The sequence below is a fragment of the Sander vitreus genome, chromosome 17 (assembly GCF_031162955.1).
Source record: "Sander vitreus isolate 19-12246 chromosome 17, sanVit1, whole genome shotgun sequence".
Classification (NCBI taxonomy): domain Eukaryota; kingdom Metazoa; phylum Chordata; class Actinopteri; order Perciformes; family Percidae; genus Sander; species Sander vitreus.
In genome coordinates, this window is record NC_135871.1 from 21,842,255 (window position 1) to 21,914,343 (window position 72,089).

Below are 72,089 nucleotides of genomic sequence, written 5' to 3' on the forward strand. Positions count from 1 at the left end.
AGATACTAAGACTGTGTTTATTTATAACACTGTGTGGGTGTTGTGATGTGTTTGTTAAATACATTTTAGTGTCACTTTGCATCCACAACCCGTGCATGCTGCAGAATTCCCCTCCAAACTGTATTTTGCCTTGCTGTAAAATACATTAACATTAGGCATCAGCTACAATTTTCAGGTGTGCAGTCATTTCCTACAAAACAGATGGCAGAGAGTAGAGTGGAACAATAAAAAAGAGAGAGGGACATCAGTTCAGGCTACTTAAAAATAAAAAAGCAGTCAAGAGAGTGCAAAGCCAGACCAACTGATCACAAACGTTGCAACAAGTCTTTCTTTTGACAATTTTGGATTCAAAAGGGCGATTTTGGCTAAAAGGTCACAAGTTTGCATCCCTGCTTATATTGTTTTCCTGGCAGGTTCAACAATGTTGTCCCTACATAGACAAAAAAACAGCCCTTTACAGTAGATATACAAACACACACATACAAACAGACTGTTTCAGGAAGTAGCTTCAGGCAGTCTCTCCTAATCACCTATGCAGCCAAGCTGCTGACATGAGGGTAATAAGTCCCAAAGGAAGCTGACTCATTTTATTGATAAATAGGCACACACACACACACACACACACACACACACACACACACACACACACACACACACAAATAATAAGCACTGTCTTTGCTTCTGCCACGGCGTGCAGGAGAGTTTCATCGCCATCCATGCAGAATTATTTGTGAATACACAGGATGACACTTCCAGCAACACAACTCTATCATTCCTAAAAGACATCAGCTTTAACATCCTGGCAATAACCTGCTTTGTGCCAGGAAGGATTTAAGAATATCCTGACCAGACTTTCAACTTTAAATTACTTTCATGGTAATTAAAGGGGCTGTACTCGACATTCAGAACATTAATAAGGCAGCAAACACTTACTGTATTTGCTATGTGAAAATATAGTGGAGTAATGGCGTCCTGAGCAGAGAATTAAGTCTCACTCCCTCTGTGTGTGTTGTAATCCGAGCTTCTCTGTTCTTTGTTTTGATAGCCGGTCCAGCCGTGCATGTGGCCGTGAAGAAACAAAAGTGAGTACACCCCTCACATTTTAGTAAATATTTCGTTATATCTTTTAATGGCACAACACTTTTAAAAAATTACACTTTGCTACAATGTAAAGTATTAAGTGTACAGCTTGTATAACAGTGTAAATGTGCTGTCCCCTCAAAAATAATCTCAACACACAGCCATTAATGTCTAAACTGCTGGCAACAAAAGTGAGTACACCCCTATGTTAAATTCCCATAGAGGCAGGCAGATTTTTATTTTTAAAGGCCAGTTATTTCATGGATCCAGGATACTATGCATCCTGATAAAGTTCCCTTGGCCTTTGGAATTAAAATAGCCCCACATCATCACATACCCTTCACCATACCTAGAGATTGGCATGGGGTACTTTCCATAAAATCAAATCAAACCAGCTATTAGGCTAACCGACAAAAAACCATGCCAATCTCTAGGTATGGTGAAGGGTATGTGATGATGTGGGGGGGCTATTTTAATTCCAAAGGCCAAGGGAACTTTATCAGGATGCATAGTATCCTGGATCCATGAAATAACTGGCCTTTAAAAATAAAAATCTGCCTGCCTCTATGGGAATTTAACATAGGGGTGTACTCACTTTTGTTGCCAGCGGTTTAGACATTAGCTGGCTTCTGAGCATGATTTACTCATTATTTTGCAGGAGATGTTTCCCACATGAAGTACTTAATTATAGAGATGCACTGATTGACCGGCCGGTGACCGGAATTGGCCGATTTTCACGTCATCGGCCATGACCGGCAACCTGCCGGTCAGACTGACATATGCCGATTTTATGCCGGTCAAATGCACTCGGGCGCCGCATGATTTACATCGCGCAACAGCAACATCACACGTGCACATGCAGGGTTTTCGCTGTATGCATGTAGCAGCGGCGCAGTGCCGCTCAATCAGCTGTTTATGAAATGTCATAAAGTCGTAATTATACACGACTCAAACAGTCAGCCGCTCTCTCTCCCCTCCGATGCTGAAAAACTGGAACATGAAAACTGCACTCACGCGGGTCCCGTGAAATATGACAGCTACAGTTTATTGGAAAATAGCGTTGGGCACACTGACTTTGATGAGTTTATCAGACCCCAGATGAGACAAGAAGCTAACATTAGCAAACGCTGTGTGGTCCCTCTGCCTCTGACGCCCCGCTGGCCGCTGTAGGAGACAAAAAAAAAGAGACGCTGTATTCCTCCGACACACTGTATTAACGTTACTGTTTAAAACGCTTTCCAGGTTAGTGGGGGTGCATACCGCTTAAAACCAACATTAAAAACGTAGTAATCTTTAAAGAGTTTAGTTTTGTTGTTAAACTGTGTGTAAAATGAGCGGTGACGTTAAATCATCTGTTTCAGGTAACGGCACTCTAAGGTAGTCTACCGTCTATTTGCTGGATTGTTCCGAGGTAACCATTGGTAGCTAACGTTAGCAGATAAGCCTGTTGACAGGCTTATCTGCTAACAACGGTAGTGTTCACATTTATGCACAATGACACATAAAGCAAACTTGCTAAAAAAGGAACTACACGCTGTTTAGGTAACGTTACTGTTGACGTGGCAGGCCTGTGTGTGTGTTTTGAGAAATATCTTTATACTGCATTAAGGCAGTTATTTGTATTTGTTATTTTTATATTATTTTATTGCCATTACCTGTTTTCCCTGTTTTCATACATACAGAAGTTTAGTCTGCTAAATATATCACATTTGTTTAGTTGGATATTGGATGTGAAAAGAAGGAAATGGTTCTTACATAACATTGCACTTTAGATGTGTGTTAATTTCCCACACCAGGAGTAATTTATATAGTTGTATTTTATAGCGATCAATTATCTATTTAAAAAATGTTCTATGTTCTATGCAAAATGTAACATTTTCTATTAAAGAAAAGATAGAAAATAAATATTTGTGTGTGCTGTAAAGTGGTTAGAAAAAATAAAATCGGAATCGGCTAAAATCGGTATCGGCTGGCCTAACTCAAAGAAAATCGGAATCGGCCTAGAAAGTTGTAATCGGTGCATCTCTACTTAATTAGATTGTTAGGAATTTTTGTTACAATGAATACAGAGACAGTCAGCTATCGACTCGGTCCCTCCTCGGCTCAGTTTCCCAGTAGCGGAACGTCAGTCTGTTCTACTCTGCCGACAGCCTCGCCATGAGACATTTCTCACAGCTGAATCCCTCCTTCCTCTCTCTGACCCGAGTGGGCAGACAGGACTCAGAGGAAAATCATCCCTCTGGTTTTAATTAGGCTTTTTAATTACAGAATGGAGACGCTTTTCATGGAGACTTGCTGAGGTAACAGTTGAGCAGAGACGATAGCAAAGGGAGTGTAACTTGTGTGTCACTGCTAAAGTGTTCAAGATCTGCAAAGCTGAATCCCGACTAAACTACTAGATAGCATGTTTTGTTGATGAAATAACTTGTCAGGCAAGAGGAAAAGATTTCAATTCTAGGGATTCAAAAAGGTAGAAAAATTAATTCAAAGCAGTCTAAGAGATGAGTTATGGTTCTTTGAGGGTAACAGAAAGGTAAATAATTTATTCTTTTACATCATTGGAAAATTATGGAACGTGAGGACGCTGGCATGAATATCGCCGCTTCACAATCTGCGAAATTAATAAAAAAAAAAGGTGTTGGTCATCTCAACACCTTTCTATCCCCTGCTTTCTCAATTCTGGACTCTTGCTGCTGCCAGCCTGTGTAACGTATGCTACTCACCGTCGATCGACTGTTAGCTTCAGCTGACTAACGTTAGCTGTCAACCTCCCGACTAACGGTTACCGCTAGCTAGTGATCTAGCAAGGATTATGCCTTCAGACCACAGTGGACTTCAGTGGACTCTCCATCCAAACTCCCGACTGGACCTTCGTCTGCCACGACTGCCGGACTCTTTCAAGTACATGTACTCCCTGTCTCCGCCTATTACTTGGTAGCTTTGAGACACCTGTGGCCTGTACTACGAATCAAGATCAACATGCCCTGGATTTATTTCAGTTACCCGGCTTCACCTAATCTAACAATCGCGGACCCGCATAAGCTGTGTCACGAAGGTGGTTAACAACTAGTTCAATCAACCCAGGGTTTCCCAATCCAGCGACGCGCCAATCACCCTGTTAGGGTTACGGTTAGGGTTAGGAATCTTGTGTGATTTTTTTTTGCTGATATACAGTATACAGTATACTTATTGCAGCTCTTTTGGAGAGTGAGCAGTTAACAGTGAGGCAGTTGTGAATGAGATCAAATTGAAAACAGTAATGCTGGATCCCATGCATGCCTCACTTCCTGTGAATCCCTCAGATGTGTGAATGTAAATAACGGTGACCACAAATGCTACGTTTCATCTTAAGGATACAAATCCAATGCAGACATTTGCTGTGAGATTTCAACTTGATTTTAATTTCACCTGCCGAAATTTCCAGAGCAAATCGTTAGTGTCAGAGGTAGGGAGAGGAAGAATTGAAAACCAGACTATGAGAGGAAGTGAAAAGGTATAGACACAAACGGGGGATGGATAGAGTGGAGAAAGAGACTATATTGATTTGCTGGAGTTTAGTACCCTCTGTCTGGTGAGATGGATGCGAGTGTAGCCATGGAAACCAACAAGTGTGTATGAGTCATGGGTCACAACTTTAGAGTGGGGGGGGATTGAATGAGCCTCACAGGGACCATAAAACAAGTCGGAGGGAAATTATTGTAGAACCAGCACAGGAATTGTTTTGGTCTTTTGATTCTGTTATCAAATATTCCCAACTGTGGCTCCAATTAAGTCTATTGTGGCTCCAATTAAGTCTATTGTTTTTTCTATCGTATTTGACGGATAAATGTGTTAGTACTACTGAACTGCTGTCTATAATCTGTATTAACTTTGACTGTGTAATTATTGCTGGTGATTTCAACATTCATGTTGACAACCCCCAGGACAGAGGGACCAAAGAACTGTGTTGTGTTTTTGAGAACTATGGACTGACTCAGCATGTGACGGAGCCCACGCACAATAAGGGGCACACTCTGGACTTGATTAAGTGTCTAAACATTTCCATGGTTGTGGTGACTGATGTTGCTCTCTCTGATCATTCTTGTGTTTTATTTAACGGCACTATCTCACAAAAGTGTCCAAACAAAGTTAATCAGAAAACGGTATATCACTGAAAACACCGGTGAAACATTCATTCAGCTTTTCTCCTACACACCCGCCCTCTTTGGGGTCTAAGTCACTGAGCTTGTAGATAATTTCAATTGTAAAATTACAAATGTTATTGATGCCATTGCTCCCATTAAGGTAAAAACTGTCTCTGATAAGAAAAGATCTTCATGGAGAAATGTCTTACTGGTAAGAACAGAAAAAAGAGAGTGGCGAAAAACTAATCTCCAGGTCCATTATGACACCTATAAAGAGAGAGTTCGCATTTATAATTTGGAACTAAGGAATGCAAGGCGGTCCTTCTTCTCTGACATTATTGCTAAAAACAATAATAATTCACGTGTAGGGGTGGTACGGTTCACAAAACCCACGGTTCGGTTCGTATCACAGTTTTAGGGTCACGGTTTTCGGTTCTGTACAGTTCTTGTTATTTTTTCTTTTAATCTTTAACACTCCAGAAATATACTTCAGCATATGATATATAGCTTAATTATCCACAATGTAGGATACAGTATTAAATAATTACATAGTTATATCATGTAATCATGCACAAACTGAATTTGACTTGACTTTAAGCACATTACTGGGACCATCTCTGAGGAAAGCTAGGTGAGATTTTGATACAGCAAGAGGGAAGACATTGATGATTTCAACATGCTTTTCATTTATTTGGCAAAAAAAGGAGAATGTGTATTGCCATCTATAGGAACTTATGTGCCTTTTTAGCACATGAAGATTGAAATATTACAGAATATCAATTGAAATAACTTGCATTTATCAAACTGCCAACTTCAGTGTAGCTCTTACAAAAATGTATCCTTTAAAAGAAAAAGAGAGGAACTCTTAAAGCTCCGTCTTTTGAATAAGTCAGAATACGTTAAACATAAAAACTGTTTACATTGTTAGTTAATTTCCTATCCTGGCCTGGGCTGGGACACAGTCATACGGTTTGATAAAGTACTTATTGGACGTATCATTGCACTTACAATAACGAGCGTAGCTGTCAGGTCCTCCTGTATACGTCTCATCTCCGTTTTTTCCTGCATCCACTATGTATGTTTGAGAACTGAGCAGCCCCGCCTGCTGCAGAGACCCGACAGGATCTAAACTGCAGCCGCTTCAGCGAGTTTAGAGTGAAAAAACGTTACAGTACATTGATGTTAAAATGTATACAGTTTCGCAGGACGGTCTGAAATGTTTTGCACGGTCTTTAGCTGTACGTTTTGTTGGTAACTTGTCCACACCTCTTCTTTCATGTGAAAGGGAAACACACTGTCTGAAGTCACATACGGGCACCTGACGGGCACGAGGCTACATTGCGCATGCGTCAAACCGTGCGGCACACACACGCTCCGAACCGAGACAAGCGGACCGAGCGGTTCGGATGTTTTTTCATGAACCGTACTACCCCTATTCACGTGCTTTGTTTGCTACTGTCTATAGGTTAACAAACCCTCCAGTACCAGTAGCATCTGAACTTTTATCTACCGAGGCCTGCAATGAATTTGCCTCCTTCTTCAAAGACAAAATTCAGAAAATTTGACAAACAGTCAGTGCTTCCATATCAAGTACAGGGTATGTGTTGTCACAGTGTCCAGGAAAAACAAATTCCAATATGACCCAGTTTCATACGATCAACCATAAAAACCTGGAGGACATTATACAACATCTGAAAACCTCCTCCTACTGCCTTGATATTCTACCAACGGGCATTTTCAAAAATGTTTGGAATTGTTTGGCTTCTGATCTTCTACAGATTGTAAACACGTCTTTTCTCTCAGGCCCTGAAAACTGCAGTCATTAAGCCACTCTTAAAAAAGAACAATCTAGACACGTCACTAATGAGCAACTATAGGCCGATATCAAACCTTCCATTTTTAAGTAAAATCATTGAAAAAGCATTTTTCCAACAACTCAACCTTTTCTTGTCACTAAACAACATTTTTGATGCCTTCCAGTCGGGTTTTCGACCACACCACAGCACTGGAGATGGCTCCGCTTAAACACAGATAGTGGCAAAATTTCAGTCTTAGTATTACTTGATCTCAGTGCTGCATTTGACACGGTCGACCATGACATATTACTAGACCGATTGGAAAACTGGGTTGGCCTTTCTGGCTCAGTACTAAACTGGTTTGAATCCTATTTAAAGAATAGGGATTACTTTGTATCTATAGGTAATTATGTATCTGAGCATACAAATATGACCCAAGGCTCCATTCTGGGGCCTCTTCTGTTTAACATCTACATGCTTCCACTGACTCAGATTATGGAAAACAACAAAATAAGTTACCATAGTTACGCGGACGACACACAAAGGTTAAACACTAAATGAGTCAATGGCAGAATAAGCTGTTTGGCATTGGCAATGCCCATTTTCATGGGCGCAACCCACATACTCAGCACTGCTGCTCATCCCACAAATGCATGTTCCTTACAAATGGGTTTGACAGAGGGCCTCAGAGAGAGAGCGAGGGGCATACAGAGGGAGTATGTAAATTTGTGTGTGTGCATAGGTGTGTGCATGCGTACGTGCTTGCGTGTGTAGACAGGTTTTGACATTTCACCGATACATGATAAGAGATGACCAAAGAGCATGATGAAAGAGCACTGACTCCTTCCGCTTTACTGCAGAACTGAACTTCAGGACTTCTTTGAAATCCTGCTGCTGTGCAGCATAGCGATGTCAAATGAAAAGTATCCCGTCTTCAAAATGTCAACTTTACAGAAAAAAATCAATTTTGGAAAGTTTTGGAGAGCTTGAAACTCAAAAAATATGCGTTCCTTTAAATTTGTTGGTTTTCTCATTTCTTGACAAGGCTCAGTATTTTCTTAAAACATTTGGGCTCTGTGATTTTAGGAAACATTACTCAAACATATGGAAATACTGCATATGTTAGGGACTATTTTAGTAGTACTGTGAATTAATACACATTTAGTAAGCTAGTATGTATCAATACTCTTATTATTATTATCAAAACTACAAAAATATGAAGGGTTTAAGAATAAGTATTCTATATTGTATTCACATATATATTTTCTTGTTCTCCACAAGTCCCATGAAAAGAACAAAACACAATGAATTGATCCTACTATCAAGCAATATCTGTGTTTTAAAACCCTGATATAGCTTACAGTAGTATTAGTAAGTATTTCTCTGTGCCGCAGACCTCCATTGAAGTTCAAAAACTATTAATCATCAAATCAGTAAGCCACACTGTTGCACTGGGTGACATGTATAAACTTAGGCTCTATATACAGTACCATCCTGCTGCTTTATCTTCATGATCTTTAAAGTAATCAGAAATGCCCTTGACTTGCTTTGATATAGACTACATCACAAAATAAACATATCATATGCTTGATAATAAACATGTTACATAAGGTTGATTCATTTGATTCTTAATTCACTGAATTTTAACAAGGTCGACAAACATTTAACACAAACTAAATGATCACATTCCATTACATCCAGTAAAGAAAACATCTTATACCACCAGCAGTCCCTGAATAGTTGTATCAACAGTGCACGTAGCTGGTTGTTATAAAGTCTGAGTTGAAAGCAGCACTTCATTTCAGGCTGGCTGGGCACAACTGAGTGTCTGTTTTTTTCATGGTTGTGTTGACTGAGAGCATGAACCTTTCGAGAAATGTGTCCAGCACTGTGCACACTTAATCAATCAGAACTTGAGCTGTAACTTTAAAATGGCTAAGGGCGACCTCCACAGAAACTTGTTTAAATTTCCAAAGGTGCTGTATTTTCAGCTCCCTGTGCTTCAGAAACAAATAGGATGAAAAGTATTGTGTTCTGCCTCAACAGCACTCAGATAAAAATGAATTCACCTGTGGGCCAGACTGTGATCATGCACCTGCTCTCCACATCACCAAACCCCCTGTTTAATTCATTTCAATTCTGCTTTGCACTTTGACAAAGCTGTGGTAGTAAAACATAACAATTCTCGACCCCACACACACACACACACACACACACACACACACACACACACACACACACACACACACACACACACATATTTGGGACTGTCCAAAACTATTAGGATTTTGGCAAAACCATAGACTGTATATAATAATGGACAAACCTTCCGGGACTGAAAAGTGATGTGCGAACATGCCTTAACCTGCATTCTATCTCATTTCCAGCACAGGGGGCGATTCCACCGGTTGCAAAACAAACCCTCAATTTCTATAGAAGTCTACAGGAAAATGACCCTACTTCTCACTTGATTTATTACCTCAATAAACATTTTCATAATGAGTTCATGGCCTCAATCGCTATTGTCTTCTTCAATATAACATGATGGTCTTTTTGTAAATTATGGTTCCATGTATTTTAAAATTGACGATAAAGCAGGGGATGCTTTACGGGCGCAGCTACACGCCGACCTGTCAATGATAGAGGCTTAACAATGCGCATCCGTGGCCCTGTGTAGCCTAAATTAAAATAGCTGCAAACTTGTTTTGGGGTGTTGTCCATGTTTTCATCTTAAACTTTGACCCTCTCACACTGTGTTTTTACTTCATCAAAGTTGATTGGAATATTTGGTTGCCTAAAAAGGTCTTTTTCAGCGTTATGCCAACCAAAACTAGCTAGCTAGCACTAGCGTTAGCTGGTAACTTAAGGGAACGGTTGCCGATTTTCTGGCAGTGCCCGGAGGTCCGTGTTAAACAGCCGGTAAATCTCTGCTGCATGACAAGCTTTAGAAGGGTTAAAAATCGGCAACTTTCCTCCTTTAGTGTTTAGCTAACAGCAGCTCCATTGCAACCAAAACAACACTGGCTTGGTGGCTTATTCGCGTCCTCCACCCCAGCTTGTCAAAAATCAGCACAGCCGGTTGCAAAAAAAACAAGATGGCGACGCCCGTATCGCTAAACTCGAGGCTTCAAAATAACAGTCCACAAACCAATGGGTGACTCATGGATGGTACATCCACTATTATATACAGTCTATGGGTGAAACATACAGATATAAAACTGCCCTTAGGACCATTTTACTTTTTATTAAGAATATAACCAGAAGATGTAGGAGAACAACAATCAGATATTACTACTGAGAGTCTTTCTTCTAATTGCAAAGAAGATAATCACAGTCTCCTGGCAACACAGCCCCCCACCGTAACACAATGGAGGGAGAAAGTTAAGGATGTTTAATACATGGAAAACATAACCGCAAGATTACAATAAAAAAGAAAAATCCTAAATAAATGGCCCCCAATTATGTCATACTTTTATAACAGATGATTTAAGAGTTAGTGAAACTACTCCCATGAACTTCTCTTGTCCTCATTTAAATGTGGACACTACATGTTTATTTTTTATTTTATTTTTTAAATGTATGATTACTTGTTTTCTCTGTGTTCGTGGACAAATGTTACTATTCATTGCTTTTTTCTTTCGTTTGAGAATGGGAACTATATGTGAACATTGAGAAGATGCGAAAATCCATGGACTTCCCCTATAGGACATTTATGCCTGCGTCTCTGAACAGATGACTGTACAATTGCACTTGAAAAAAGGAAATGTAGCTCCGCTCCTATTTGTAGAAAAAAAAGCCTCAGTGTTGTAGATTATATGTTCTTTTGATGTGCCCTCCTTTTTATCTCCCTCCAGCTGTCTCTCTCTCAGAAACATACCGTAAATACATTGTAGGATACATCATTCATCTCAGTTGTATCATTCATTAAATCCTCCTGTAAGTGTTTAAGTTGTTAAGTGAGTAATACAAATGTGCCTGTACTTCTTTACAAGCTTAATGATCGTTTCATACTCCCTCTTTGTTGTTGGGTGTACTCACAGCAGCTATACAGGCCATGACCATGACTCTCACATACTGTAATAATAACCCTATCTATAATTACTGCTTTCCCCAAAATTAAGAATGCCCTTTTTGCTAATAGAATACATTAAATTAATGTAAACTGTGAACTTGCAGCTGGTAATTTTGTTGCAAAAGAATCAAATAATAAAGTATGTCTAAAAAGTTGCAGTGTAAATTAAAGAGATGTTACTCCACCGAGGCAGTGGATTGAGATGTTTGGCAGCAGCAATGTCAGTAATCATCCACAGTGAACACTGCTGCCTTTTTTTCTCATTAATACTGTATCTAAAGTGGTATAATACCACGTCACATCTGATATCATATATATAGAAATATAAAATACAATATTGCGTCTGTGGCCTGACATGCTTTTACAGTGAGGCCCGAGGACTGTTGGAGGCGGCAGTTAAACGTGAAAGGACATTTTCAGAGCTGTCACATTGTGTCGCTGGGATAAGATCCCTACCAGGTAATTGCAACAATTTTGACCTTGTATCCATCCTGGAACCATCGTTGCTTTTCCCCACTGAGTTTTGTTTGTGGCTAAAAAGAGCCGAAACACCAAGGAAACCGTCTTTAAAAAGACATGACATTATAGAGGACTGTTGAAGAGGATCTTGGGCCACTGCCACAAAAATGAAACTAACAGAAATGTGCAGAACAAATTGTTCCTGTGATTCAAACACGATGATTTAGGATGTCTACTTAATTGCCACCCAAATATAACAATAACAAGATGAAAACAATGATTGTTGATCAGTGAATTCTGATTTATTCAATATATGAGTTTAGTTGAAACCACTATCACTACCTCACATATATTAGGTTTAGAGATGGTAAGTAATATAGAAGATTGTTGAAGAGGATCTTGGGCCACTGCAAGTTTAACTAAGACACATTCTGCCCCAAACACATTCAGTGTATTTATCCAACGGGATAATTTTTTAGTTTGCATGTCACTTGTGCGAGTGTTTGCAAGGAACATCTCGCACATTATTGCATATTTAAGGGAGGATCCCACAAACAGATGATTTGTATTCTGCTGGATTTACTAAAGTCATGCAATGTGAAATGGTCAGTTTTGCATACCACAGAATCTGTTGTTAAGTATGACAGAATTTATGGCACAATCCTGTGGTTAACGTCCCAAAAGTACCACATGACCTTACCTCAGGAGTAGGGGGTACCAGTACCAAATAACTTATGGTAAAGTACCACAAAATCTATGATCCTTGTAAATGTCGCAAAATACCTCACACGTCTTTGTGTACAGGGAAATATCACAGGAACATGTCAATAGTACCACAGAAATGATATGATATTTCTTCCATAGGAACTTTTTGTGAAGGTGATCTCTGAAGGACAGTAAACAGTCCCAGTCCAGAAGCTGGCTGTCTGCTGTCTCAGTAAATTGAGAAAACTTAGTAAATCTGGCCCTAAGAGTCTTGTTAAACTTACCATGCTAAAAGTTCTGAGGCCACATTGTTAGCATGCTAACAATGCTGATGGTCAGCCAGTATAACGTTTACCATGTTCACCATCTTAATTTAGCATGTTAGCATGCCAACATTTGTCCTGCGAGGGACATAAATGTCTGAACCAAATGTCATGGCAATCAATCCAATAGTTGTCAAGACTTTTCACTCAAAAGCACAAATGTCAACCATATGGTGGCACTACAGGAACATTCAGGGGCTCACCAAATTCATTTTAGGAAACATCAATGTCAGTACAAAATGTAATGGAAATCCATCTTTGTTGAGATATTTTAGTCTGGACCAAAGTGGTGGACCGAACTGAAAATACAATCCTTAGAACCACGCCACATGAACAATGTTGTTCTTATTCATAAAAGATATGTACAAGTACAAGTAGAAATCTAAATTTGGAGATGGTAAGTAAGGACTCAGACAGAACAGAAATAGAGAAGACTGAACAAGATTGTTGAGCTACTGCAAGTAGTATTGCAGATTAATATTTAGAGAGCAATATTTGCAAGGTTTAATGGATGAAACTTGCTCAAAATCTCTACATGTAAGAAAAACTGCAGTTTTACAGCTCAGTTATGGACAGACTGAAGAGTATTACGCCTTATATTATCCATCACTGTGAAGAAAAGGGCTATAGTGACGACTGAATGCATTAATGAACAGGAGCCTTCGAATGTGACAGATTTGGTGAGAGGCAGCTCTTGCATCTTTAACAGCCATCTTATTTCTTTTTCATGGAGTAGGTTTTTTTTCAGTGTACTTTTAAAAAGTTGAAATTCAGAACATGCTCACATCTCAATGCTGAGCTGTTGAATGGAGGAATTACTAGACAGCTGTTATACAGTATGTGTTAGTAGTGTGTATTCAAGTTGTGTTTAAGTAGACAGGGAATAATTACACCCAGATTTGCCGAACCTGTTATGCTCTTGTAAATGTGCATTCAGCCTTCATGATTCCTCTGTGAGACTTTCAGACAAGCAGACAGGTACCATAAGTATGACTGCAGGCTCCAACCAGCATGCCTGTCTGTCCATGTCTGTTGTTCTTATTCTCCCTATCTGTGTCTCGGCTGACCATCACACACATACAGTATATATGAACAGCAGTCAAACGAATTAACAGCAACAAAAAAAAAAAACAGAAGGCTGTCTGAGCTTGACTCGATACATCACAGGAACACAATGACCACAGGGTGAAAGATAACTCCACAGACACAATCTTGGAGCAGAGATGGTATTATGGTCTGTGTAATTGAAGGAACACACAGCAGTGTGGCTCTAGGGATGTCAATGTCGGTCGGTTGGTTAATCCACCGCTTTAGTCCAGCCTGAAATGTCTCAACAACTGTTGAATGGATTGCCATGCTTCCAAAGCTGTCTGGCCCCCTCAATCTTATTTCCTTCTTCCTGTCTCTCAAACAAACACCCACATATACATCCACAAAAACGGATTCCTTTACAAACACACAAATGCTTGCACACCCATTATTTTCTTAAACAAAATCTTTATATATTACACAAGGAGAGTATTTGGATTCACATGCATAGAAGTGTTTGTACTTAAATGCCCTTCCCTTAGACAAACATGCAGTTGTATTGTTTTCTTAGACGTTTCCTTCTCTGCCAGAGAACTCGCTGCTTTATGTTAGAGAGCCATGATGAAGCAGAGTAATGCTTTTGTTGCTCTTGACCTTTTCACATGCAAATCAGTGCAGCACTCCAAACAGGAGTTGATCCAAGCCACTTCAGATCCCTATCAATGAGCCAACATGGTTAAGGAACAGACACATGTTCCATCTTGGCTTCCCTCTCCTTTTTCATCATCCTCCCTCTGGAGAGTCCTGGTTCCTCATGTCTAAATATTGAGTGTGATGCATAAAGATGGAGGACTACCATATACTTCATAAATGAAATACATCCATTCCAATATTATTTCCATGCATTGCTTACTTCAGTCCATTTGTGACTGTATAAACATATCTGCATCTGACATGATATGAAAATCACAAAACCATGAGTTTGTCGTATTTATGCACCCACGAAAAAAAATTTATGTGTCAGATAAATCCTCTAATTGTCACTGTAGCAGTAATAATGTTGTTGTTTAAGTAAAACAAATAGCATTGCATACTGCACGCATCTCTGCATACTGCATGCATTAAGATTTGTCACTGCTGCATCAGAACAGGTGTGTGTGTGTGTGTGTGTGTGTGTGTGTGTGTGTGTGTGTGTGTGTGTGTGCTTGCGTGCATGCGTGTGTGCATGTGTGTGTGTGTGTGTGAGAGAGAGAGAGAGAGAGTGAGAGAGAGAGAGAGAGAGAGAGAGAGAGAGAGAGCAGAGTTTTGGTGCCCCCCTGTGTTAACGGTAGGAAAATAGTTTGAACAATCATTACTACATATGAGGCTCACTGGAGGAGACTCACGCTGCAGATGCATGTTGACTGAGTGAAAAGAAAAAAAAAAAGAAAAAAAAAAACTGGGCTACAATAATTCAAATGTTCTCAGCAATAATGATTAATTCGTAAAAATGTGACTTCAACTGTATAAGCTACAGAAAAGTAAAATGAAGTCTGGAAAATATGGTCTGGTTCACCTTGTGAATACAGAGATAAATGAACAAATTAAAGAATGGATAAATTATCAATCATTCGCATGTCAGGAATTGGTAGTATTAGTTTCAAATATACCTATAGCTATGTCAGTTCTAGAGTATGAATTCCTGCAGCTGTGAAAAACACGCATTTACAGGCCTTGCTGCTTGACCTCAGATCAAAACTATTGCCAATTTTAAACAGATTACTGTGCAGATGATTTTGTTATCTGTCTCTGTAGAATCGTTATTTCCCATTTTAACATCTTTCTGCCCGAAACACAGGCACAGTCTCAAATTAAGTTCAGCTGACTTGATATTTAATCCACAGGCCAGTTATTTCATGTGTGTTTATATGTTTCTACAGAGGAGATTTAGTTTTAGATCTACAGATACTTAATTTCACACAAACACACACACACACACGCACGCACGCGCACACACACACACACACACACACACACACACACACACACACACACAATGTCCACTAACTCATAGATAACTACCACAAATGTCTACTGTATATAATGCACTATATGACCATTATACTGTATAGATGTTATACAATACCATACAATATGATAGGGTCATTGTAAATGCACACTATAACAATATAGCCAACAACATTACATGATTTGAAGAGGATATGAGAAGCGACATTCTAAAATTAGACAAAGGTGTGCACACACTAAAATGCTGTAAAAAAATAAATAAATAGAAGTAACATTACTGAAGTGACTGTTACTTTGATGTAACACTACAACAGGTTGTGTTTGTGAGTTTATAGAGGCTTTCTTTATAATTGGTTATGAATTGGTTTATAACCTGAGGATACATCCTCTTTATTAGTAGCCTTCTAATATCAATTGTGATTCTCTTTCTCTCATTCAGACTATATTTTAGGATTTGTGCCTTGGAAATGTTTGATATTGAATAAACTCAATGTAGCAACGTTTTAAAATGAGTATCTTGTGTTTTGCAGTTGTTGTGCAGCAGAGATGCGATGTGACCTGTGCATTATAGACCGTATGTGGAGCCTCAGCAGTGCATCTTCTCACCGACTGCAGCCACAGAGCGGCGGTGGTAGCGCGCCTGCGCAGTGCATCCAGGGGCTCGGCGGCGTTCGGTGCTGAAGTGGGGCGGATGGCATAAAACAGCGGCGATGGACATTACATCGCAGGATTCCCATTTACGATGTCGCTAAATAAGCATCGGGACATCGCGTTTTCGAACCCATCGCCCTAGGACACTGACAGACCATCATAAAGGGGTAAGATGCTGATTATTCTGCGCTAATGCTCCACACGGACTGGCTAGCTGACGCTAGCACGGCGCTAGCTGCTGCTCAGCTGCCACCTCCTCCTCTCGCTGTTGAGAGATAGCGGATCTCAGGCTGTCGGCTAAAGCTAGCAAGTAGAAAGTGGGTGGCGTTTGATTTCTAAAAAATGTCGGTGCGACAGTCAGCACTGTGCAGCACTCTCTCTACTCGCGTTGTCACTCCGTGGTGTCAGCTGGGAGGGGATCTCCTCTCCCGGCTGGTCGGAGCTGCAGCGGCTGGGCTCAGATATGTCGGTCGGCTGCAAGAGAAACCATGCAAAACACACAGTCCAGCAGCTAGCCCAACATAGCTAGTGCACAGAGGGAGAAAGCAGGGTCCGATGAGCCTGCCTACTTGTTACCTAGCGATATGCACAGGCCTTCAGGCAGATGCAACAGATCCAGTGCTGCGACAGCTCACTCCCATGCATCCACTTTCTTCACTCTAAAGTTCATATTGCCACTGCCTAGACTTATTTTAACCTTTTTATTCCTCTACTGTCCCTGGAAAGAGCTCATGTCGTGCACAGCTGAGGGAGCACCCACACTGCAGTTTCCCATGGGTGTGTTGTTGAGTCAGAGGAGGATGGCCCTGATGATGAAGGCCACAAACGCGTTGGTCTGACAATAAAGTTGTTCTTTATAGTACTAGTGTTGCTGGAGTTTTTGATCTCTTGAGTGAGAGGTGCTCAGGTTATGTTGCCATTACATCCTGAGAGACTTCCTGATTCATCTCATTCAGCAAAATGACTCTTCAATCAGAGAGGTTTCACACAATACCAGCTGTCTTATCAGCATATTTGAGATGTATGTCATGTGCTTGTAAGGTGGATATATTTTACTTATAGTACTAGTGTTTACAGAGGCAGAGTTAACCAACACTTTAATGATCCCTGAAGAGTGAGTGATAGCCTGATTGTTCTTATAGAGCTAACATGGCTAGAGCCAGTGCTTATTTCTTTGATAGATAGTTGTGATGTGGACTCTCAGCTGCATTTACGTTTGTTATGATCATCAATAACATGATGTAATCGTTTATAAGTCAGGGTTCAACGTTACTGGCCCCAAACAAATAGTTTTTTTTATTAGTGGTTATCAAATGATGACAAAATCTGAAGTAAGTTGTTATAGTAAATCTTAATTTATAATGTATTAAACAGTACATGAACAGTGTCGTAAATGAGTTAAAGTGGAAGCTATTATTTAAAAAAAATTCAATAAAATCTAATAGGTTTTCCTTTTAGGTACCCTCATCAAGTGTGTTGTGCCTTTTTTAGCAACAGTTTGCTTTATTTGCAAATATTCTTTCTTAAAAGCACCCTATTCAGCTTAGGATAGTGTGCCCTTTCTCTCACAGAGTTATATTTCAGTCATTGGACCAGAATAAAAATCGGTTTTATTACTGCAAGTCCATTCAGCTTGACAGATATCACACAGGGCTATACACAATTCTAGATACATTTTTGCAATGTGCATCATAGATCACATTTTCACTCACTATGACCATTTCTACTGTCATTACCAAACATTCAGCCAAAATATTAACAATAACGTTGCCGTCAGTGGGCTTAATTGCTAGCTAACCACCGAATTCCAGCAAATAGACTGTGCCTTAGAACGTTAGCTACATGAAAGAGGTAGTATAACGTCACCGCTCAATTTAGAAACAGTTTAGCAACAAAACGAAATGCTGAGGGGACATTAATAACATTTTTCATGTTGCTTTTGAGAGCTATGCATCCCCACTAACCTGATAAACGTTTTAAACAGTAACGGGAATACAGCGTGTCAGGAAATACAGCGCCCCCTGCAGCGGTGAGTCAGAGGGACTGCAGCATTCGCTAACATTGGTTCTTGTTCTTGTCGGTCTGATAAACAGTAATTACCGTGAAAATAGCGTTATGGACACTGAATTTTCAGCAAATTCAGTGTCTATAACGCCATTTTCAATATAAATCAGACGTTGAGGCTTTCGTCGCTGTTTGTCACTGCCAGAGGAGAAACTGCGGTAGTCGCGATGTTGTTCATTTGATTGTCATGACTTCACGGTTGTTATATTTACTTGCCCGACGTGGGGTTTTACTTGACCTGGGCCATCGGGCGATCCTTATTGTTGAGCCCTGTAAGTCAGAAATTGTCTTAACAGTTTTCTGGTTCAGTCTAGGACAGCATACATATTAGCCTACTTTCATATGAGCCGATTATCGTCTTGATTCATCGATGTCTTCAAATGTATTGTTTTGTACCAAACCCAAAGATGTTCAGTTTACCGGGATATAAAGCAGAGAAAAGCAGCACATATTCACAATTGAAAAGCTATCATAAGGGATTTTCTCATCATTTTTGGTTAAAAACAAATTAGCAAAATACAAGAATACAAGAAATCCAAGTAAGATGTCACAGAAACATAATAGGCTGTGAACCTATATTAATAAGATAATTTAATGTAGTTTGTATTGTATATCATTTAAAATAACAATTGTTTAATATTAAATTAAGACATTATCTGTTCTCTTTTCCGTTGTTCTTTAATGTCTTTTACTTGCTGATTTTAGTCTCTAAGTTACAAAAGACTGGTGATAGTTAACATAAAGAGTCTCCAGTGTTGAGGTCAACATGTGAACACTTCTATGCTGCTGTTATGAGGAAGCAAGTTGTTTGAACAGTAATTCCTTTATGAAAACATGTAGCATGAGAGCGACCCAGGAAGCTCTGTCGCCTTTAGGCTCTTATGCCTCATTTCCATTGCAGGGTTTGACTCAACCCGTATCAACTCACTTTTGGTACCGGGTGCGTTTCTCTATTTTGCTTTCCACTGCAGATAGTATCCCCCTCAGTGTAGGCGGGATACTCAGCTGATCGCCCTAGCGACACTGCGTGAAACTGCTGTGACATCATCTTCAACGTGACACTCGTTGGATCCTTTTATCGGCAATGATGTGCGCACTTTGTCAATTGTAAGCCGTAGTGTACGCCATAGTTTTGCGGGCTGCCATTTAAAAAAATTTAAAAATAAATAAAAAATCTGGTTTGAGTGAAAAAAATAGCAGTCACTATTGATGGTAAGTTGGCTATTTAAAAATGGCGGGTTTGTGTAGGATCTCATGTTGCACTAGTGAAAGATAAGCATGATTTATGCTTCTGCGTTAAATCTATGCCGTGGCTACGTACGTAGGTATGTGGAGACACGGACCCTTAACTACATGTAGCGGTGACGCACGTTGCTCGGCCGTGGCTTGGTAGCGTTGCATTTCCCCCTACTCATTTCCTGGAAATCAATGAGAGGATTTTAATTTTCCTACAGATTTCCCACCGTGGTCAGAAAGCACAGGGGAGACACTTTGTTTTTCTCACTATGCCTCTAGAGTCGGTACTCGCTCTGAAGCTAATCGCCGTCACTCTCACTCGCTCTACCACACACTCCCCCACACACACACACACACACACACACACACACACACACACACACTTACGTAGGCTACGGCGAAAGCGCTGCGTGGAGCCTCCACAGAACCATAAATCCCGCTTTAGTTTCTGACCAATCTGTGGTCTGCAGTGTTTACCTCCACCTTCTAGTATCGGCTCAGCTCGCTTGGACCCTTAACCTACAATGATACCTTGATGATAAGTAATACGAAGTTGCAGTAAAGAAATGCCAAAGATATGTTTTGGATAGTTTAGAAACAGTATAGAGCTGCAACAAATGATTGGTTCCAAATATTTATAATCTCTCAATTATGTTTCAGATTAATCCATTATGTATTTAGTTTAAAAAATATTTCAGAGCATATGGAAACGTCTTAAAATATCTTACATAAAAACCAAATATATTTAGTTTTCAATGACATAAAACAGAAAAGCACAAAAAAACTCACATTTTGACAAGCAGGAAACACTGGAGAAATAACTTAACAATTAACCAATGGCCAAAAGTTGTTGAAGATAAATGACTGCACCTTTATTCTACTTGGTGGATAAACTGATTCTGTTGTTTGCCATGTGTGTTTTTCAGATGCTGTACTTTCATTTCACTGTACTCTCAAGTCCATAAATGACCCTTTCACCAACATCCAAGGAAGCCTAGGAGGCGACATTAAGGGGAAATAAGGAAACAAAGAGAGGAAGTAGTTACATTTCACCTCAGCTCTCGTGTCCCTTTCTGTGTCCGTCGGTCAGGGATGGTGAGACCAATAACCTCTCTTGTGCTGAAAAAAACCTCCTCTCCAGCGAGCCAAGCAGCCGGTCCGTTTGCCAAACAGACGTCCAGACAGTCCATCAGTCAGTCACTCCGTCAACCAGCCTGCTATCGTCCAGCAACCTATTACCTCACACCATGACTGCTCTGTCTGGCCTGTTTTTAGGAACTCACTAATTCATGGTAAGTTTGACTTCTGTCCAGTATGATTGCGATGCTTTAGTGTTGAGACATTTTATCACCAAGTTTACGTTGTTTGAATAAGAGTCATTTGAGAGGGAAGTAATCATCACCCTTTTGTGTTTAAATGTTTCTGATCAAGATAAAGAAAAACCTTTGATAAAGACTTGGTTTATGTTTTCCTCAATAAGCTGTGAAGTATCTCCAACATGCAGCTGAACCATCAAAGTAAAAATGTATGTGTTCATTTAAACACGATCAGTTTGTGATGTGTCTTTTGGAGGTTCAAGGTTTCTGCAGAACAAACATTCCTATGGTGTAGTTATTCCAGCCTAGAGCTTTTACGCTCCCTATATAGCCCAACTTATTAGATCCAGTATGATGATAGTCGGCCTCCCCAAATCAGCTTTGCAACAAAGGGTGACTATTTTTACAACTCTGTTGCTCATTGATGTTGCACTTATTTAAAGTGAAAAGACTGATCTTAAAATGTGTTAAAAATTGGAATAAACTGTTCATTCATATTCACTGTTAAAGAAGTGATTATATTATTGTTTTTTTTTTTCTTTTTCACTCGGTTACAAAAAAAAGAAAGAAAGAAGCACTGTGGATATTTGTATCCCACTTACTGTAGTCAATTGTCTGTTTAATATCACGTTACTGCTAGTTAAAAATGGGGGGAAAAAGTGCCTCTCCCATGTTCAAGTTCACTCTTGAACAACTTAGGTCCAATAAGTAGCTTTTTTAAGAGCTTTCAACCACATGGCTCAGTTTTTCTCAGTGGCGTAAGACTTGCTCAAGTATATGTTAGGGCTGGATGCCTGAAATTAATGTCACTATTGTCACAGTTACCTCGATAACGATTAGTAAACAATACCTTATTAAATAAATATACCAGGTGTGGAGCTTTTATTAATTTGTACTCAATAATAAACAAAAAAAAGCATAAATTATGACTCTTATTTTTTATATATATATATACACACACACACACACACACACACACACACACACACACCAACCAACCAGACGGCCAACCGTCGGCAGAAAAGGCAGTTGGACTGATCAGTCTCCCCGACTCAGAACACACCGAAGAGACGAGACGTAATACGTCTCCATAACAGCAGGCAGCGCTAATCTGTGTTGTCGCCCCAAAAATGAAAACCGGCAGCTGATTGGACGAACGCGTCACGTGCTGAATCTGTCTTCATTTCAGATCGACAAAGGTCAGTTTAAAAGATTTTCGTCAGATTTTGAGAGACTCTAGTCACGCTCATTCCGCTCCCCGTTTCTGGGTTAGCACTCTACCAATCAGATGGGTCATTTGAGTCTGACTGCTGGCAGTGCCCGCCCCGCCGATTATACACGTCAAATCGGCCCAAATGAAGGCCGACGGACGACGGCACGGAACACACTGAACAGACTCGAGTCACTGACCTCGCCAGACTGTCCAACGGCCGATTATCGGCTTGGTGTGTCCGGGCCTTTACACCCGTCACTCACAACACTCAGCAAATAGGTGGTGTTGTACATATCATTAAGCCCTTAGAGGATATATTACAGCTGTATATGCTGCTGCTTATAATGTTAGGCTAGTTTCTCATAAAAAGAAGAAAATATAAAATCAGCAGGTCCTTTATGTTCTTTTGATAGGGAGACTTTCATTTTCCTCTTCGAAAGGACACAAACAGTGTTTTGCAGGTATAACATCAGACGAGTCAGGTTTGGGTAGAATAGCAGCAAACCAATATTAAAACTTCCATAAAAGCCTGATCGACTCACAGTCGTGGTTTCAAAGATATTGCTAAATGAACCTCTTTTGCGAATAACTCTTTTTATCAGTTCTGTAATGCTCATTGGCCAGGAGTATGAATGCATGTTCCACCTAGCTTCCTTCAGTGACCACATTTTGTGACTAGTGCACGCAGTGTAGTCAAATCGGGTGGATTTTCCACCCGTTAAGGCTCCTTTTTATTGAATTGGGCAAGTAAAAATAGTTTTGGGCTACAGTATGTGCCCTACTTTTTGTACCATTTGGGCGGTTTCACCCTACAGGCAGTACCTACAGTACCTGCCCAGGGATTGCGGGCAGAAAATGGCAATTTGTTAAATAAGCTGGTACATTACATTTCTCCTTGTTTTAAGGTTAATGTTCTTTGTGCATTTTCCGGAAGAAAGAAACCTAAAACCTAGGCTATAGTCCAATAAATTGGTCCCTCTACAACTCCGTCTCCTAGCTGTAAATAAAAAATAGGGCTACTTTCATGACAAATGGGTGGGTTCTAGGCTCTGATTGGGTTAATTTTTGTCTGTCACATCTTGCAACACTTCTGTTAGCCCACAGCAGCACAACAGCAGTGTGCATTGTCACGATGTATGCTAAACAATACAACAGGATTTTTAGCCTGCGTGTTCCATGGATGTATAATAAGACCTGGATACAGCATTCCAGGCGGAGCCCAGTTCATTCCTTTAAGAGTTGCTCAGTGGCACATGAAGCCATCATGGAGCCAAAAATGAACAGGTTGATCGGCACTGCTTCTGCACTGTGCGACCCATAGAGCAGGCACACTAGAGCCGGCTACTTCCGCTAACTTGAATGGGGATAAAATGATTTAATTGTGCACCTCTTCTAGACTTTACAAATGGTATCGGACCGAATGGATACAATTCTGATAATTAAATGATTTATTTCGCTGGGGTTGTGACCCTAAACAAAAAAACTTCCATACCCACTGATTTACAGATGTCTCTTTTGCTATGTAAGTCTATGAGAAAAATTCTTTTTGGGCCAGAGGGTATCATGTGATGGGCCTGGAGTTGCAATTCCACTGTTATGCCGCTATGTACAATTTGCTTTAAAGCCCGGAGCACTTTCTGGGGGCTGGTGTGTACTTACTTCTAAAATGATTTACAGCTCATCCCTTGGCTAATGACGTGATGGTGAAGCAAAGTGGAGGTTTCAAAGTAGAGCTGGGTGATTGGATGAATACATTGGATTGTTTTTGGCTGATACGGCAGTAGTTGTTTTGGTAGTTGAAATTTTGCCTCCACAAGCAATTTGAAATTATGTCTAAATTAATAAAAAATATGGAAAAATGAGGGGGATGTCATCTGAATAATTTATAAAACCACTGCATTTATTTCAGATCGTGTAGCTCTGTTTCCCTCTCATCTGGATGTATTTGTTTTTTTTCACTCCATATTTGCATGTTCTGTCAATGCGGCCTCTTTCCCTGGGTTTAAACAAAGCCGATGCCTCGCTGTCGTTTGCATCTAGCAGCCTGTTTTTCCACAGATATTGCCTGGTCGCTGAATAACTGATGGCCACTCCACTGGTCAGGCGACAACATTTGCATATCAGGCAGGTCGTCTCAGCCTTACTTTCCATGTACTGTAACATCGCTGTAGTAAATCGCATGTATGTATGCAGTGGGAGCAGAGGGAACCAGAAAGAAGGCTCCTCTGTTGGTACTGGGGCGCTCTTTTTTATTTATTTGGATATTTAAGTGTTTTATGAGGAATTTAATTTGAACCATGACTTTGCAGGTAAGACTTCTGTTTCATTAATTGCAGAATTTCCAGACAATAAGACTGCAATTAATTAGTGCATTTTTCACACCACACCCGTTGGTGAAACTAAGCTTATATGCCCCAAATTATCAAGTGAAGTCTGTGTTCATTATTATCTCCTCTATCTGTTTGAATTTGTTCTGATATTCTCTTCTTTGCTGATCTTCATAGTGTATCCTGGTATAGATTTTGGCTGTTGGACTATCTGTAAGCGAGCTGTTATAGTTATAGCAGGATAAAGGTTTTCTCGGCCTATGTAGCTCATAAAAAGCCAGCCAAGTGTTTATATCTTCCGCATGGAGGAAGATACAAAAATAGCATAAGTTAACTACAATTACTCAGCAACTATTTTGATAATTAATTAGTCATTCCAATGCCAAACATTCCCTGGTCATATGACAGTAAGTTGATTATCTTGTGGTTTTAGACTGTTAGTCAGACAAAACCAGCAAATTGAAGACATTTCCATGGCCTCTGAATGGATGGGCATGACATGTTGTCATTTGGACACTCATTAAAATGACTTTAGTGATTCCCTGACTTTTAATCTGGGGCCATCATGAGTGATTTTGAGTGAAATGTCCTAACAATTATTGGATGGATTGTCATGTAATCTGGTGCAGACATGTATGTTCTCCTCAGGATAAATTGTAATAACTTTGGTGATCCCTTAACTTTTTATCTGCCACCATCATCATGCCAATTTGTCCAGTACTTTGGTTTATGACCAAACGCCTGGAAAATTAAATCAGCCACAGCTTTACTTTGGGTTTAATTAGCAAACGTTAGCATGCTAAACTAAAGGGTGAATAATACCTGCTAAGCAGCAGCATGTTAGCCTTGTCATTGTGTAGAATGTTAGCACATTTTACGTTAGCATTTAGAGGCGCTGTGCCTAAGTAGAGCCACACAGCCATGCTGTGACTGTTACCACAAACTATACATTTTCATTACATCCATCCATCCATCCATATTAAACCACTTATCTAGGGTCGGGTCGCTGGCCGTGGCTCCCGCAGGAGACCCTAAACTCCCCTTTCCCGAGCCACATTAACCAGCTCTGACTGTGGGATCCCGAGGTGTTTTTAAGTCATTGTGGAGATTTAATCTCTCCAGCTAGTCCTGGGTCTACCCAGAGGCCGTCTCCCAGCTGGACATGCCTGGAACACCTCCCTAGGGAGACGCCCAAACCACCTCAGCTGGCTCCTTTCGATGTAAAGGAACAGCTGCTCTACTCAGAGTTCTTCACAGATGACTGAGCTTCTCACCCTCATCTCTGAAGGAGACGCCAGCCACCCTCCTGAGAAAACCTATTTTGGCCTCTTGTACCCGCAATCTAGTTCTTTCAGTCATGACCCAGCCTTCATGACCATAGGTGAGGGTAGGAACGAAAACTGACCGGTAGATCTAGAGCTTTGCTTTCCGGCTCAGCTCTCTTTGTCCCACTCCAATGTCCCCTAACGTGCGAACAAAACCCCAAAAACTAAAGGCTTTTTAAACTTTACCCTCCTGAGTGCCTCAGTGTCCTTGAACCATAAGACCCAGAGGTACTTGAACTCTATTGGGTCCATTTTCATTACATGTTTCATACATTAAAGAAAAAATATCAGAAACATCAAAGTATCAGCAGTAACCACAACACTGTGTGTCTGCAATGGAATGAAATCATCAGACAACAGCAGGACATTCAGTTTTACCACAGGGTCACTATAAAAAACCACATTATTTAGGTTTTTTTGGTGTGTCCTTACCTAGCCTCGTCTCCTACCTGTGAAAAGGATGTTGCACATTCTGAGGCAACAACAGGTTAATATACTGTAAGTGTGTGCATGAATATATGTATTTGATGCACACGTGTGTGTCTGTCTGTGTGTGTGATGTGTAGGCTCTGTCTGTGTCTGCACCTTTTTAAAATGTATGTGTAGTGTCTGTCAAAGCCAGTGTGAAAGACTTGGCTCAATGCCAGAAATCCTCGTACCGTACAAGGAAGGGAATCCATTCTGTCCTGCTTGGGTGCAAGCTCTCTCGCTTCATGTCTATCTCACACACACACACACACACACACACACACACACACACACACACAGTTTCATTTGTTTTTTCCCTTCTTATAAGTCATAGCATAGTATTGCTAGTGAACCAAAAGTAAAACTTGGGGACCAAATTTGAAACTGCACTCTCTGTGATTATTATTTTGAAGGGTATTTAACAGTGTTTTGTTGTTGTTGTTGTTGTTTTTTGTGTGTATCCATTGCGAAGCCCCGGAGTGTGAGTGGAGTGGAGATGAGAAAAAGGCAGGCGGCGCACATCGAGGCCACACCCCAGGCCCCTGGACAGCCCCGACCCAACACCTGCTGCCTCTGCTGGTGCGGCTGCTGCAAGTGTCTCTGGTAAGAAAATACCATACTATACAATACTATACTGAAGTCTACTATATATACTATACTAAGTCTGTGTCTGCAGAATCTAATATCACCCAGTTTGTGTTTATCTGTTTTCCATTATATGGTTTTTCAGGTAGACTGTGGCTCACTGGCTCAGGATAAAAACACTATACTTAAAGCCACTATAATTATTTTTTTTTTTTTTTTATAAATAATCATTTATAAAATAAGTTTGCTGTTGATAACTACAGCACAGCCACTATATTTGAAGAGCTTTACAAAAAAGAAGGCTTGCAACCCGAAGCAACTATGTGGCATGACGTCATCTGGTGACTTTCAGCCATTTTTTTAGCAGCCAGTAACATTTTTTTTAGAAGAAAAGAATTTGCAAAGTTGCTTGTGATGAATTAACTGGAGTTGGCAATAAAGCTGCCTTTTTAAAAGGATGCTTAGAAGCAGTAACGTAAGTATAAATGTAACCACTTGGCCAAAGCAATATCTGAATTAAACATATTTAATCATAAAATCATATAAATAGAGATTGCTGCTCTACAGCACCTTTTAAGCATTTTGTTATTGGACAGTTGGATATTTATGCATTCATGGTCACAATTTCTTAAAAAAAAAAAAAACACTGAATTTTAGCATTTTAGTTATTAGGAAACAAAAAATCACCCCCTGTGTCTGAAACAACAAACAGTTGGTCCTGTTGCCTAATCTGTGATGTTATGCTTATGTTGAGTTCCCTAGAAATTTAACTGAAGAAATAGTCTTTATACCGACACACAGCACTGATGCCTGATCCAGTGCAAGGAGGTCTGGGAGCCAGTACACCTTTCTACAAACCAACCCATGTTTTAACAGTTTTCAGAGTTGAACAATTATGAAGCCAGATGTTAAAGTCAAGTCAATTTTAATTATATAGGCCAAAGGCCTCAAAGGCTTTCTCTATAGACCCTTGGTTCGCATAAGGAAAAAGTCCCAAAATGTGTAGGAGTTCTCTGAACAAAACACAACATAAGTTCTTACAATGTTTACGCAAATAATACAAAATGATATAGTGGTGAAAACTTACTGAGATGATCTGTGTCACCTGAATCCAGAAGATTAACTGTATTCTTTGTATTCCACTGTTGGATTCAAGGCCTGCAGGTTTAAAGGGTCATGTAGATTTTACAGGAACCAGGTTTTTGGCAGTTAAATATAGCAAACAGCTCCTGCACGGTCAGCTGGTCTGTGGTAAAGGTGTGTTTGAAAGGTAATTATAGGAGTGTACAGTAGATTTTATTTTTTAATTGATAATGAAAATAATCATTATAGTTGCAGCTTTAATTCCTGCCTTGCATTTTTGAATACGAGAGAAAAGAGTACACAGCCAACACAACAAAAAAAAAAACGTTTCAGTGTCCTAATACTTACAGATTGCAAACTTTACTGCACCAAATGCCCCTTAGCAAGCCATCAAAACCAGTAACTGCTGTGTAGCTCCTATTGCTGCTTCACTGTGGCTGCACTCTTGCCAGGAGAGAGGAGTGAATGAAACATTGTTTTCAGGCAGTGAATGGTGAATGTGCTGCTTTTTTCACACCACTTCATCTGAAGTGGTGGCAGCTTGTGGACTGGGCCCATAGTAAGTGCTCTGTGACTCCGCTGTGTGTTTCTCAATCAAATGCTGGTGTCAGATATCCAGAATGAGCCTGGAAATATGTCTTCAGTACCCCATGTTTATTTATTTTAGTGTCAAGGCTGGGGGGGATAATATGCCATTTTCAGTACAAGTTTGTGTGAGTTAAATCACTGCATGCTCTCTGTTTTTTTTTTTTTCCTATCATGCCGAGTCAAGAGATCTGTGTGAGAGTCTGTGTGTCACAGGAGATCTCGTCTGCTGCCGTGGTGAAGTTTTATGGGGACGGTGTACGAGTGTTAATGGTCACAGCATACTGTTACATTTAGTTTTTCATCCATCCTTTTTCTTTCTTTTTTTCTCTACTTTCTAACCCCTCCTCATCCGCCCTCACACAAGGTTCCTTATCTACTTGGGATGCCTTCTATTTCCATCCACACATCACATGCAAAACAGCTGTGAAGAACAGCCTGTATATTTAGCTGTATTGTAAGGGTGCCCGGGGGCTGTGGCTAGCTTAGCCCATTACTGCCACACAATGGGGACTTTGACAAGAGACAGCAAGAGGAAGGAAAGATCCTCCGTGGTGGGACAAAAATAGACAGCTCAGTCTGTGTTGCATTGTGAACTTAGCATGTGTGACTGAGTTACGACAGACAGAGAGCCTACCATGTGTATTAAGTGTTTACATAAAGAAATGCACTGTAGCTTTATTGTTTAATGGATTTTGAAGCTTACACCAATGCTTCCCAGTGTGATTGATAGCTGGAAGAGATGAACTGAGTTAGATATCTAACAATTGCTTACATTATTGATTTATCTGCAAATTATTTTCGTGTTCAATCTATTGATCATCATTTGGTCTATAGAATGTCAGAAAATTGTAAAAATCACAATTTCCTAATGCCCAAGGTGAGGTCTTCCATTTGCTTGTTTTGTCTGACCAATAAATAGTCCAAACATATTCAGATTACTGTGACGGTAGGGTTGGGTGATCGTTTCTATTTTTATATCGTCCAATTGTGGTTACTCGAGATCGCCGATAGGTGAACAATAGAAAAAGTAAATCAGCCCTGATACTGATCTTGTTGATTGGCTCTGGACATCCCTAGTGAGAGGAGAAATTTGGTTGTTTGGATACAGTGTAGAGTTTTTTTCTTGGGTGGTAACTAAGGATGGTGAATGGCGATTTGCATGCATGGAGAAAAATCATTTTGTATCTTTTTTTTTATTTTTTTTTTATTTATACATTTGTCACAATCAATGTATCGTTGCAGCCTTAATTCTACAGTAGGTAAATAAAGACAACAACAACCCTATTGTCAAATATGTACAGCAGCTAAAAGTGGACAATAATAATTAATATAAAGAATAATAATTATGATTTAACTGCGACTCTCCATCTACAACTTAATCTAATGATAACTAAAATATGTCCATTTAAAATGCCAGAAACATGTCCAGACTTTTGTTTTGGCGAGTATAATCAATTTCTTGTCTCCAATCAAGGAATGAAGACAGGATGGAGAGGAGTGAACGACAGACCTGCACCAAGATGGACAGTATTGAAGCTGCAGAAGAACAGTAAGTCCAGCCATCATCCCTCCAGTCTTGCATGTTTGTGTCAGTATGATTGTGTGTGTCAATCTCACACACATGAATGTCTTCATTTGTTTATGTCCGACTGTAGGCAGCCCAGTCTAGACGAGGCGCTGTTGTGGGCCCGGAGCTTTGAGATGATGCTGCGCTCGCGGGAGGGCCGGGAGGTCTTCCGGGAGTTCCTGCGCTCTGAGTACAGCGAGGACAACCTGCTTTTCTGGATGGCCTGTGAAGAGCTGAAAAAGGAGACTGATCCCTTAGTGGTGGAGGAGAAGTCCAGGATCATATACGAAGACTACGTGTCCATATTATCACCCAAAGAGGTACCGGCTGTATTTGTGTTGAATCAGCAGAAGTGAGCCACCACTGCCATGTTAACAGCATGGCTCTAGAGATGGTCAGTCCACCACTTTGGTCCGGACTGAAATATATTTTTTCATAGTCCCCAGATGATAAATCCTAATGACTTTCCATGTAGCCCCATCATCAGGTCACATTTTCATATTGCCCAACATTTTGGTTTATGACTAAAACTTAAAATATTCAGTTGTACTTGATGAATGTAGTGCCAAATAAATGTTACCTAAGGGACCGTTCGGTATTTATGGAATGGACCACCGGAGGAAAATAGGGGAGGGTCATGTCTTTTTATTTTTTGCTGAGGGGAGGGTCATCCAATATTTTTTAGTCTGGGCGGGGGGGTCACCCAACTTTTTTTATTCATGAAAAGAGCAAAATTTCAAAGTGGCTTGTTTGGTGCCCCCCTGGTGGCTCAAACAGGTAATTGCATTGTTTAAAAAATAAGTGGAATAATTACATCTGGCATGACCAGATATTTTATAAATATCTTAAATAACACAAAACAACTAAATGGTGGTAGGTAATACATCTGATTTCATATACTGCTTTAGTAAAAAAAAATATTACCTGGCTGACGATGGGAGCAGCAGGATGCAAAAAACGAAAGTTACTGTTGCACTAGTCTGGACATCTTACTGTGCCAACCTTGCAATAAAGGTTTCCTAAATGACATGTATATACATGTGATGTCAGCTTACTAATTGATTGCGGGTTTTGTGTAGATTTGGACTTTTATACATTTATTCCACTTTGTTTAAACGGCGAAGTGGAGAGGCCTCGTTCACCTGTTTGGAGCTGGCTGGTGAATGTGATGCTCGTATAGGCCTTGCTGGATACACCGTGTCATTTACCTTTTTGTGGATCTACTGATTGCTGCGGATTACTTTTTTCCCCTGTGTCATTGGATTACGGCAAAATACGGATCTTTTTTCTCAACGTGTCTTAACGTTTTATGGTGTGACTGCGCTTCGTTTTTGCGTTTGGAGAGGCATCTCAACAGACTGTAGGTCCAACACTGATTGTTCACTGTTACATTTTAGTTGAGTTTAAGCGTCTGTCTATTGCGTTCCAAAACAGCCGTGCCGCGATTGGATTTCATAAGGGCGAATTGTTAAATTGTTACAATGTAACTTAAAATCTGCTTTAAAAATAAACATATGTGTTTTGGAATATAGCCTAATGTTCAGCTTCGGCAGCTTTACCTATGTGCTAAAATATACAATGACGAAGCCTAGTGACAAGTCCATAGCAACCAGTGTTGAATTGGTTATATCCCAGTGTCCTTTGCTGAATGGTCTCAATGTTTTATTGTTTTATTTCATGTGAATACTAGTTTACTAGAGGAGTAACATAGTATTTGAAGTAATGCAGTAATGCATGAAGTGTGCATTTAGTTTCCATGCTTATTGTGTTTCCACAACGTTAGTGAGTGTATCTACTGAAATGGCCACCACACCATAACAGAGGAGTGGGATGTATAAGATGAGAATGCAGAGGTTAACTCCTGTATGTCAGGGCTGTAAAAATCAAATGGTATCTGTACTTCTTTGCTAAGTGCAAAATTGCATGCAAGGGGAGGGTCATGCCTCTTTTTCAAATCATTTTGAAGCGTCCTAGGAAAATTATTACTGACGAGGGGAGGGTCAAGTCTTTTTAGGCCACAAAACTCCTCCGGTGGCCCCTTAATTAACTAACAAACAGTCCCTAAAGGTAAATTTTAGCATGCTAACACCAGGGTTTCCCGCAGCACTTTGCAGTTCGGGCGGCCCGCCTAAGCTGGGGAAACCTACCGCCTTAACTAGGTCGTCAAAAAAAAAAAAAAAATCCGCTGCACAAAAGGCCGTCAAGTGCATCTCTGACAATAACGCGGACGCGCTTCACACCGCGGCGGGCAAGCACGCCACACGGCCGAAATGAGAGAAAGGAAAAAGAGACGTGGTCTGTCGCTGTCCGGAGGATAACTAGCCAGTTGATATCGCGCGTGTGTGTCTGTGAGAACTGTAAGTCGTATAACTTATGTTTTGGGTTTATTTAAGCATGTTATTGTATTAGTCTATAGTTCTTGCAAATTTAAAGTAAGTTAGCTGGTGATTTTGTTGTTTGTGTTCTTCACCTGCTAGCTAGGTTGCACGTGCCTGTTGATTCGATATAATGGCGATTGTTGAACACCCTTGCTCACGTTTGTATTTTATGTGCATTATTGACATAGCCTATAGCGATGTCAGCTCTGCCATAAGCAGTGACTGTGATCACCTTTGCACATTTTGACAATGTTGTTTTGCACTTTCTTTTGCACTTTAGTGTTGTATAGTTTGTATACTGTTTGTTAAAATTGTTTCAGTTGTTAAGGACAAATATGTTTAACCATTTGTATAGTTTGTATGGTGTTTGTAATGAAAATAAGCATCAGTGGTCCACTTGTAAAAGAGTGCAATTACCAAAGGGCCCTTGAATTGATCTTTTTAAAACCAAGGATAGCTTGTAGCGATGCTAGATGTCAGCTCTGCCATAAGCAGTGACTGTGATCACCTTTGCACATTTTGAATGTTGTTTTGCACTTTCTTATTTATTATTATTAGGGCTGTCAATTGATTAAAAAATGTAATCTAATTAATTACATACTCTGTGATTAATTAATCGAAATTAATCGCATACATAATTAACGGTGCCTGAACCGATACTTTTTAAGAAAGTAAAAAAAGAAAAAAAAAGGGTACTAAACAACAGTTGGTGACATTAAAGAATGGCTTGTTTATTGCTAAGGCCATATGGTCAAAATTAAATGATTTAATAATAATGTATAACAATAACTTATTTCACTAGTAAATTGCTGTTGAACGACAAAAGCAACAACCAGATAGGAAAAGGACATTTACAATAACTTCAAATGCACCACAAGGCTGTAGTTTACTAGTTTCATTGAACGCACCATCTGTGTTGTTTCTCCGACGGCAGCTACAGATTGTTACATACCGGTGTTGAATCCTCTACAGTAAAACACAGTCAAACTTTACACCGTTTAGCGTTAGCTGTCAGCATTGTAACCGTGTTTTATCCAGCTACTAGCTAGCGGTAGGCTAACGTTAGCTGCTGTTGAGTATTGTGTTAACTAGCGTCACATGCAGCGGGGTTTGTGTTTCCTGTAACGTCTGTTTCAGAGCATCAGAGAGAAGCGCAGACATATCAGTGGCACCAGATTTTCGTCTGTATGCAAACGTCAATATGGAATGGATTAATCTGCGTTAATTTTTTTAACGCGTTATTTTTTTCTCCGATTAATTAATCGAAATTAACGTGTTATTTTGACAGCCTTAATTATATATTATTATTTAAATTTTATACATTGTTAAATGTAGTACAGAGTCTGTAGTCTATCGCGCAAAGAACCCCCCCCCCCCCATCCCCGGTCTGACGGCAAACGCCCCGACCCTACCACCTTAACTAACAAATTTTCTACGGGAAACCCTGCTAACACGCTATGCTAAGATGGGGAACATGGTAATAAACATTATACCTGTTGATCAGCATCTTAGCATTGTCATGCCATGCTAATGTTAGCATTTAGCTTAAAGCACCACTGTGTTTAAGTACAGCATTACAAAGGTGCTAGCATGGCTAAAGGCTCTTGTTAAGAAGCCAAATAGTGGACAGCCTGTCATGTCTTTTAAGAAGCCACTGGTACTCTACGGATCACTTAAAAAAACACCCTGGTTTATAAATCAAATTTGTTTTCCACATCCCAGGTGAGTCTGGACTCGCGGGTCAGAGAAGGAATAAACCAGAACCTGGCGGAGCCCAGCAACCTGATGTACGAGGAGGCCCAGTTCCAGATCTACAACCTGATGCATCGCGACTCCTTCCCCCGTTTCCTCAACTCCTCCGTTTACAGAGACTTCCTGGCCAACAGGAGGCTCACCTGCCTCGACACCTAGACTCCACCACAGTCCCTCATCGCCATCGTACGCCAACGAGACTACTACTTAAACTTCAAATACTACTATGGTGCCAGAAGTCGGGTTTGGAAAATCTCTCCATCTTTTTTGATTGAAAAGACTGAATGACATCCAAGATAGCTGGTTGTTTTTTTTATTTATATTTTTTAAGCAATTTATATCCAGTTCTCCACTGGAGCCAGGTCGGCCTTTGCTGGTTGGTTATTGGTCAATTTAAGACCATTAATGCTGGCCAGTGATTGTTTTGCTAGCAATTTGTGCTGTTTGTTAAGGTTGACTGGCCAACCCACTTGTCAGCTGAAGTCAGTTGAAATGGCCAACCTGATGGCCAGCTGCTGGTTAACTGTGGACAAGGACTCTCAGGCGGTGGGGCCAGAAAGAGGAGAGCAGAAAGTGGACAAGCCAACTGTTCCTGTACTGTAATATTTAGACCTCATGCTTTCTACCTTCACTTTAATATTTTCTCTCTCTCTCTCTTTCTCTCTCTCTTACTCATTCGTTCATGTTGTTTTGTTTTTCTAATTCTGTCCCATTCCGCAGATGTGTAAAATTGTGTTTTTAATTTTAATTTACTGTCCAAACATGACACCTAGTTGTTGGTGGGAGTTGGGGCGTCTCTGCCCATTTAACCAGTAGAAGCACTGGCTCTGCATGTGACTCTCTCTCTTTACAGTAGCTTGACGATGTAAGCCGCGGACTGCAACCGTTTTTGAATATTGAGATGTATTAAGACAGTGGACCTGTCTCTCTGTCTGGATGTCTATATTCAGTGAAGGGAAAAAGGACACTTTGCCAATTTATAGCTTACTGCAGTTTTTTATTGAGGAGACATGATGGCTTCTGCAGCAAAGGCAACAGCACATACCCATCCATCCATCCACCTGTCCATCCATCCATCTGTCCGTCCAAGCACTTTCCTTCTTTGGGATTGTTTAACTGGGAGAAGTAAGGGCTAGAATTGTGGTTGGGCAGCTACATGTATTATTATTACTCATGAACTTTAGACAAAAAATCTCTCCACTGAGAAATCACAATGCCTTTACATGTAAGAAAAAGGCAGCACAAGCGCTGCTGGAGTTTTTCTGGAAAGCAACCACAGTTTGTCCAACGATCCCTACCTCCCATATTTGTTCCCTCCCCCTCCCTTCAACTCAGACCATCACAGCCTGACAAGCACAGGTGCCCAATGTGGGGGGAAAAAACACAGCTGGATAAAATACAAACAAACCCACAACGACTACATTTTAAAATTGTTGCGCAGAAAACAAGGGTTTACCTTTTAGTGTTTTACCATGATTTGAGCATTATGGAAAGCTGGTTCTACTTGGAGAACGTAGGGAGATGCAGCAGGCACTGATCTAATTGAAAGGGTTATTGAGCCCTGGCCTTTGTCTGTAAGGCTTTAGTTTTAGATGCTGTAGGTAACATGACAAGTCGCTGGCGTTGGACGTCCAATATCACGCTGCAGATACGTGACACGGGTGCCAAACATGATGTCAAAGATGCTGTGAAGAGATATCAGATTTGACTTGTCACCAGGCTGTCGGCCATTCTGGTGCATGTCTGTTTCTCCAGCAGATGGAGCTGGGAGAGCGTATGGTAGTCCTTCAGTTAGCTACTGCCCATTTAAGACACTCATTTTTTACCAGAGCTAGTGAAGAGGGTTGGTATAATAATGCTAACCTGCTACTGTACCAGGCTTGCGAAGAGAGTTTGCGTAGTCATGCTACAAGATAGCCTTCTCAACAAGGCTAAATAGGTTTCAGCATGCTGTAGGCAAGCAGTCATCATGCTTGTGCTAGCCAAGCTAATCCCCCATCCCACTGCCAGCACTAACATACTCTGGTTTGTTTTTCTAATCTGACTTTGACAGCATGCAATGATAATGGCTATGTGTGTGTATGGTACAATTACACACTTAACAGAAACATTTTGATAAAAAAAAACTGTAAGGGGGTCTTGCCAAATGTCCCATTAATGTTTTTAGTATATAAAGCTTTTGTTTTTTGATGATGTGAACATTTGAACTTTGGCCTGTGGATGTGCAGTAGAAAGTGCATGAGTGCAGTATATGCTATTCTGTTTAATTAACTGGGCCTCCAAGTCCATTCATTGTGTAACATGATGGATAGCTGACCTTAAAGTGTCAATGAAACAGTGCCACTCCTTACTGATAAATGTAGGCATCCATGTTGCCACCTCCTTTACAGTAACTACCTGAAGTTCACGTGCCAAGTTTGGTCTAGGTTAAATTTAAGAGTAGACGGTGGAGAATGTCTAGCAGACTATTGAAGTACAATTGGATGTCGTTAGTGATTATAGAATGAAGCTGTGTACTATTATGTTAGATTGGTTTTAAATTGTCAGAAGTTAGTAACCACGACACCTTTTTAGAATACTCAAAACATTGTAATGCCACTGTTGGATTAATCAAGAGACTGACTCTAGTTAGCATTTGCAAGTTTTACTAGATGACTAGATAAGGCAACAGATCATTTTATTGATAATAATTTAATTAAATGCAGGTCCTCTGCTCGAGCCTAAATGGAAAACGAGTCCATGGAGTCATGGTATTTTGAGTTTTCCTCCAGACTTATTTTCACTTACAGTGTTAAAAATGCTAACTAGATGTAGCTGTCACATCAAAACCAAGCTATCATATTACCACAAAAGCTTTCTGTAGTAAAAGTGTTGGATATAAATTGATTGATTGAACACTGACACTGTAAAGTCAAGAAGATTTGCAATGTTCCTTCTTGAAAATATACTATATTTAACTTGCCAATACAATACTTACATGCAGACTACATAAATACCCATAAGGGCTTGATTTGATATTGCTTAGCTGCTGTAATGAAGAGCCGTGCATGCATGCGCATAAGAATAATTAACCAATTCTGATACGGAAAGATCAGTTGTCACACTTACTCCTTGAGCAGTTTTCATTTCCAAGAAGCATTTTAGACGTATTTGGACAACTTTGTAATTTCTTGACTGAGTAGAAGAATGCCTGTCACTCATTAAGCTCTCTTGCAAACAAGTCCGTCTTCTGCTCAGTACAGCTATGTTTCCTTGTTGCTGAGTCTATACAGTAATTCAAATGAGAATGTTTCACCAAGAACCAGATAATGAAATCATGGTGCAATTAAACCAAGTTTACATTTATAAATTGTGAGATGTGTGTACCTTATTAAATACTTGTAACCGTGGGGAGCTAACTGTCCCCAGTGTGAGCAGAGAAACCAGCCGGTCTCTGCCCAGTGCTAACCCTATTAGCACTTTACAGGGTTTACAAGGAGGACAGACACAGCAGAATCCCAGGTAACAGTGTTTTACAAGGACAGACACAGCAGAAACCCACGTTTTCTGGTTACGTCCTTTCCTATTAATTTATTGTGACTCTTACACAGTGGGGGGAAAAGTACACAGTTGTTTATTTTTAATGACTGCATTTCAAATGTAGATTTTACAAGCAATGATGATGATGTAAAGTGATGTGTCATCGCTGAGTTTAGATTTTTTTTGTGTTTAAATTCCCATGGGTTCCAAGTGAGTGGGTTTTTGAAATGTGACGTGAAAAGGTTGAGAGCTGTGTCTAGATCTGGTGGAGGAGGTTTGCGAAGCTTTGGCCTTACTGACACGTTTTATTTTTTTCCTTTTGTATAGAAAAACAACAACAAACGTCTCCGTAGGCTTTTCACTACCTCTCATGTTGGTTAATTTATTTCACATCTAGTTGTTAATGTACAAGTTGTTTTTTAGATCTACTTGAAGCCTAACACTGTAAACAAAAATGTGCACAGAAAAATGACTATGTACAGTATATGATCAGAGGGGTTAAAGAGAGCTTGGCCTAGTCGACATTATTCTTTTTGTTTGTATGTATGTTTGTTTTTAATTGTGTTGAGCTGAACTAGATTTTGCATCTCTATAAAGAATTCAGGAATCTACTGTCTAAGGGCTAATCCCATTTTTGCCTATGCAAATCTGTTATTGTGGGTGAGTTGGGAAAGTGCGAACTACCGCACCTTTCACCTGTTTTAGATGGACCATGGTTTACAATGCCCTTTGCTGATATTCTTCAATCTAAGTCAGCAAAAATGTACGCTTATTTTTGTTTCTATATATATATATATATATATATATATATATATATATATATATATATATATATATATATATATATATATATATATATATATATATATACATATATATATATATAACAACAAGTAATATACAGAGGAAATAGTATATGCCTTTGTGATGATAAAAAAGAAACCTTGCTGAAAACAAATAAATGTGTTGTCTGACATTATGTGGCTGTTTGCTGGAGTCTTGGTAAGATGATATAGACGACTGGAACTCAACTGACAGTTAAGCGACTGACTGTCATTACTCAGACTACAACACTAGTAGCTGAACCAGTGCAGTATTTCCTAACTGAGGGGGAAAACGTTTATGTATTTAAGGAGAAACCACATCATGACTTTCTGTAACAAATATTGTTATCCAGCCCTAGCCTGTGAGTGAAATAAGGTATTCGGGCCAACCAGGACTTGTCCTTGTCATTTTTCACTGTACCATTTGGTCATTTTTAAAGCAAGACTATGCAACTCTTGCTAAACAAAGGCCATAATTGCCACCGGTGACAGTTAAGGGATAAGGGCAAGTTATATAACATTGTGTAAAAGTAGCAGAAGTAGAGTCAAGTCATAAAGTCAGCAAACTGACTCAATAATGTCAATTAAAGGGGTGTGTAAGTTTGCTAGCATTAACCACCACAAGCTAATTGTTACACCAGACGGAAGTAAGGCTGCAACGCCAAAATCTGGCTGTTATTTCATCATCAAGTTGCATAGTCTCACTTTGAAGAACTGAGTTGGAGCATGTGCACTGTCCATATGTAAGTCACATTTTATAACCAGTAATCCATTAATAAAATAAAAGAATTCCACTTGCCATGAAATAATTAACATTTTAGCATGATTATCTTTTTGTTTGTCAGTGGACACTGCACACCTGTTAGTGTGCATTTGTAATCAAATGTGTGCAGTACCATGTCGTCGGCAAACGGGAACTTATTTTTCTATTCTTCAACTTATTGTTCTTTTTGTAGCCACATCCAGTCAAACTATCACTGTGCTAATACAGTAGCGTTGATGTGAAACACATCAGCAGAAGTAGGCTTTCTGTTTTTTTGAACACTCCACCAATGCAAGATGTAAGAAAAGTCAATAATACATTACTTACAAGACCATTCACTTAGCTTTTGAGAGACACTTTTAGCTTTGAGTTAAGGGTTGATTTGAGTTTTAATAATTTATTTTTAACTCTTTGATACAAATGTTGCTCCTGAACCGAGATAGAAATGAGAACAGGAGGGTTGATGATGTATAGATTTTTCATTCACAATTCCTTACAATGCATCCTGGCTAAAGAAAGACAGGGTTATCGACTGATGTTGGTTTGAAACTCAACCTGCTTTGTGTGTTCCCTCAGTTGAATTTGGTGCCTCTTTATGGTTCACAACAGACCTCAAGATCTCTTTCCGGCTCGCTCTCTCTCTCTCTCTTTCTCTCTCTCTCTCTCTCTCTGTGTCTCTCTGTCTGTCTCACTTCTGCTCTCTGTAACATTACAGATACAACAGAGCAGAGATGGTCCCATTTTACAAAAATATAACACTGTTTGTTCCTCCTACTGACACCCTCATATTGTCTGTTTTGTACCTCTTCCAGAGGTGTTTGTGCTACTTAAGGAAAGAGATTATATTCGTGCAGGTACCTGGTTGAAGTTGGTTTTCAACAGTTTTAGGCAATCACTTTTCTCTTTATTGATTTAGATGCCTAAGCCTCTTGTTTTTTGTCATGCCTTTGTAGATAGATCACAGTCAGCGAAAGATGATCCACAGGTGAAAATAAAAAGAATTTTACTGTCACTTTATGCGATTAAAAGAAGTGAAATTTTTTCTATTTGCATGCTTTTTGCTAAATAAATGAAATAATTCAGTTATTTGCTATAAACGATACTGTATGAGTATGTATTTAAGTACTGCAGTATGCAGACAATTAAAAATATCACAAACTCTTTTCAGAGGTTCATATCTTTCTTCTAATATGTTTCACTAATAATATTGACAGTTATGGGTTCTTAATTCTTGTTTCGAGTGTCTCATGAATTGCCAGAATGACTAAGTGACCCTCTTTGTATTAACAAATATAGACTGGTTGGTTATTTCCACATGCATGACTTGCAGAGTAATTTTACCTGGACAATGCTAGTGCAGGGGGCTTTTTAATCAACACGTTTTGTCAGTTGAGCTCAACTTTTTTCTATTTTTCACTGATTGCTTGACAACGTTTGATTATGACTGAGATCCTGTCTGTTTTATTATTATTTACATCAAGGCAGGTTAAATCTTATCATTGTGCTCACTAATGGTCAGCAAGGTAGTGTGGAGTGAAATGTATTATTTATTACCTTGCCACACAAAGCAAATATGACCTCAGTGTTTCAGATTTAAAATGTTGAGATGAGAAAATGACAGTGCAGCTTCAAACAGAAGCCAGAAAGCTCACAAGTTCAATAGATTGTGCAACTTCCTCAAACATCTCAGAGCACTGTGTTCCTAACCTTCAGGGTTGTGATCAAGGATCTGATTGCTTTTCATCATGACTTCTTTTTTTTTTAAAGTTTTTAAGTTTTTTTCAAAGGAAACTGATCATTGATCCTTAATCGCTGTCTAAAGCACCCTGAGATGCAGGAATCCCTTAACTGTAGCATTACGTAAAAAAGATGTTCCTATCTTATTTGTCCAACCTTGATAAAACATCTATCCTCTGTTGTAGAATATCGCAGAAGGGGCTCGTCTCATCCAGCCTTGTCTTGATGTGAATCTGTACTTTAAGACATCTGGTACAAATGTAACTGAGCATTAAGGAATTTGTACATTGTGAGAAACATTCCATTATGTTGATGTTGCCAATTCTCTGCATGATAGTACACTACAGATGTGACTGTAATTTTCACCAAGGACAGTAGAATCAAGACTAAAGAAATATTTACACCCAAGACTAGTTTAGAAAATATGGATTTCTTTTCTTTCTTAAGACTTGGTTAACACATTTTACAGTAGCTGTGTACAATTGTAGAATTGTAAAATACAAGTTTCTTGCCAAGAGTTAGATGAGAAGATCAATACCACACTTTATATTGATAACTAACTATGAAACTGCAGCCAGCAGACGGTTAGCTTAGTTTAGCTTAGCTAGGACTAGCTAGCTAAATGGGTGAAACTGCTATCCTGGCTCTTTCCACCTATACAGATCACTAATTGTACCTCCTTTGTTTAATGCGTACAAAAACAAAGTGTAAAAACAACAATTACTTTTTTTATGGGGGATTTTGTGTCAGATGCTTCCATAAAGGCCCAAGAAAAATGTTGCTAAGCTAACCGGCTGCTGTTCATGTGTTCTAATCTAACTGAAAGTAAAGTGAATAATTGTATTTCCCAAATGTCAAACTATTCTTTAAAAAAAAGAAATTGAGCTATAAGGTTGAATTTGCCTGACACACTGGTCAATGTAACTGTCCCAGGAAGAACAATAATGCGGCTTTGCTGGATAAAAATGTGCCAAAATTATAATCTACCTTTTGTTTCAATGTAAAGGGGTCAAAGGAATCGTTAGAATATAAAATGTTCCTCACAAAACCCATTTTGCTATTTGTCTTTTCACGTTGCTGTCGTGGGTTTTTGTGTCATCAATCAATCAATGACATGTAACCAACAGACCTGAAAACTTTGTAAACGGGCACTGAACATTTTGAAGCATGACTGATGTGGATTACAAGCAACCATATCAGATCCAACTGAAATTGTAACTGTCACACTATTTACTATTTTTTAATTTGTTTTGTTATCTTAATTTAGTTGAACAGCAGGTTTATTTCAGTCATTGTTTTTTCTTTTATCTCAAAAGACACAAAATGTTGTTCATCAGCCTTTAACTTTACACATTAGTCACCGTCGCGTGTTCAGTTGTGGTACATTTTGATCTGATTCAGTCTCTATCTGTGTTTACACAATGACATCTTGCATTAAGAGAAAACTCCAATCTATGGTAACTGCCCTTGAATATGTGTATTTAAATAGTGCTGCTAGAGAAATGAATTTAAATGTAACAAACTTACAATAAATACTAAATAGATTTTTTCCAAATGTGTCTGTGTCTTTCTTTGACTGGAGGTGTGGGAGATAACCAGCAGATACCACTGTAGATTCTGTACGCAGTTTTGGTAAACATTGTACTGTGAGGGTGCATTATTCAATTTTAAGACGCTTGCAACGCTACAAATAGAAAGGTATCCACATTTCCTTAGCACTTTCATCAGCCGAAAATAGTTTTATGCTATGGCAGGTAATTTCGTACAGATATCCATGGTCCCCAGAGGATAAAACCTTGATTTGAAAATTATTCAATGGATTTTTTAAGTATTTGGATTTTCATATTTTATTTATTCAGTTACTTGCTTTCTGCAAATTTCATTTCCCAACATGAAGGTCGAGATAGTGTTTCAAGGCTTTCTCCACATTATAAATGATTGGGGAGGAACCTTTATTTATTTATTATTTTGTTGGCCTTAACGTAGTCAAATTTAGACAAATTAAAAATACTGGAAGCTCATAAAATATCTCCCACGTGTACGTTTTTAATTGTAAATGTTAACTTAAACACCAGGCCTAATTCTACAGACATTTGGTCATCACATTCCTCTACGATATCTATTTGTTTTTCAGTTTCAGTCAACCACAGTGTAAAACTACTCATCACAAGTATATACTGTCAAGTAGTCCATAACAGTGTTTCCTTTGCCTTGGGGAGAAGTGTGGAGCTCAGATTACTGACTACAGGCTAAATGGTCTCAGGGATCAAATGCTGGCTTCAAACAATATATATGCATCATCCTGGAAAGTTCCTGAAAACACATACAATCTTTTTTTGTTAGACAGAAAGTAACTTGGAGGGTTTTTGCTTTGTATCTTTTGAAATGATACAGGATGATTTAAAGTAAAACGGGGGTGTTTAAAACAATGCAGGTAACACTTCTTCTATGGTGCCTTGAGAAATCAAAGTAACAATAAGGCATTGTCCTAACATGAGTGTAACCTCTCTAATAATAACACATTGAAAAACATGGGTGACATGACTAGAGGTAGAAAGAAAAGGCAGCCTCATTTAAAAACGTCTTTATTTCATCAACCGGATCCAAGATCATGTTTTCAGACTTGTTTACATTCAGACAACAAGGTGAGACCACATGCTGAGGACAGGAGAGGAGGCAGGTTTGTGTGCATGGATGCTCTCTCATACAATCGTATGTATGTTTGTGTAACTTTTCATACAGTCCCCTCTGTATATGGGCATGAGTATGGGCACTCTCATTTGTGTTTGTGTGTGTGTGTGTGTGTGTGTGCGTGTGCTCTCTCTCTCAGACAGTCTTTTGATCCGTCACCTCCAGAGTTTTTGAGACAGATGCTGATTCCTCCTGGGTCTCGTCTAATCCCTGGCTACAGCTTCGGTCACCTGACTGCACACTGTCTTTCACCGTGATGGCTGCGTTGGAGTAAGTCGCGTCTATACTTTCATACGGCTCTGATGTCCACTGAGAAAGAGAGGAGGCAAGAAACAGGCCCATTAGAGAAATATTCTTTGTTTATAGCCTGTACTGTACTTACACCATTTTGCATCCCACGTCAAACTAAAAGAGCAATGAGTATGTGTTTTATTTTCCCACAGTAAAAGAAACACTGTTGATCAATACTTTTGCCTTACTGGTTTTTAAAACTCACTTTCCAGCTTATCCTCTCTGAAATGTACCGCTAAACTTTTCAGACCATGCCATGAATGATATTTAGGTGGCATGTGTTGACATGAACTGAAAGTATAAATGCTTTGCCGGTGGCCCCTAGAGGCTATTTTCTCATGATCTGGATTTTATGCAGTCTTATGTGTGTGCAAATAAAATAAATAAATACATTTTTACCAGTGGTAAGGCTAGAAATGTAAATTTGTCCAGTTCATCACCTCTGCCTATGTGATTATGAGCTACAGTAATGTGTGCAACACTGACATTTTGGCTTCATGCTCCCCAGAGTTATTTCACTGGGAAGCATGAATGTGCTTATATTCAATGTCATGATAATCTGTCCATGATACTTGAATACTTATTAATTCCATTTTGGGAATGTTGTAATGAGAGGACCACATTATGTATGAGGAGGGTGCAGCCTGTGTATAAAGAGGCAGGAACTTTGCATGTCTACCTGTTGATTTGTTAAATTACCTGTGTGGCTCTGCTGCTGGACCTGTGCGAGGGCCCCATGGCGATGTTGACGCTGGATGAGGACTGTGTATCGGTGGTGTTGCCCCCTTCAGCAGCAGACAGCCCAGAGATAACCAGGCCACTGGAGAAACTACGCTTCCCAAACAGCAAGCTGAGAGTGGACGAAGACGAGGAAACCTGGGGAAAGGCATATAGTGGTGTACAGTAAACCCTAAGGTGGTACATGGTAGTACAAAACACAAACATGCTCATGCACAAACAATTATCAGAGATAGCAGGACTATATACTGTATGTATCTAGTACAAGTTGAAGCTTTCTGACTCCTCTTGATCCAGAGGCTTTTCACTCCCTTTATTATTATGCTTATAAATATAGTCACTACATGTCTCAGGCAGGCACTCCATTTATAGTTATTTAAAGTAAAAGGAACTGTATGTGTTCTAGATACTTAAGTTTAAGAGGGTTCAAGGGTTTAAGTCAAAAGAACACGGTCATCAAGGCTAGTTTTTCCTAAATGTCTTTACTTTGAATATGTTGCATACAGTTTTTTCATTCCATGTGAATATTACCATTTGTATGTGGTACCTGAAGTCTTTTTATATTTGATATTAATCTTAGATCTTTTCTTACATGTTTTTGTGTGTGTGTGTGTGTGTGTGTGTGTGTGCATCCAAGAAGTTCAGTATGACCAAACTTGTCAGTCATGAGATGTTCATCTGTCAACCATGTGTTGTAGTAAAAGTGTGGATGTATAGAAGTATAATAAGCTCGTACCTGGCTGGAGCGCTGCTGATGCTGTGCTGCCTGGAGCTGCGAACTGATCCCACCTGCTCCTGAGAGACGAGGGACCTGAAGGGAGAGAGGAACATCCTCTTAATCGCTTTATTCTCCTCGTAAAGGCACACTAAAGCAAGGATGGATAATTAGCATTGTGTGTGTGTGTGTGTGTGTGTGTGTGTGTGTGTGTGTGTGTGTGTGTGTGATTACCTGGGAGAATATAGAAGCTATGGAAGTGTTAAAGGACAGCTGACTGTTGGACAGACGCTGGACAAGCCCGTGGTTGGAGCCTGACTCCAGAATGGGTCCTGATTGGCTGCTGACGGGGGGACGCTGACTCTGAGGCTGCACTGACCGACTGCGGTACTCTCTTCTGGCTGCAGAAACACAAACATGAACACAAAGAATTACATACTTTTATAAACTGGAATTAAAAATAAAAAAACAACCTGACTGAACTACCACAATGTTTTTATTGTGTACAACCTAGTCTCGCTTTGCCAGACCTTCCTTCACAGCGCTGCAGAGGAGGATCTGGCTAGTCCATACAGCTTTCCGGGATGGGAGAAAAACATGCTCTTCTTCAATGGCATTTGTTTAAACCAATCACAATCATCTTGGGCGGTGCTAAGCACCGGGCAGAGACACGGTGCCGCTGCAAAATAGCCTCGGGAAGGAACTTGTTTTGGTGTTTTGGTGTTTTTGGTCATTGGATTTGTTGACAATAAGAAAGATATAGAATAGCACCTGACTTATCCTTTGAAAAAAATTTAATACAGTAGCAGTACAGTAGCACAAGTAGAGAAGAGTCATAAAGTCAGTTACACAGCTATATCTATCTTAAGGTTGCTAACATTAGCCAATATAAGCTAGCGTCTATATAGAAGAATGCATCATTTTGACCTTAAAAAAATTACGTAGTCTCATTTTTAAGGTAAATAAAAATGGAAAACTATTCAGAAACGAATAAATACACCCAGAACTATGATACCCCTGCATATATTATAGTACCTGTGTATCTGCTTTGTGGTGTGTGTGTGTGTGTGTGTTTGTGTGTGTATTTACCCTTGTTTATATCCTGGCAGCCCACTTAGAATTGTGGGAACCAAAAGCTGCTCTGCACAAGTTAACTTTTATTTTGATGTTTTATTTGGACTTTATTTTACGATTTGAATTTCAATTCTGGTTAATGTTCCAGTAAGGGACTCGGGAATCAATGTAGTCAATAGAGATTTTCCACGGATAGTGAGACACGTGTGTGTGTGTGTGTGTGTGTGTGTGTGTTTGTGTGTGTGTCTGTGAGTACCTGCGTTGTGGTGTCTGCGGCTGTGTGTCGTCCTGGCTCTGTGCTGGTAGAGGCTCAGGCTGTTGGACGTGACGGAGGACGGGCGGTTGTTGCTCAGCGAGGACGAACCACCCGCACCGCAGTCCACATCCTCCATGTTCACACCACTGTTGCAGCTGGTGAGGTTGTCCTTACGCACCCTGCAGAACACACAAGCACACAGCTCTAATTTATTTATTCATGTCCACATCAGTGCAAGGGACACAAACTGGCAAAGGGCCATCAAAAATTTAGCAAGGCTTGACTATTCCAGCTGGTTAACCACACACACACACACACACACACACACACACACACACACACACACATAAACCTTCGCTCAGAGAGATGTTACGTAACTGTGCTAGCATATGTGACACACACTAGGGCAGCCATCCATTTCAATTAGTTAAATGTGTTCTAGCTGACGAGGCACAGACCATCTCCCGTGGCTCCCTGGCTACTTACTGAAATCAAGAAAACACCTTTAACTCGAGGCCGATGAAACAGGATTAACACACTAATCTAATCTGGAAGGAAAATTTACCCTCTAAGAAGCTTAAGAGAGAGACACAAAGACAGACACACACACCAGGGTTTTTCCTGGCTCAGAATGGGCTTTTGGGCGGACACATTAAGCTGGGAGTCTTTTTGAGCAAGCATCAAACACTTAATTTTCTGCATTCTGATACATTTTATGTACCAATTTATGGTGGAAATGTCTTTATTTTATATGAAGGGGGAAAAAAGGATGGTAAAACTGAGATCCCTTAGTGCTAGCTTCACGGCGGAGCGTTCAGGTCCAGTCAAAACAATGCAGCAGCTTGCTTATCAGCGAAAGCTGTATGTTTAAAAAATATATAGCGGCTGTGGATAAGAGGAGTTGACTGATGCAAGAAACCTCTTTGGGGGGCATCAAATAATTCTCTATGCAGGAAAAACCCTACACACACACACACACACACACACACACACACACACACACACAGGTTTGTGGCACTATCTTTGTGGGGACCCGTCATTGACATAATGCATTCCCAAGCCCCTTACCCTAACCTTAACCATCACAACTTAACAATCACAACCTTAACCCTTAACCTCACCCTAACCATAACCTCATTCTATCCCTAATCCTACAACCAAGTCTTAACCCTCAAACAGCCCTTTAAACTTGTGGGGTCCAGCATTTTGGCCCCACAAAGCTGTCGGGACCCCACAAGCATACTGGACTCCCGTTTTTGGACCCCACGAATATAGTTAAACAAGCACACACACACACACACACACACACACACACACACACACACACACACACACACACACACACACACACAATTAGCTGACCTGCAGAGGTTAAAGCAGAGCCAATACAATAAAAGGAAGGAGCAACATAAATCAAAGCTTTTGGCTGCCTTCCAATTTTGCAATCCACTCACACTGTCCCTGTGCATGAATTTAAAACTACATTAAGTTGGCGAAGAAGTCTCTACCCAGCACTGACTTCCACTAATCTAATCACTAAACTATCGGTAAGTCCACTCTCTCAGCATTACGTTGCGGTTTGCACCTTATCTGGAGTGATTTACACCAAATACAACCAGCTGAATAAGTGACACTTATACGTTACGTTACTATCATCTCATGTGTCATCACAACATTTTGCCTCTTGCACATCATCTTAATGTTGTATTTGGGGTCCTGGAGACCCCAGACCCTGTTTATCACAAAAAAAAAAAAATCAAAAAAAAACACGAGAACATTCTTAAAGTTGTTTATCCCTGATACTTCATGACTTTTCCTAATTTTACGAGAATTGCTTATAAACTTGATTTTGAACTGAAGAGCAGTCACAAATTAAAAGTAACCACTGCAGATGTGATGGACAAACTGTACATTACGTTGTATGCTGGAGAATGCTGCAGGTAATCAACCTAACACAGCCTACTTTGCAGCAGTGTCTGAAATAGTTATTTAGCGACTCCAACATTAAAATGGAATTATATTATGTCAACCCTTATACATCTTAGACGAAGGAAATTCTGAGCAAAAATGTAGTCTTGTAGTATGTAAGAAGCATGTAGGTTTTTCACCGTAAGTGTGAACTCTAAATCATGCCAATTGAATTCAACTGAGCCTCTTATCCAGAGTAAACAAGGACCCTCAGAGATGCCGAAGCTTATAGTTACAGGCAGCATCATCTTTTTTACCCACCAGACTGTACTAAATAAAGAATAATGAGGTACTTCAGCATGTGAAGAATGTTAATTGAAGAGCACAGTCACAGGGAGAGTTTTGGGGGAGGAAGAAAAAACTGCACTCTTGACTGAGGTGTGAAAATAATGTATGTTTTTAAATATGCACAAATGTATTTATTCTAAACCGACCGTAACCATTTAGAGCAGAGCCAGGATCGAATGACGTCGAAGCTTAAAGCGCCTCCTCCGATGCTGCGGAGCGTACGGTGTGTTCCTGCGTACGATGTTGTTAGTGGTGACACATACCTAAAAGATAATACAATAAATGTCATACTATCAGCAACAAGGCACACCTGCACATTGACAAAACTGTAAAGATAATACATATTTTTCAAATTTCAAAAACATGCATTCTGCAAAGGTGAAGTGAGCAACAACATTATCATTAATAAAAACGTTCAATTCAATCCTAAAACCTTGTGATGTTAGTTCCATGCTCGACATATCTGGTCTGAGCATAGCTGTGAAAGACACATACATGGGGTAGCCCAGCGGCTGGTCGCAGGATGAGTTCACCATGTTCCTCAGCGCCTGCTTCGAGTTCTGGATGCTGCCGCGTTCTGGGTTTCGGTTCCGTAAAAACACCAACTCCTGCTGCTGGCCTGCCCACAGACCTCGCACACACTCCTTATTGATCTGCAGTGAGACATCAGATCATCCTCCATCGGCAAAAAGAAACAGTGGCAATGGCATTACCTGTTCTTTGGCACAGATATGATAGCATGTATGAAAATTGAAGAGGTACTATGCTGTATAACCTGGAACCAAATTTAGTCTTTAGTCTAAAAAATTTGCTTTTTCAGCTTCATCCAAAAGAGAGGATGTTTTAGTTTTAGCATCATCCTTCCATCACTGAACAGCTAAAACTTAATGTTGCAGAGGATTAGATGGAAATGAGTGCACTTAACAAAGTAACTGCAGAGTCAAAAAAAAACTGCTCAACAACCCTATTTAAACCCACACAGATAAAAATGTACTTAAAGGAAAAGCTTGACATTTTGGGAATTGAAGCTTAGCATAAGTTCAGCCAGTTTATCACTTCCAGGGCCCAGGTCTGAGCTCAACAGAGCTCGCTTCTTGTTTCATTCATCCAGATCTCAGCCATTCAGCCATTACCATCACCACCAGTGTCTAGACTGGTGCCCCGATGGTACCAGTCTAAACACTGGTATACACCATCGGGGGTATCCCACACTACTCACGGCTTCTCGACCCACTTTAAAATATGATGACGTAGGTGGATTTTGGACACAGCCAGGTTAGCTGTTTCCAATCTTTGTGCTAACCTAAGTTATCTGGCTGCTGGAAGTAGCTTCATATTTAGTGAGAGATATGTGAGTGGTATTGATTTCCCAAAATGTCGGACTACTCCTTTTATGTTGAACAGTATAAAGTTTAAGTACTGAGAGTTAAGTGGAAATTTGAGCACTTAGCACTGCAGAGTCAAACATATTGATTAAGCACTGTTGTGGTCATTTTGTGCAATGGGTTAATAAAAACTTTGCAAGGCTGCACTTTTCAGGAGACACACCCTGCTTCACATTCATTCAGATCTTGTCCTGCGACACAGTCACTGCTCAGACCTACTATCTTGATACATTCAGCTGAAATGGGTTGCAGTTTCACATCACAAAGCACACTTGTGATCATATATGGGGCCCTATTTTAACGATCTAAGCACACGGCGTGAAGCCAATGGCGCAGGTGCATTTAGGGTGTGTCCAAATCCACTTTTGCTAGTTTGACGGCGGCAAAAAAAGGGTCCGTGGGCCAGGCGCATGGTTCAAAAGGGTTGTACTTAGTGTCTTCATTAATTCATAGGTGCGTTTTGGGCGTAACATGCAATAAACCAATCAGAATGTCATCTCCCATTCTCTTTAAAAGCCAGGCGCGTTGGTACCTTGGTGCATAGCTATTATGATGGCGGATTTGCACCGTAATATTTTTATTTGTAATCTTTTGCATGTTTGTGTGCTGCTGCGCTTCCCTGTGTGTGTGTAACAAGCATAGTGTGCGTGCGCTGTGCATAAGTCTAGGCACATTTTACTAATTTGCTGTTAAAATAACAATGAAATGCTGCGCTATTGACTTTAGACCAGGTTTTTGTTGGTCAATGGCGCGATCACTTTCCGCTGCCTCAAGATAGCAATACGCCAAGAATTCACCTGAACACACCTCCCTGTAAGACCAGCACACCCATGGGTGCACAGATGGGCGCAGGTGCATTTGCTATATAAACGACGCGGGCGCTGGACGGGAAATTGACAACTGCGTCGGTCTTAAACTAGCAAAGACACTTGCGTCGGGCTTTACGCTGCGCCGGGTGCAAGATAGGGCCCTTAATGTTTGTGTCCATATTTGTGCTCAGCCATACAGATAGAAAAGTGATTGTGATGTTGTACACCTGTCGGATGAATTTCAAAACCTTGTCTTAGTTGTTATAGGTAGGATGTTTGTCATGCTTTATACATTTCTCACCATCTCACATTATCCATTCATTTTGCGTAACATTGTCTGACTCTGAAAAATGAAACACTTCTCACACCACCAACACCCTCTTACCTTGATGACCTTGAAGCTGAGGTGGCGTTTGTACAGCATGATGATCTTATACTCGTCCGTGCCATCATCGATCATGTGCCTCAGTGTGAGCAGCGTTTCGCGGCTGGATAGCACTGCCTTACGCCAAGCGGGGTCGCTCTCGTGACAGATGACCAGGCTGCTGCGGTAGTTTGTGATGGCTTCGTACAAGATAGAGGCCTCCTCGGTCTCCTCCAGACAGGTGAAGTGATCCTAAAAGGGCAGGAAAGGCATGATGAAGCACTGTACAATTTCGATCAGATATTAGGGAAAATGTCTACTCCAGGGATGAGAAATGGCCATCGTGAAGATATTATTAGAAAAAAAAAAAAATGTAATGATTGATGTCTGAGTAGAATTAGTAAAAACAGGTTGACAAGCCCAGGGATACAGCAGCAGCCATTTAAAAGCACAGTGCACGTTACCTGATGCAGTTTGAGGCTCATTCTGACTGCAGGAGCCACCACCTTCTGCAGGAGGTCAAGATCAACAAAAACCCACTCGTCTTTGGTGGCGATGCGGAAGTCGCCTTTAAACAGGGTGTTGAAACCGTACAGAAATGATTCCAGACTTTGTTGTGGAAGGCAGAGGTTTGTGGGGAAAAGAGATAAAAAAAAGATGGAGAGAAAGAGAGAGAGAAGGAGGAGGAGGGGGGGGGGGATTATGAAACTATGAAATATTTTTAGACTATAAACCACACAAAGACAAAAAGTCATGAGTGCAGTGACAGAAATCTGTTTGAATTATGTGTATGGCTAAAGGTTTAGCTGCTAATGCCCCCCTGTGGTGTATCTGTCAAACTGCAGGTAAATATCTACCGCTACAGATATATTACTCACAATTTTTCAGCACAATTGCAACCAGTAAACTTGTACAATTATGTGTAATTATTGCATTTATCTAAAAACATGAAAGCAACATACAAACTGATCCTTGATGCTGAAAAAAACCCCGCCTAATACTAGATTTTCCTATCATTTTAGATTCATTGACTGTATTGCATTTTCATTATTTGCATTGCTATATTATGCTCAGGGTCCCTGTGGTTGTCTCCTGAAAAAGAAAATAGTTTTCCATTGAAGGAATCTCTGCATAAAACATACATGTCGAGACACAATGGGACCCCCATTGTAAGCGTCCCCATGATCTTCCCACACGAGTCAATTCAGAGAGTAGTTACAGGGAATGTATTCATCTATTTGCGTTGCTCTTTGACTTCAACAAAGTTTACCTGTTGGACATGTTGTGTGATGCCGTTCCGAGGGATCTCCTCCCCAGGACGGAGAGAGCGTAAGACAGAGTCACCAAAGGTGAGTCTTCATCACTGTCCACAGGCTGGACAAAAACACAAAAAAGGGCAAACATGATGAGACTGGCATAAAGGACAAAATAAATATACACTCTGCCCAAATGTGTTGCTGTTGTATTCATGAGAAAAGGATGACAAGAGTTGTGTGAGTTTGCAACTTTAATTGGAGTTTAAGTTTCTCTATTAAGCAACTTTTGCTTTCCTTTTACTCATTTCACATTACTGATTTAAAAAAATAGTTAGTCGATCACCAGAAAATAAATTAGAACTGTTTTCATGATCGTTTAATAATGTACGCCATTTGTTACGAAACAATGTCATACATTCACTGGTTCCATCTTCTTAAATGTGAATATTTGTTGGTTTTCTATGAGAGTAAACTGAGTTTTTTAGGTTTTGGACTCTTGGTAAGAGAAAACAAGCTATTTGAATACGTCAACTTGGGCTTTTGATGGTCATTTTTTAAAGACTATTAAACTAGAAATCCGTCAAGTGAGAAAAAAGCTGCTGTTACACTGGCTGCTCTAACCCATGATGAAGTTTGATAGAATAATCTTTAAGTGATGTACCGTCTCCATCTTCCCAGCACAGTGCTGGATCCACTCCAGGTAGACGTTGCAGAAGCTGGCACGCGTCACCCCCTGCAGGCAATGCACGTAGTCTTCATCGATCTTCACACTAAAGACTTGAGGGTCGCGCTCAATGTGGTGCCACTTAGTGTAGGACAGCAGCGCCTCCTGGACAGTGGCATCTTTGAGCCAGGTGGACAATTTGGGAGAGTGGACCAGGTAGTAGATAATACTCTGAGATGGAAGGACAAGACAAAAGCAAAATATGAAACACAGGGAAAACACAGGAGAAAGAAATGGCTTGTTTGTTGTAGCTGCTGACCACATCTGGAGTTACTATTGGCAAGCTGCCATTTGTAGTAATGATTAATGCATAAGATACTGGTTGATCAATTTAACAGTTTAACCTTTTGGCAGGTAAATCTTCAAGGGCACGTTGAGACAAGTGGAATATTCAATTTTCAGTCCGTCAATGAAGAGAGAGTGAATCAAAAGTTGATTTTCTGTTTAACCTTTATGTAACCAGAAGAGTCTTATTGAGATCAAGAATCTCTTTTTCAAAGGAGACCTGACCAAGACAGGCAGCAGCATACATAAAACACATAGTTACAGACAGAAAACACAAGAAACTTACCAACAAGCAAAACCTTTCAAAATAGAAATGAAAAGAGTAACCAGTTCAATTTAAAAAAAAACCATTGACATCTAAATCAAACTGCCTCTAATTCTTTCATTTTTGATTTTAAAGCATTTAGCGGGATTAATTCAAATGCCTTATTAAAGTTGTACTACTGTAGGTACCTTACCAATACCAGTGACTCAGTATAATCAGTGTAATAAAATAGTAGCTTAAATACACAGAAAAAAAAGATAACAGGATCTCAGCAGATTGCATGAAGTATGCTCAGATGTTCTGACATGCTTAAAATCTGTACAGTAATAATGATCCTGGGTTTCTCTGGGCTGAGTGATCACTTGTTGCAGTTGGTGTGAAAATGTGTCTTTACATCTACATAAAACCTGGTTAGAAAACAGACAAAAAGACATCTTTCCACCTTCAAATGAGCCGATTTCTTGATCTAGGCTATATTACCACTAGTGTGTATACTAGTCTGCCACCAACAGCTGCAGCCATTTAAAAAACCCAAATATGGAAACATTGGAATGCTAAAATAGAAGAGATAGTAGAACTTATGTATATATATTGTGTAAAAAAGTAAAATATCGACACTCTCATACCAATAATACTGTATAGCGCAATATCTGTGGCGAAGATTAGAAGCCACGTCATCATTTTCACACTGGACATACTGGCATAATCATGAGACGCTTACTAATACATTCGTTTTCAGCTGGAATTTCTCAGTAGTAATGTTTTGTGGAAATAGACAAAATACCAAATAGGATTACAAAATAAGACATGCTCCAGAACTTTAAAAACTTTCCTCCGAGTGAGTAACTACTTTGTTTAATTTCGACAACAAAATTGTGTCTCAAGATTCAAAACATTGAAAATAAAGTACAATGTTTAATATACAGCGCCTATGATGGACAAATGATGAATATCAATATGCTGCCCAGTTACCTAGTAAAGAGGCAAAGCTTTTTGCAAACCGTTTCTAACTACAGTTATATAATTGCACAACAACTTCTGTAAAATGCACATACATAAACAGATTTGCACAAATGAAACGTACCTTCAGGTAGTAGGTGATGAGTAGTTTTCGGAGATCGTACACTTGTAGCATTGTGGCGGCATTGTTCTCACTGATGCTGTAACCCTCCAGCAGGTACTTGGTGGCAGTCACCTCCCAGGCCAGCCAGCGCAGGTTGAAGGCCGCATTGCACGACAGCAGGTGGGGCAAGTGACCTGGCTCGCAGCAGCAGCACGCATCGTCTTCCTCCACGCCCTCTGTGATGGCCTCCACCTCTCTCTGCTGGCAGTATGTACCTAGGATGGGGAGAGAAGGAGGTAAGACAGCGAGTTAACTTGTCATTCATTCAGAGAGACAGATAGGTCAAACTGTACCTCTGAACTCCAGACCCCTCAGCTGGAAAGTGACCAATCCGTTGCCAATCTCGATAAGGTGGACCAGGGCATTGAGGTAGTCAGAAGCCAGAATGAAACAGTCTCCGGCGCTGTAGTTGCCCCATCGGCCCAGCATAAGGTCGCCACAAAGGGAGTGCTGCAGTGAGCGAGTCAGGTACTCGTAAAAGATGGAGTTTAGGTTGCTATCATCACACCCTGTGAGAGGAAGACAACATTTGGCTGCAAATAATAACAACAACAACAAAACCTAAACCTAATTTATTCAACAGCTTCAAAATTGATCTTTCAGATATGACTTTGAGAGGACAGAAATAAAAAATAGATGCAACCTGTAAGCCTAAAAAAAGGAACTCACCTGTCTCTTTATCCACTTGGGACACCAGTCTGCTGTTAGAGTTGTCAATACGCTTTGTGCTGCAAGAGATGGGAGACAAGAAACAGTTAAAACTGTAGACTGTTAAGCCCAAACATAAGTCAAAAGGTATCATTTATGCTATAGTGACAAAGCTTTCCAATGTTTAAGTCATGTAAAATAGGGTGAATAAAATGTTGAAGCTGATGGGACAACAGCTTACACATCAAAACTTATTTTAAAACGGCTCCCTCACAACAGGTGGAGAACAGCTGATCTAGACAATACATCTTCTTGGAATCATTTGTGGACTGTATTACCACTGTAAAGTTTCTCAGAAAGAATTACTCCTCTCGAAGATCTTAAACTATTCAATGCCATATACAGATCACTGTAGTTGTAAAACCTCTACAGCCATCAGACAAATGTGTAACTAAAAATTTTAAAACTAAACTTTTCTGGGGTCTCAGTTGTTGTCCTTGTGTTATTCTTTTGTTTTAATGTTGTCTCGGTGTTTGGCTGAGGTTCACATTGTCGACCTGCACAACTACTGCAGAAACACCTAGATCTCAGTCCAGCAGAGATGATGCTGTCAGTGATTGTAATGTTGCGAGACAGACAAAGATTTAGACAAAGTCTAAATATAATCACAGGCTGCTTCATGTCAAATCACTGAAGTTTGCACAACAAAGCTGCAGGAGTATTTTTGGAGTGCTCTCTGCAAGCTGAAGTACAAACAGTCTCTCACATCAATAAGTAAAAGGGAACAGAGGGGTTATGTTGTGTAAGTGTGAGTGAGACAGAGAGAGAGGAGGAGGAGGAGGAGGAGGGTGTCTATCTGCTAATCTGCCTAGCTCAGCTCAAAAGGTTGGGATTGATTTCTCCTTTAGTGTATAAAATGTTTATGTTATTGTTAAAACTCATTCAGTAAATGATATAAAAATAAGTCATTAGCCAATTGTTCAGTACTTTCCGACTTCCCTACCCTGTTTGTGGCTCTCAGAGCCAAGCCCATTCATTTCTACTGAAGCTGTAACTCTTTAAAAACAGCTCACAAATATATGTTTTTACTTTTATAAACAGGATGAAAGTACATTTGTTTGGGACTATTTCCAGCCACGGATTAATACACACATTTGGTCCGCTAGTGAGTATTCACAGCAGCAGGATGTTGTATGTGAGATTGAATCAAAATAAACTACAGCGCCCATGTTCATGGTAATAAAGGAACATGTCACACAGTGCAACAGTGACATTGATGTGTTTTTTAATAGTTTGGGAGGTCTGGACATCTCCAGGCTGTTTGGGAAACTCAGTCCTCACTCACTCTGTCGAAGCCTTACTTGTAGTTTCGCTCCCAGAACTTAATGGGCCGTGGATAGGAGGAAATGAAGATGGCACTTCCCAGGAAGGGAGCCAGTGGGGTGTAGAAAACGGTGGTGAGCAGAGTCTGGAGCAGCAGCATGGCTGAGTCTGAACACGCACACACACCAGTAAAGGAAAGAAAAGCAGGTACTGATGCACTCAGACACACATACAGGTCTTAGAGAAAGGATACGAGGCACAGCAAACGGCTGAGCAAAGGCATGGAAAGCGCTGCCCCAGGCGATCTGCCAGGGAGCGATGTAAACCAGAATGAAATGGAGCTTCAGCAACAGCTCACGCATCTGGACAGAAACATAAACAACACACAGTCAGTCCCCTATAAACAGACCTCAAAAGAACATCGGTAGTGTTAAAGGCATACTGAATCAATGTGATCTATTATAGTTCCTTGCACATCACTATACATGTTATATAAATGTTTATTCTATTTATTATATGTACAGTATGTCAGTGGCACATACAGACAAAACACAAAACAAAAGGCAGTTCAGTTGAAAATGTCATATTTCATGTTTTCCGACAGTAACATTTCAGTTCACCTCTTCGTAAAAAAAAGACTTTGGTGGGCGCCCATATATAGAGGTTTACACCTCAACGCAGTGGGCCCGGGTTCAACTCCGACCTGTGGCCCTTTGCTGCATGTCATTCCCCCCCTCTCTCCCCTTTCATGTCTTCAGCTTTCCTATCAAAAGGCCGAAAATGCCCAAAAAACTTACTTTGGTGTCTGTCAACAGCAGGTTGTGCTATGTCAACACACATAATTACAAAAAAAATAATTTTTAAAACATTGTTCAAAGTAAAATGGACAAAGACAGTTGTCATTACTCATCCTTTTTAAAGGAGTTCTCCTCTGTGATATGGTATTGCACTTCCATAAAGTTGAGATACTCAACAGAGACAGAATACAACAAAAAATGGTAGAAATTTAAGTTGCAGAGACCGAGACATCCTGACAAACTGCCAAAATGCTGGATCCTACAAATCCCATAATGCAACTGGATGGCATCTTTTTGTCAGACTCTCCATTACAGGTAAACACCCACTTCTTTTAAACTCCACACCTCAAGTTTGTAACGCATTTTTTCTGTTCAGTCTTGTGCCAGAGCCTAGATAAACTTGACCATCAACTAGACCATGATGCACATCAGTGTAATCCCATACACCTCTTAGGTTAGAACAAAATAGGTTAGAACAAAATATTTTTCATGGTGTGCAACACACACACACACACACACACACACACACACACACTCCCTCTCACCTTGTGAAAAACAATAGACATAATGAAGAAATCCAGCAGGAAGCTCTCAGAGGCGTGTGGACAGTCAAAGTGGAAAAAGACGAGTGTGAAGAGCAGGGTAAGGAATTGGAAGCTGGGGTCACAGAAGGATGAACGCAGGAGTTTCAGTCCAGCGACTGTCGTCAGGAGAACGTCACAGCTGGAGGCGGCATAAACAACAGTTTAGAAACTGGCAGAAGGGCGGGACTCAGAGAAAAAGTTGCAATTACAAATCTGGCTGCTACTTCAGCACTACGGACAGCGCCGTGGATTTATCAATACTGTTAGGCTACTGATATTTCAGAGCCAAGGTCGGGGCCATAGATTCTAACTCGCACAAACCTTAGTCAGATAAAGGATCAATTAGTCAGGCAGATTAGACATACAGAACATATTCAACTAAACAACCCCTCTGCCCCTGTACTGTAGGGGATAGAGAGGGGGGGGGGGGGGCATGCATTTTGGTTATGTTGCTAACATGGTATCCCCTCCACATCCAGCCTGAAATCCTACTGGCTGTTTGTGTCCACTCACTGGATTCCCAGCTTCTTGCGGTGACTGAGGGCGAAGCCATCATTAGTGAGGGCGCTCAACACGATGGCGGGGAACACCACGTACTTCTCAAAGCACAGGAGCCCCACGTACAGTCGCTCAAACCACATCAGCACAGCGTCCTCTGTAACACAAGCAAGAATAACAAAATACCACAAGCAGATCAGAATCACAGCTTTCTAGAGTACAGAGAGAACAAGTTCAGGGTTTCTACAAGCATGTTTTTATTTCTCTGTAAGGAAAGTTACACTGATACCTTATAATATGGATGACAGGATGGCTATTTTTAAAGAAAAGCTTCATCCTATTTACTTCTGCCAAGGAAGCTATGTTTTTAGCAGTATACATTTGTTTGTTTGTCTATTAGTAAACAGAATATCTCAATAACTACTGAAAACATTTCAGTGAGATTGGAAATTTTGAATTTATGCAAAATGTGACGTTGTTGATCAAATAATACATTTCGATAACCACATGGCCTTGGCGTTAGTGTGTTTTTTGAACAATCCAGGTAATTACATACTTTAATATTACCAGACAACTCTGGTCTATATACAGTAGGCATGCTGACCTCTGGGTTCAAACTGGTGGTACTCCTTGGTCTTGAGAACCGGATGAGAAATCCACAACCAAGGGTGATGCTTCCTCAGCTGGGGGATCAGGTAGTGGGTTACAAACCCCACCGTCCCCGCCAGAGCGTACAGCACAATGGTCACAAAGGGCTGGATACAAGTTGGTGTGTATCAAAAGAAACATGATTCAAATGAATAATTATACAAAACACTTGAGTTGGTATTCCTGCAAACTGCAACAAGCGTCAAAAGTAAAAGACAGAAATAATCAGCGGAATAGAGGGAGGAAACAATCGAGGATCTCACCTTGAGAGACAGAAACACAGTACTTGCAGTGATGGCGAAGGTTAGGATGTAGGCAACAGAGCACACGACTACATCCGACAGCAGAATCTCCTTCTGCAGAGCACAAGAGGGAGGGAACGCTGCGATCTTTAATAATCCACACTGAATGAAAACGCATTCGTTAATCAGACTCATTTAGGTGTGAGATTGTTTCTGTCTAATCGTTCTGAGCCTTCAATTTTTAGAGATCAAAGACGCAGCAGCTCAAGAAGACTTAAAAGCTTCACAATCTCCATTAATACTGTAAAAGGCGGCAGGAGGCTTGTTTTATTCTGATGCATAATTCCCTGTATTCACACGCAATGATCGACAGAAAAAAAAAAAATGTTTATCTCGCCTGCAACACTGAGTTTAAAACACTCTGCCCTCTCATATACAGTATGTGTGAATTCCGCAACTCAGGTGCATAGTGTTCATGAGTATTGATCTGCTGATGATACTTGTTGTGAGCTGACATGAGCTAAATATTGCCTCTGGGCTGCCGCAATTCAAAACAATAAAATGCACAGCGTAGTCAAATCAACACTTGAAAAGCTGAATAACTTGAACCCTTACTCATCATCTTCCACTACCAACATAACTGACAGAACAAAACCACATTATATCAGTTTTTTTCTACATAATCATCTTTAGTTACCATAGAGTTCTGCAGTTTCTCTGGCAGTGGGTCTTTACTTTCCGTATCTTCCTCCTCCTCTTCTTCCTCACTCTCCACTAAAGTGGGCATTATCTTTGACTTGACCAGAGATCTGTAAATAAAAATGTTAAAATGAGACATTATGGATGAGATGAGAGTCAGCTTTGGGTGAAAATTACTCAACACAATCAACCATCTGCCTTCATTTCCTTGATGAATTCAGCTCTCTTTTCCATGGACCTAACCTATCTTTAATTTACATGTTATTGAGAATTATGTGCATGGCAACCAGGCCCAGTGTGTGCATGCAAACACGCATGCACGCACACACACACACACACACACACACACACACACACACACACACACACACTATCTTTGTGGGGACCCGTCATTGACATAATGCATTCCCAAGCCTCTTACCCTAACCTTAACCCTCACAACTAAATGCCTAACCTTAACCCTTACCCTAACCCTAACCATAACCTAATTCTAACCCTAATCCTAAAACCAAGTATTAACCCTCAAACAGCCCTTTGAAGTTGTGGGGTCCAGAATGTTGGCCCCACAAAGCTGTCCGGACCCCACAAGTATACTGTATTCCCGGTTTTTGGACCCCACGAATATAGTTAAACAAGAACACACACACACACACACACACACACACAAACTGATACTCACAGCAGTACGGTGGGGTCGCTGCTCTGTCGGCTGAGGTGGTAGGAAAAGACCACCAAAAGGCCACAGAAACCAGAGAACAGAGCTGGGGTGTGCTGCTCATCCCACGGCTCCTGTAACCACACACACAGGTACACACATACAGCGTTGTGAATCGTACCATCATGTACCTTCAAAGTCAGAGTCTGCTGCTTTTAGATTTTCTGTTTAAAAGCTTCTTCCCTTTTGAAGGATGAAATGCTTTGTATTTTGCTGCAGCTCTACTTAGTTCCATCAATGAAACTGCCTGGCCACATGTTATTTATAACTGAACTCCCTGTCTTCTTTTATTTCTATATTCACATCTCCTACCTATGCTCTGTTTTGTTTGATATCCAGTTGATTTTGTACCTTGAGAGCTCCGAAGCAGAAACCGTAGAGCAGAGACAGAGCGATCAGACTCCGTAGGATGCTGTAGACTGCAGAGATGAGACTCGTAGCAGCTGAGACACACAAGGATGAAAATATATGCACTTGTATTAAACAATGAGTCACAAAGCTAATCATGTACTGTAGTATTAGTTTTGTGATTTTTAAATCACTAAGAAGATTCACCTTTACTAAAGGGGCCTGAAAATGTATTTGCAACATTGAATGCAAATTACACAGATTACACATGCAGGCATCAAACCACAGCCTTACAGTTTACAAGGAAAACACAACTTTTAAATTGACATTCTTTGAGGATCTGGATTCAAGAACACAAACACATTCTGAAAATTTCACCAACCTGTCCCTCCAAAAAAGTGCATGTCAATCTGCTCCAGCAGGTAGATGGTGAAGGTGTTGATCTGAGGGAAAAGGCCCACTAGGAAGGTGATTGGGAAGCAGTAGGTAAAACCTGTTTTATGCATAAAACAAAAGAAATATCTTAGTCCCTTTCAAGGAAGAAATAATGTTTTGAACAGGAAATAAAACAAATAATTGTATTGTTTGTATCTCCTGGTACATTTCATGTATCCCTACCCACTAGCAGGTCACGTAAGAAGCCCAGTGCATCATGGCAGACGATGGTGACTCCGTACAGGGTGGAGACAGGCAGGTCTTTCCTCCTCAGCAGTTGCTCCAGCAGCCAGATCAGAGCACAGAAGATGCAGAAGTAGGCTGCTCGGCTGTAGGCCACCAGCTGGTTGTGACCCTGGAGACACACACAAGAACAAGCACAGGTTAGGATAATATTAACTGCTAGACACTGCAAGATAATACCAACATCTGATTTAATCACAATGACAAACACAAATGTAACCCAAAGTCGGGTAATATTATGTTGAATGCCCATATGTCTTGCACTTTTATGTTTTTTTTTGTTTTTTTTTACAGTAACATGAGTCATGACACAACTAAGAGAGCTCCAAAGAGTAATATCCTCTGCAGCCACATTGCTGGTGTATCAGTCAAAACACAGCAAAATTATTAATATGGAAATTCATGACATGATATGCCAACATGCATCAATAAAGTTGAAACTAACCAACCAAATGTAAATATTGGTAATTATAATGCAACCAAATATGCTGTTTTTTAGAAGTTTGTTTTGTCTTTACTCTACTACTACTTTAATATTTCCTCTGAGATTTAGTAAGAAAACAACATTGAACTCACATGTGTTGGTGAAGCTGCATCTGGTTGAACACTCTGGAAAACAAAACCACAGAAGCAAATATTTAATTACCATTTGTAAATTAACATGAAAACAGTATTGTTTTAGTTCAAAAGAGAGGAAGTGAGCAGGGGCAAATAGGAACTGGCAAGTCTGAGGCCAGTTTAACTTTTTATCTATGTTATAGGTCACCATGGCACACATGTTGAGCTTACACATCATTCATTCCTCAATGCAAGTTGGTTTTATTATAGTGAAATGGTTTTCCTTAGACCATCACAATACCATCACACACTTTGGTCCAACAGTAAAGATTCAGGTAAACTACTCAAAGCAATGGTTAGACGGCATGGCTTGTATTGAGATTTTGTATTTTCCTTACCTTCAGTAGGGAATACTGGCAGCTGGCGATAACAAGGCAGAACTGGAAGACCCAGAAGTCTTTGAAGCAGCCGTGATTGAGGAGCAAAAAACCCAGGAAAGAAACCAGAAAGGCCATGAAGACTGCAACTAGATTCTCCAGAACGTCCTGGTTTCTATACAAAAACATCACATACATTACAGAGGCATACACACATTACAGTGATGCATTCAGCAGCTTACTAGACATACAGTATATCCTCACTGAGGAGCATAATTCCTGCACAAAATTCATGACAAACAGACATTTATGGATTGAATTACTGTTAACTGACGATTAAACTGAAAAGACATAACACTGATTGATCAAACTGGAAAAAATGTCACAAGAAATGACTAAATTGACCAACAATTAAGTGATATTGATGGAAGGGGCTGTGCTGTAACATACACATACAGTAACTGTTATTATTGTCGCTCTAAAATCTAAATACTATTTTCAGAGTGTGAATTTCCTAGCTGAGAAATGATTACGAAGTTGGATTTCCAGACTTCCAAACAGTGGAATGAGTCTGAAGGCAGGTTTTTGTTTGTTTATTACCTGTCCAAAAGGGCAAGCAGCGTGAGTCGGTCATATAAAATGTTGATCCACTTCCCAGGCAACAGTTTGAGTTTGTAATAAACCTTCCTGGTCGGTTTCTCCTGAGTGGACGTCTCTGAGGACTCATCCAAAGAGTCCTCTTCCTGACGCACACATGCACACAAACACAAATCATTTATACCCACATGAATTCAACTGCAATAATAACAGGACGCAAATTAAGTTTTCTAATGACATGATTTCCCATGTAGGGTAATTCAAAACACAGTCAGGATCATTGTAAGGAGACAGAACAACATATTTTTAACGGTGTGCAACCCACACACACACACACACACACACACACACACACACACACACACACAGACACAGACACAGTGGTGAGGTAATGATTCAGCAGAGAGTGTGTGTTGTTTCAGCTTCAACAACTGATCCAGACAGTGTATGTCCCCCCTGCTGGTCTGCATCCAGCAGTGATGTACACTGATTCAGGAGTGATCATTTGTTTAAAACAGGAGCAATGACTCATATTTTTTCTGTCCCACTGTTTGACAGAGAGAAAACACGAATCTGATTTATCCGGGGTTTTTTTAATTATGACTTGGGGACTGGGCCAATTAACTCAACTGTTAACGAGTACAAATGCAAATTAAAAAAGGAATCAGCATTTTAATTCCCTTGTTTTAAACCTGTATTTTTTTTAACTGTACTGACCAGTGTTGTTGTTTATGTAGAATTATTCTATGTTTGATCTATTTATTGATTGTTTGTTTATTGGCAATTATATAAAGTTGTTATTTATGAATCTTTTTTTAATTTGACGATTGTATTTCATATATTATTTGATGGATTCATTTGTTAAGTCTTTCATTAATTCATAATTAATTATGTAGTTAAACGTACCCTGTGGAGTTTTTTTGTTTTGTGAACAAACTGTTTCACTATTTCTCACCAAGTCACATCATCACACACACGAGAGAGATTTGCAAAACTGATTTTTCATCTATGCTTGCTTGCTAACAGCCTTTTTGTTCACCCCCTTTGTTGGCTGCATTTCTTGGCACGAAATACAATAGCATGAAACTATCGGGAGAACTGGGCATCATGTCACCCGCATGCGTGCATGTGACGTGGGTTCTTCTGTGTGCGCACAAAATACAAACAAAACCATGACCTGCTCGAAAAAACATGGCTCCATAGCACTTTTATGGACTGCTTGTGGTCGTAAGCCCACAGGGTACCTTTAAATAACAGCTTTACAACCATTTGAAAGACCCCCGACATCATAGTCATAGTTTCATAAACAAGTCCTGTCTTTAGTCTTAGCAAATCAGGTTAAGTAAATCACTTATGAAGAACATGTACAAAGGAAAAGTGAAAGCAGATGGAAACCTGGAATATCTCAGGGTGCGTCCTTCGTGGCCGAAGCCTGTGTGCAGGGATGATGCGTCGCTGGAATGGGCAGTCAGTGTGACTGCCCACCATGCCGTCCTGGCACTCTGAGTTGGAAGAAGTTGACAGTAGGTCACTGAAGACACACACACACACACACACACACACACACACACACACACACACACAAAACAGACTGATGTTAATCTGTTGAATAAACCTGATTATGTAGGCAGTGATGCTAGTTTAGGAGGAGATGGAAAAAGGAAGATGAAGTTAAGTACATGGAAGCAGTGGAAGAGAACATGCAGGTAGACAAAACAGGATGAAAAAATTGTAAAAAAACAACAAAAAAAAGAGCATGTGTTGCTGGTAAAGTAAGAGACAAGGAAGAGGGGGAAGCAGTACCACATGTTGCCAGTGATGAGCTCTGCTCCTAGCGGCAGGTTAAGAGCTCTCTCTGCATACAGCTTACGAGGCCTGTCTCCTGTTGAGACAAACATACATACATAAAACTTGTCAGACTAACTGATATCCAGCTGATGAGTAGCTAAATCTGTTATGTGGGATTTTATTTTTTAGCACTACAGACCGGCACCCGAGACTGAACAGCTAAACATCAGAACATCTCGGAGCCATTCCAGATGAATGTCATTTAATCTGCTTGTGAGCTGTTTTAAAAGTGAAACCATCAGCTGCTGGTAGAGCCTTCCGCACATACTGTGTATTTGCTCAAAAGATCAAAATCGGACCGTCCCAGCACAAATAGACTCCTAAAACTGATCAGGGACCAGGTGCAAGTGAGTCGTTTTAGTTACAACATTACATTTCCAGGAACTAATGGAAAGATTGTGTAAACACTGCAAACATAACTATTCAAGGGTGGCTGCTTACTGTGTACAGTATGGAAGGTGTAGGCGTCTTCTTTGTTGGTAGCCTCTGGTCTGCAGATGACCTGCAACATGGAGCTCTCTGACTGAGAGGTTTGCGATGGCAGGGAGTCATAGTCTGGATCCTTCTCTCTGTCTGTCTGTGGACTGTAGACAGAAAACACAATCAACTGGAGATCCTGGGTGGATGAGTGAATACAGCTGTGTGCATATTTATATTGAAGCATGTGGGTGTATAGGCATGTGTACCTGTCAGGAGAGACTATTGGGATTTGTGTGGGTGTTATAGCCTGTAGTGTGTCGGTATGCAGACTGGTTGGTGGTTTGGGTCTCTCTGGTTTGTTGTCCGTGTTGGTCTCTGTTATTGTATCATCTTGTCTGGAAGTCATACTCAGATTCTCTGCAGATCCAATGGAAATGATTTTATGAAAATATCAGAAACAGAAATTTGTTTTTATAAAGGTAGGTGGGGGGGGGGCATAATAATATTATTATTATTATTATACATGTGCTGTGATAGATAAAATGCAGGTTAACACTCAATGAGCATACTATGTTTATTCTTATATGTGTATCGTTAGTATTTTGTAGAACCAAACCTATGGAGGGTTGGTGGTATGTAACAATTTGGTACCCCCAAAATCGCATGTGGCCACAGTCTGGCCCCTCCATTTGAAATGGTCTAGAACCACCACTGTCTACAGTAGATCAGTATAGTATTAGTATGGATCTTTAAACTTATATAGTTCATAAGACCATGCACCAAGAGCAACAGTAGGAACTTATTGCAGCTCGTAACACAATGCTGACATAAACATCTGCATTAACTGTGACGTTATAAAATATGTAGATAAAGGAGGTGGAGGTAAAGGAAAAAACCCTCGCTGAGATTCACCTTCCTCTGCAGCTCCCATGTCCTCTTTGCGTTCTGGCCCTTCATCTTCCTGTGTGCTGGCACCTCCCCCTCTGGTACTGAGGGACCCCAACAAGGAAACAAACTCCAAGAAGTTGGTTTCGTTGGGAATCTGGCCCTCCTTCGCTTCCAGATCTGACTTGGAACTGGTCATGGTGGTCTGATAAAGAGACAATGTTTGTATGTATGAATGGACAGATGGATGGAGATAGATAACTAAAAATAGAAACAGAGCTAAAGTGCCAACATACTGTGTTATGTGAGCGGTCTGAAAGCAGCACGGCATCTTTTCCACTGTCCATGCTCAGCCCGCGGATGTGAGTCCTTCCCCCGGGCCCGTAGCGGCCCAAAGCTGGTGGCAGACGCAGGAAACCCTGTGAATCCACGTTAGGATCCAGAGGATCTGTGTCATCGTGGTGGGAGTGGACATCGATACCTGATGAGCTGTTATCGTTTGTCAGCTGCTGGCTCGGTGTGCTGTCATCAGTCAGCTGCAGACCAAGATGTTCCTGGTCTGGATCTGGACACTCCAGTGTGGTGGACTCAGAAGTGGTTGTTTCTCTACACAGGTGAAACTCTTCACTTTGGCTTGCGGTCTGTTGCTGTTTCGGGGTGAGGTCGTCCTCCGATCCAGCTGCTTCTTCTCCCTCCTCCACCTCCTGCTTCTCCTTCTCCGGGGAGTCAAAGGTGATGACGGGGATCTTGATGTGACACTCTCCTGCATCCTTCTGAGCCTTGTAGGAAACACACGCACACAAGTTATTCTCCAAATGTAACAACACTTCAGAAATAAACATGTCCATCATTTACAGTAAGTAACAATCTTACCATGAGCAGCACTCATGGAGACATGAGCTTAAACATCAGGACAGGACATTGACATCTGGATTTAGCAGTAGATTTAGACAATTGTTTTACTACAGGGATTTTATTCTGATAGCTATACATAAATATATCACACACATCACATAACCTTACATTTTGCACCAGCCATTTTTCTGATTTCAGAATTTAGTAATTTAAATAAACCAAGCAGGAAGCTGCGTCAGATTGTAGGGGTAAAGGCAGGGGCAAGAATAAAAAATATGCAATGTAGTCATTACATTACATGACCTGCTGGAGGTCATCACATAGCATAAAGAGCTGGAACAGGCTGATACAGAACACATACATGTATGTGATACTGCTAGACTGTATAAGATGATTTTAACAGCTTTGAAGGGGAAACAAATGGGGAAAACTGGATGTTAAGGGGGTTAAAAGTGTTTCATGAAGAACATTAAAACTGACGTCCAAAATTATTCTTACCTGTGCATTCTCCAGAAGGCTCTGCTTGACATTCTCCTCCAGTTGAGCAGCAGTCTGAGGGTCACAGCTCATAGTGATGATGATCTTGATTGTGTCGCTGTCCTCCAGGTGAGCTGACACTGGCCCGGGGCCAGAGGTGTCTACCAGAACTACTTCAATCTCATCGGAACAGTATGTCTCCTCCACTGGCTCAGCCTGAGAGAAAAGAGTGATAGGTTTCTACCAATGATGTACACAATAATCACAATGCAATGATAGTTTCACTGCTTTCAATTCAAACCTCTGTAACATAACAACTTACTCCTGTTTCTATATCTGTGAGGCCTATCTGTGCAGGAAGTTCTGGGATGTCGATAGAATCATCCTGACGGTCCTGGGGAGTCTCCAGTGAGTTATTGTTGGCATCTGGGGGCTCTTTTTGCCCCTCACTCTCCTCCTCACTCTCATCTTCACTTCCCTTGGAGGGAGGCAAACCTTCATCAGCTGTTTCCCTGTCTGCAGTCTCTTTATGCTCACAGTCTTCTTTTCTGTCCTGCTCTGAGTCTTTCTCTGTTGTTCTTTCCTGCTCTCTGTCAGTTCCCGTCAAAGACCTCTGAATGTCCATTTCTTCTTTCACAGCCACAGTTTCAATTATTTCCGCATCCATCTTCCCTGTCCCCATCGCAGATCCAGGCCGCATTTCTTCCCTTTCAGCTCGGGACGGGGGCCTCTGCTGGGCCTGCAGCAGGGGGGCGGCCTGGTCTGGATTGGGGCTGGAGAGGTCATCTGGAGAAGGGCTCGGATGCAGGCCTCCCTCCACAGGCTTCTCATCTGCAGTGCTCTCACTCTGTCCTGGAATAAAATGAAATGCACATTCAAATTGTTGATTTAAAGTGTAATAATAATACAACTGATCTAATCATAAAATCCTTGCCATGGAAACATTATAGTATCTTATTTGGCTGCAGTGAGAACACAAAAAATAACACTATTGTCTCCAGTAGTATGGCCAGTGACATATAAATGTCTTCCAATTGCAATAAAATGAAACGCAGATGAGGGACCAATCCTATTGCTATTAAAAACAGATACATTTTGTTACAATTGTGCAGTCGTCTGATGCATTACACTACAGCGTTTATATATCTTTTTTCAATAGGCTGACATTGTTCTGACTAATCACTAGTGCATTAGGTCATACATTTACTGGATGCAGTCAGCTGGTCTTGTTGGCTGGCTGCTAGTTCCGTGCTTGTCTGAGCATATTTACAACAACGATGTGTTTGCAGAAAAGGAAGTTGTCAATCCACATTGTCTAAGGAGCCATCGAGTGCATTAGGGAAGAGGAACAGAGTTGGCTTCCAGGACAGACTGATTCTGACGACCGATCCCTTGTTCCCCCACATGGCATGCAAGGCCTCAATAGTTCCAATACGTAGAGATTAGTCGATGATAACCAGGGTTTAAATGTTGTCTTTCTAGATTGTGTTTCCATTCTATAAGTGTATACTTGTCACTTCATGTCATCACGTCATATTTTCAGTGGCATTTTTAGCATTCACTAGGAGGAGGATCTTTCTAGAAACTGATAAAAACTGCTTTGTGTATCAATCATTTGTACCTTGATGTAAGGCTGATGGTAATATTTCTGCAGACTATAAGGAATGTCAGCAGCCAAACTGACTTAACAAATGGCAGTGGACATCAGCAATGTATAACCTAATGTTTGAAATCAGAATGTGAAGAAGAACTTGGCTCCCTATTTCTGTTGACTCCACTGTTTCAAAATAAAACTGCACAAAACGTGTCCCGATATTTCTCCCATAGTCAGTCAGACTATTATCACTGCATTTCTGTTTTTATTTCTGAAGTCATTGCCTCTGATCTAGAGCCAGATCCTTTACTAATACACCTCAGCTAATTTAAAACAATGGTGAACCTTACTACAGCTCTGAGACTCATTCGTTCTTATTCCCTCATTTTAACAAAACACATTAATACTCACATATCACAAGAAAACAATTGTACAAAGCTTAAAATATGGTAACACAATAATACTCTACATTTAGAGAAGATTTGTAATATTCCACAATATCGTACAAATATGAGTGAAACATATAATGGTGAATTGGCGTATTTCCCCCCCTATTTCCCCTGTACTTTGTAGTTATCCTGTTCATATGTTTTTCTCTTACTATTTGAATGTCATTGGATATCATTTAAGATCTTTTGACTTTAGTCTTTAGGCTTCGGTCTAGAGCCTTCAGCTGTTTTGCCCCCCACCTTTGGAACTCTCTTCCACAAGACATTCGCAATATTGACTCTCTCCACCTTCAAATCCCGTCTTAAAACACACTTTTTAAACTGGCATATTCGGTCTGATTCTGTAAAGGCTATAACCACATTGAGTTTTGCACTGTTAAAGATTTCATATCTAGTTATTGTATTAACTCATTATTGAATGTTCCCATTTAGTTTGACTTTATGATGTCTTGATCAATTGCTGCTTGTTTTTAACTGTGCGTGTTAACTGTCCTTGAGTGCTTTACAAGGTGCCTATCAATAAATGCATTATTTATATTTATATATATTTATACAATTAGGTCACTTAATTTTTTTTAAATGGAGTATACACTAAATTGTGCGTAACAACGCCTTGAGATGGGTGACAAATTAAAGGAAGTGTCTTAGTAAGGTGTTGAGCCACCATGAGAAGCCAGAACTTCAGTGCTCCTTGAGCAGTATTGCAAAGGGAAAGAGTTTTTAGACACAGCAGTCGGATTTATTTAGAAGAAATACTGAGACCTGCCCCATTAAGAAGCCACAGCATCTCAGCTCTGCTACAGATCGCCTCGTGGCTTGTATGGAAGCATCTGCATTTGTTATGTTACTCCACTCATTTATTCAGATTTCTCCTTCAATAGTTACCCATCTGTATCTCAGTCAAACCCAGAGAAAGATCAGCATCACCTTCCATAGTCTTTCCCTCGTCTGACTTCGAACAGTCCTGTATATGGAGGAGAATTCAGAAACATATGAATAACATAAGAACATAATGTAGGTCAACATAGTATTTTCTGTACTGTACATTCATATTCTCAGGTGTCTGTCTTGTAATCATCACTCACCACCCCAATCAGTCCCGGGTCAGTTTCAGTCTGTTTCACTGTCACCTGGATCACCGGACTGGTACGTTTCCGAGCCAACATCGTCATGGCAACACTGTCAGGAACTGTGCTGCTCTTTCTATTAGACAAAAACAAGAGACGGGGGAGAAATTAAATAACGAAGCTAAAGAGGCAGCAAGAAAGGTAGTCTACAGAAATCCATACATCAATATGTCACTTTTAGAAGAAGTCCTCAGAACTTCATTACCAGCCTCTCATGTTTTGAATACTAAAATCCACTAATTTATAGGGATGAGGAAGCAGTAAAAAAAATACTTCTGTCTGGATTTGCTGTTTTATCTCTCCACAAGAAGAGAAATTAAAAGAAATAAAGCCATACAGGGAACAGGAAGTAATGAATTTTCTTTTATCAGCCCCTTTGACGATCAAGTGTGTCAGAGCAGAGTGAAGATCACTGACCTCCCCTCATTAGCTCGCTCATTCACCAAAGGTGTACTGAGACTTTAAAATGAAGTGGCAAGAGTCTATATCCCTCTCTGAG

At 40.3% G+C, this 72,089-nt stretch overlaps 2 protein-coding genes across 3 annotated transcripts in view; one reads left to right on the top strand and one right to left on the bottom strand.

Moving 5' to 3' along the window:
* The first annotated feature begins 16,253 nt into the window (after positions 1–16,253).
* Positions 16,254–38,479, top strand: rgs17 (regulator of G protein signaling 17). 2 transcript variants are annotated; one of them, XM_078272819.1, is made up of 6 exons: positions 16,254–16,413; positions 20,473–20,838; positions 26,668–26,798; positions 29,926–30,000; positions 30,107–30,338; positions 34,119–38,479. In XM_078272819.1, exons 2-6 carry the CDS (start codon positions 20,836–20,838, stop codon positions 34,305–34,307), a joined length of 630 nt encoding a protein of 209 aa, XP_078128945.1. In that variant the 5' UTR covers positions 16,254–16,413; positions 20,473–20,835; the 3' UTR covers positions 34,308–38,479. The 2 variants fall into 2 exon arrangements, with proteins under 2 accessions (XP_078128945.1, XP_078128944.1); XM_078272818.1 differs by lacking the exons at positions 16,254–16,413; positions 20,473–20,838 and adding an exon at positions 24,147–24,384.
* Positions 38,480–43,580: 5,101 nt separating this feature from the next.
* Positions 43,581–72,089, bottom strand: part of pcnx2 (pecanex 2) — a 30,804-nt gene continuing 2,295 nt past the window's right edge. The window contains exons 3-40 of the mRNA XM_078273690.1: positions 71,549–71,666; positions 71,349–71,427; positions 68,743–69,272; positions 68,442–68,636; positions 67,385–67,867; positions 67,116–67,293; positions 66,470–66,620; positions 66,225–66,367; positions 65,739–65,817; positions 65,331–65,466; positions 63,939–64,081; positions 63,360–63,513; positions 62,980–63,012; positions 62,344–62,515; positions 62,108–62,218; positions 61,729–61,820; positions 61,342–61,451; positions 60,661–60,772; positions 59,985–60,077; positions 59,678–59,828; positions 59,089–59,230; positions 58,537–58,714; positions 57,448–57,556; positions 57,233–57,362; positions 55,893–55,951; positions 55,517–55,732; positions 55,185–55,438; positions 53,488–53,721; positions 52,841–52,944; positions 52,035–52,179; positions 51,592–51,822; positions 49,508–49,665; positions 49,159–49,275; positions 46,757–46,935; positions 45,661–45,827; positions 45,448–45,522; positions 44,673–44,849; positions 43,581–43,991 (exon numbers count right to left, since the gene is read on the bottom strand). Of these exons, the coding sequence (XP_078129816.1) occupies positions 43,818–43,991; positions 44,673–44,849; positions 45,448–45,522; positions 45,661–45,827; positions 46,757–46,935; positions 49,159–49,275; positions 49,508–49,665; positions 51,592–51,822; positions 52,035–52,179; positions 52,841–52,944; positions 53,488–53,721; positions 55,185–55,438; positions 55,517–55,732; positions 55,893–55,951; positions 57,233–57,362; positions 57,448–57,556; positions 58,537–58,714; positions 59,089–59,230; positions 59,678–59,828; positions 59,985–60,077; positions 60,661–60,772; positions 61,342–61,451; positions 61,729–61,820; positions 62,108–62,218; positions 62,344–62,515; positions 62,980–63,012; positions 63,360–63,513; positions 63,939–64,081; positions 65,331–65,466; positions 65,739–65,817; positions 66,225–66,367; positions 66,470–66,620; positions 67,116–67,293; positions 67,385–67,867; positions 68,442–68,636; positions 68,743–69,272; positions 71,349–71,427; positions 71,549–71,666 (6,112 nt within the window). The 3' untranslated portion in view covers positions 43,581–43,817. The remainder of the gene's footprint in view (positions 43,992–44,672; positions 44,850–45,447; positions 45,523–45,660; positions 45,828–46,756; positions 46,936–49,158; positions 49,276–49,507; positions 49,666–51,591; positions 51,823–52,034; positions 52,180–52,840; positions 52,945–53,487; positions 53,722–55,184; positions 55,439–55,516; positions 55,733–55,892; positions 55,952–57,232; positions 57,363–57,447; positions 57,557–58,536; positions 58,715–59,088; positions 59,231–59,677; positions 59,829–59,984; positions 60,078–60,660; positions 60,773–61,341; positions 61,452–61,728; positions 61,821–62,107; positions 62,219–62,343; positions 62,516–62,979; positions 63,013–63,359; positions 63,514–63,938; positions 64,082–65,330; positions 65,467–65,738; positions 65,818–66,224; positions 66,368–66,469; positions 66,621–67,115; positions 67,294–67,384; positions 67,868–68,441; positions 68,637–68,742; positions 69,273–71,348; positions 71,428–71,548; positions 71,667–72,089) is intronic.

What these genes read in the sequence shown, in the direction of transcription:
- rgs17 (XM_078272818.1), top strand. An exon ending in GGCTGCTGCAAGTGTCTCTG is followed by an intron (nt 26,799 to 29,925) that starts GTAAGAAAATAC and finishes TCTCCAATCAAG; the next exon opens with GAATGAAGACAGGATGGAGA. An exon ending in ATTGAAGCTGCAGAAGAACA is followed by an intron (nt 30,001 to 30,106) that starts GTAAGTCCAGCC and finishes GTCCGACTGTAG; the next exon opens with GCAGCCCAGTCTAGACGAGG.